This window comes from Paralichthys olivaceus, chromosome 24, assembly GCF_024713975.1.
Source record: "Paralichthys olivaceus isolate ysfri-2021 chromosome 24, ASM2471397v2, whole genome shotgun sequence".
Lineage (NCBI taxonomy): Eukaryota > Metazoa > Chordata > Actinopteri > Pleuronectiformes > Paralichthyidae > Paralichthys > Paralichthys olivaceus.
In genome coordinates, this window is record NC_091116.1 from 11,261,014 (window position 1) to 11,323,364 (window position 62,351).

Sequence of the window (62,351 nt, forward strand, 5' to 3'; positions counted from 1 at the left end):
TGGAGTGATGACATCACCACTGTTCAAACCACAGAACACTGTGAAGCATGGTGGCACAAGCACAATACTTCAAGACATCGTGGTGACTTATGCCAAAGAGGAGACACCCTTCAAATGTGTCTTTCAACAAGACAACCACCCCAAACACACAAGTAAGCACGCAGCATCTTCAACATCCAACAACACTAACATAATGGAGTGGCCACTCCGATCATCCTGGACTATAATACCTGTACACAGGTGACACAACTTGGTTGAGTCCATGCAACACACATGTGAAGCAGTTCTCAAACACACTGCTTGTACAACTAAATACAAGTTCAGTGATTCACAGACAAGACACATCTTCTAGCATTTTTCCCTTCATACAATAAATGTTTGACTTTGTAAACAACAATGCAGAAACTATCTTTTATTTATTATTAATTTTTTATTTATTAACACACTGCTATTATTTTGAACACAACTCTACATCTCACATGGAACAAGCAGCAATAGATCAACTACATTCAAACCATAACTGTTCAAATCTACTCACAAATCCAGCAGTGACACAATCCAGGTGCTTCAACAAACCTGTAACACATGACATGGTTTACAAACACACATTCATATAAAGTCTCTTTTGATTTAATGAACAAACACTGAACTGTACAACCACTTACCACTGTTGATCCTCAGTAACACTGGTGGAACAGCTTAGAGGTTTCTTAGGTCCACATGAAGTACAACCTGGTAGACACAATAACACCTGAAACACATGAAGGACATACAGTAACCAGGACTTATGGCTCACCTGGAGGAACACATACCTACTTGCTGCTAAACAACAATCTTTAAAAGCTGATAATCTATTTTAGATCACACTCACCATTTTCCATGTGGTTCCCTCCCACCACCAAGGACTTTCAGTACAATGTCTGGAAGGGGACAGAAGTGGTCATCTTTATTTTTAACAACGTCAGTGTGTACAGATTATTCAGACTATTTGCTCTTAATACATTACTTACCTCAAACAACATCGCTCCACCTAACGAGTGAGCCGCTGTCCTCATCGGCCCTGTATGACAGACAAAACAATCAAGGGTCTCATTTAGCATCACTGTGTGGCATTCATACAAAAACTAGACTTACACAAAACTAAATTACTATTTAGAAAACCATGCAGGTTCACCCAATAGATTTTTGAGAAGAGAAAAGAATAGAAACATACTCACCTGGGACTTTTCCTGGCTGGACATTCACCTTTCTATTGTGACAGAGGCATGACAAGACACAACCCTAACACAATTTCACCACTTTCAACAACAGTCATTGTGTTCAAAATAACAGCAGTGTGGAGTTCTATTACTCAAGTCAAACAGCTGGCCCTCATTTAAGGACCAAGGCAGCAAATGTTCTACATGCTAGTTCTAGTGCATTTGTCTGAAAATCACTGGAACATGGGTCATTGTTCACAACAACAGCATACTTTGATTCAAAAGTATCAAGACAACCAGAAAACTACTAACCGCTCAACTACAATCATCTCAAATCCTTTAAAATAACAACCAAAACCACAAAGACGTGGAAGACAACAGAACACTACCATTCAGATGAATCAGACAATAACCTAAATGACACCTAAGCAAAGTCCTATTGTTGAAGCATGGTAGCACAAGCACAATACTTCAAGACAATGTGTTGCCTTATGCCAAAGAGGAGACACCCTTCAAATGTGTGTTTCAACTAGACAACCACCCCAAACACACAAGTAAGCACGCAGCATCTTCAACATCCAACAACACTAACATAATGGAGTGGCCACTCCGATCATCCTGGACTACAATACCTGTACACAGGTGACACAACTTGGTCGACTCCATGCAACACACATGTGAAGCAGTTCTCAAACACACTGCTTGTACAACTAAATACAAGTTCAGTGATTCACAGACAAGACACATCTTCTAGCATTTTTCCCTTCATACAATAAATGTTTGACTTTGTAAACAACAATGCAGAAACTATCTTTTATTTATTATTATTTTTTTATTTATTAACACTGCTATTATTTTGAACACAACTCTACATCTCACATGGAACAAGCAGCAATAGATCATCTACATTCAAACAATAACTGTTCAAATCTACTCACAAATCCAGCAGTGACACAATCCAGGTGCTTCAACAAACCTGTAACACATGACATGGTTTACAAACACACATTGATATAAAGTCTCTTTTGATTTAATGAACAAACACACTGAACTGTACAACCACTTACCACTGTTGATCCTCAGTAACACTGGTGGAACAGCTTAGAGGTTTCTTAGGTCCACATGAAGTACAACCTGGTAGACACAATAACACCTGAAACACATGAAGGAAATGGAGTTATGGCTCACATGGAGGGACACACACCTAGTTAGCAAGTGCAGCAAGTTTACCCAATAGATTTTTGAGATAAAACAAGAATAGAAACATACTCACCTGGGACTTTTCCTGGCTGGACATTCACCTTTCTATTGTGACAGAGGCATGACAAGACAGAACCCTAACACAATTTCACCACTTTCAACAACAGTCATTGTGTTCAAAATAACAGCAGTGTGGAGTTCTATTACTCAAGTCAAACAGGTGGCCCTCATTTAAGGACCAAGGCAGCAAATGTTCTACATGCTAGTTCTAGTGCATTTGTCTGAAAATCACTGGAACATGGGTCATTGTTCACAACAACAGCATACTTTGATTCAAAAGTATCAAGACAACCAGAAAAGTACAAACCGCTCAACTACAATCATCTCAAATCCTTTAAAATAACAACCAAAACCACAAAGACGTGGAAGACAACAGAACACTACCATTCAGATGAATCAAACAATAACCTAAATGACACCTATGCAAAGTCCCATTGTTCAAAAATCAACATGTGCTGAAGAGGTTACAATTTTCCTTAAAGGAAAATACCACAACATTTTGTGGAGTGATGACATCACCACTGTTCAAACCACAGAACACGGTGAAGCATGGTAGCACAAGCACAATACTTCAAGACATCGTGGTGACTTATGCCAAAGAGGAGACACCCTTCAAATGTGTCTTTCAACAAGACAACCACCCCAAACACACAAGTAAGCACGCAGCATCTTCAACATCCAACAACACTAACATAATGGAGTGGCCACTCCGATCATCCTGGACTCCAATACCTGTACACAGGTGACACAACTTGGTTGAGTCCATGCAACACACATGTGAAGCAGTTCTCAAACACACTGCTTGTACAACTAAATACAAGTTCAGTGATTCACAGACAAGACACATCTTCTAGCATTTTTCCCTTCATACAATAAATGTTTGACTTTGTAAACAACAATGCAGAAACTATCTTTTATTTATTATTAATTTTTTATTTATTAACACACTGCTATTATTTTGAACACAACTCTACATCTCACATGGAACAAGCAGCAATAGATCAACTACATTCAAACCATAACTGTTCAAATCTACTCACAAATCCAGCAGTGACACAATCCAGGTGCTTCAACAAACCTGTAACACATGACATGGTTTACAAACACACATTCATATAAAGTCTCTTTTGATTTAATGAACAAACACTGAACTGTACAACCACTTACCACTGTTGATCCTCAGTAACACTGGTGGAACAGCTTAGAGGTTTCTTAGGTCCACATGAAGTACAACCTGGTAGACACAATAACACCTGAAACACATGAAGGACATACAGTAACCAGGACTTATGGCTCACCTGGAGGAACACATACCTACTTGCTGCTAAACAACAATCTTTAAAAGCTGATAATCTATTTTAGATCAAACTCACCATTTTCCATGTGGTTCCCTCCCACCACCAAGGACTTTCAGTACAATGTCTGGAAGGGGACAGAAGTGGTCATCTTTATTTTTAACAACGTCAGTGTGTACAGATTATTCAGACTATTTGCTCTTAATACATTACTTACCTCAAACAACATCGCTCCACCTAACGAGTGAGCCGCTGTCCTCATCGGCCCTGTATGACAGACAAAACAATCAAGGGTCTCATTTAGCATCACTGTGCGGCATTCATACAAAAACTGGACTTACACAAAACTAAATTACTATTTAGAAAACCATGCAGGTTCACCCAATAGATTTTTGAGAAGAGAAAAGAATAGAAACATACTCACCTGGGACTTTTCCTGGCTGAACAATCACCTTTCTATTGTGACAGAGGCATGACAAGACACAACCCTAACACAATTTCACCACTTTCAACAACAGTCATTGTGTTCAAAATAACAGCAGTGTGGAGTTCTATTACTCAAGTCAAACAGCTGGCCCTCATTTAAGGACCAAGGCAGCAAAGGTTCTACATGCTAGCTCTAGTGCATTTGTCTGAAAATCACTGGAACATGGGTCATTGTACACAACAACAGCATACTTTGATTCAAAAGTATCAAGACAACCAGAAAAGTACAAACCGCTCAACTACAATCATCTCAAATCCTTTAAAATAGCAACCAAAACCACAAAGACGTGGAAGACAACAGAACACTACCATTCAGATGAATCAAACAATAACCTAAATGAATCCTACGCAAAGTCCAATTGTTGAAAAATCAACATGTGCTGAAAAGGTTACAATTTTCCTTAAAGGAAAATACCACAACATTTTGTGGAGTGATGACATCACCACTGTTCAAACCACAGAACACTGTGAAGCATGGTGGCACAAGCACAATACTTCAAGACATCGTGGTGACTTATGCCAAAGAGGAGACACCCTTCAAATGTGTCTTTCAACAAGACAACCACCCCAAACACACAAGTAAGCACGCAGCATCTTCAACATCCAACAACACTAACATAATGGAGTGGCCACTCCGATCATCCTGGACTACAATACCTGTACACAGGTGACACAACTTGGTTGAGTCCATGCAACACACATGTGAAGCAGTTCTCAAACACACTGCTTGTACAACTAAATACAAGTTCAGTGATTCACAGACAAGACACATCTTCTAGCATTTTTCCCTTCATACAATTAATGTTTGACTTTGTAAAAACCAATGCAGACACTGCTATCTTTTATTTTTTTATTAACACACTGCTATTATTTTGAACACAACTCTACATCTCACATGGAACAAGCAGCAATAGATCAAATACATTCAAACAATAACTGTTCAAATCTACTCACAAATCCAGCAGTGACACAATCCAGGTGCTTCAACAAACCTGTAACACATGACATGGTTTACAAACACACATTCATATAAAGTCTCTTTTGATTTAATGAACAAACACTGAACTGTACAACCACTTACCACTGTTGATCCTCAGTAACACTGGTGGAACAGCTTAGAGGTTTCTTAGGTCCACATGAAGTACAACCTGGTAGACACAATAACACCTGAAACACATGAAGGACATACAGTAACCAGGACTTATGGCTCACCTGGAGGAACACATACCTACTTGCTGCTAAACAACAATCTTTAAAAGCTGATAATCTATTTTAGATCACACTCACCATTTTCCATGTGGTTCCCTCCCACCACCAAGGACTTTCAGTACAATGTCTGGAAGGGGACAGAAGTGGTCGTCTTTATTTTTTTACAACTTTAACAACGTCAGTGTGTACAGATTATTCAGACTATTTGCTCTTAATACATTACTTACCTCAAACAACATCGCTCCACCTAACGACTGAGCCGCTGTCCTCATCGGCCCTGTATGACAGACAAAACAATCAAGGGTCTCATTTAGCATCACTGTGTGGCATTCATACAAAAACTAGACTTACACAAAACTAAATTACTATTTAGAAAACCATGCAGGTGCACCCAATAGATTTTTGAGAAGAGAAAAGAATAGAAACATACTCACCTGGGACTTTTCGTGGCTGGACATTAACCTTTCTATTGTGACAGAGGCATGACAAGACACAACCCTAACACAATTTCACCACTTTCAACAACAGTCATTGTGTTCAAAATAACAGCAGTGTGGAGTTCTATTACTCAAGTCAAACAGCTGGCCCTCATTTAAGGACCAAGGCAGCAAATGTTCTACATGCTAGTTCTAGTGCATTTGTCTGAAAATCACTGGAACATGGGTCATTGTTCACAACAGCAGCATACTTTGATTCAAAAGTATCAAGACAACCAGAAAAGTACAAACCGCTCAACTACAATCATCTCAAATCCTTTAAAATAACAACCAAAACCACAAAGACGTGGGAGACAACAGAACACTACCATTCAGATGAATCAGACAATAACCTAAATGACACCTAAGCAAAGTCCCATTGTTGAAGCATGGTAGCACAAGCACAATACTTCAAGACATCGTGGTGACTTATGCCAAAGAGGAGACACCCTTCAAATGTGTGTTTCAACTAGACAACCACCCCAAACACACAAGTAAGCACGCAGCATCTTCAACATCCAACAACACTAACATAATGGAGTGGCCACTCCGATCATCCTGGACTACAATACCTGTACACAGGTGACACAACTTGGTCGACTCCATGCAACACACATGTGAAGCAGTTCTCAAACACACTGCTTGTACAACTAAATACAAGTTCAGTGATTCACAGACAAGACACATCTTCAAGCATTTTTCCCTTCATACAATAAATGTTTGACTTTGTAAAGAACAATGCAGACACTGCTATCTTTTATTTTATTTTATTGTTTAAAACACACTGCTATTATTTTGAACACAACTCTACATCTCACATGGAACAAGCAGCAATAGATCAACTACATTCAAACAATAACTGTTCAAATCTACTCACAAATCCAGCAGTGACACAATCCAGGTGCTTCAACAAACCTGTAACACATGACATGGTTTACAAACACACATTGATATAAAGTCTCTTTTGATTTAATGAACAAACACTGAACTGTGCAACCACTTACCACTGTTGATCCTCAGTAACACTGGTGGAACAGCTTAGAGGTTTCTTAGGTCCACATGAAGTACAACCTGGTAGACACAATAACACCTGAAACACATGAAGGAAATGGAGTTATGGCTCACATGGAGGGACACACACCTAGTTAGCAAGTGCAGCAAGTTTACCCAATAGATTTTTGAGATAAAACAAGAATAGAAACATACTCACCTGGGACTTTTCCTGGCTGGACAATCACCTTTCTATTGTGACAGAGGCATGACAAGACACAACCCTAACACAATTTCACCACTTTCAACAACAGTCATTGTGTTCAAAATAACAGCAGTGTGGAGTTCTATTACTCAAGTCAAACAGGTGGCCCTCATTTAAGGACCAAGGCAGCAAATGTTCTACATGCTAGTTCTAGTGCATTTGTCTGAAAATCACTGGAACATGGGTCATTGTTCACAACAACAGCATACTTTGATTCAAAAGTATCAAGACAACCAGAAAAGTACAAACCGCTCAACTACAATCATCTCAAATCCTTTAAAATAACAACCAAAACCACAAAGACGTGGAAGACAACAGAACACTACCATTCAGATGAATCAAACAATAACCTAAATGACACCTATGCAAAGTCCCATTGTTCAAAAATCAACATGTGCTGAAGAGGTTACAATTTTCCTTAAAGGAAAATACCACAACATTTTGTGGAGTGATGACATCACCACTGTTCAAACCACAGAACACGGTGAAGCATGGTAGCACAAGCACAATACTTCAAGACATCGTGGTGACTTATGCCAAAGAGGAGACACCCTTCAAATGTGTCTTTCAACAAGACAACCACCCCAAACACACAAGTAAGCACGCAGCATCTTCAACATCCAACAACACTAACATAATGGAGTGGCCACTCCGATCATCCTGGACTATAATACCTGTACACAGGTGACACAACTTGGTCGACTCCATGCAACACACATGTGAAGCAGTTCTCAAACACACTGCTTGTACAACTAAATACAAGTTCAGTGATTCACAGACAAGACACATCTTCTAGCATTTTTCACTTCATACAATAAATGTTTGACTTTGTAAACAACAATGCAGACACTATCTTTCATTTATTATTAATTTTTTTTATTTATTAACACTGCTATTATTTTGAACACAACTCTACATCTCACATGGAACAAGCAGCAATAGATCAACTACATTCAAACAATAACTGTTCAAATCTACTCACAAATCCAGCAGTGACACAATCCAGGTGCTTCAACAAACCTGTAACACATGACATGGTTTACAAACACACATTAATATAAAGTCTCTTTTGATTTAATGAACAAACACTGAACTGTACAACCACTTACCACTGTTGATCCTCAGTAACACTGGTGGAACAGCTTAGAGGTTTCTTAGGTCCACATGAAGTACAACCTGGTAGACACAATAACACCTGAAACACATGAAGGACATACAGTAACCAGGACTTATGGCTCACCTGGAGGAACACATACCTACTTGCTGCTAAACAACAATCTTTAAAAGCTGATAATCTATTTTAGATCACACTCACCATTTTCCATGTGGTTCCCTCCCACCACCAAGGACTTTCAGTACAATGTCTGGAAGTGGACAGAAGTGGTCGTCTTTATTTTTTTACAACTTTAACAACGTCAGTGTGTACAGATTATTCAGACTATTTGCTCTTAATACATTACTTACCTCAAACAACATCGCTCCACCTAACGAGTGAGCCGCTGTCCTCATCGGCCCTGTATGACAGACAAAACAATCAAGGGTCTCATTTAGCATCACTGTGTGGCATTCATACAAAAACTAGACTTACACAAAACTAAATTACTATTTAGAAAACCATGCAGGTTCACCCAATAGATTTTTGAGAAGAGAAAAGAATAGAAACATACTCACCTGGGACTTTTCGTGGCTGGACATTCACCTTTCTATTGTGACAGAGGCATGACAAGACAGAACCCTAACACAATTTCACCACTTTCAACAACAGTCATTGTGTTCAAAATAACAGCAGTGTGGAGTTCTATTACTCAAGTCAAACAGCTGGCCCTCATTTAAGGACCAAGGCAGCAAATGTTCTACATGCTAGCTCTAGTGCATTTGTCTGAAAATCACTGGAACATGGGTCATTGTACACAACAACCGCATACTTTGATTCAAAAGTATCAAGACAACTAGAAAAGTACAAACCGCTCAACTACAATCATCTCAAATCCTTTAAAATAACAACCAAAACCACAAAGACGTGGAAGACAACAGAACACTACCATTCAGATGAATCAGACAATAACCTAAATGACACCTAAGCAAAGTCCCATTGTTGAAGCATGGTAGCACAAGCACAATACTTCAAGACATCGTGTTGACTTATGCCAAAGAGGAGACACCCTTCAAATGTGTGTTTCAACTAGACAACCACCCCAAACACACAAGTAAGCACGCAGCATCTTCAACATCCAACAACACTAACATAATGGAGTGGCCACTCCGATCATCCTGGACTACAATACCTGTACACAGGTGACACAACTTGGTCGACTCCATGCAACACACATGTGAAGCAGTTCTCAAACACACTGCTTGTACAACTAAATACAAGTTCAGTGATTCACAGACAAGACACATCTTCAAGCATTTTTCACTTCTTACAATAAATGTTTGACTTTGTAAAGAACAATGCAGACACTGCTTTTTTTTATTTTATTTTTTTAAAGAAGCCTCATTTTTAGATTTATTGACAGCTGCCATATCCCCCCCGTACACAACATTTAACAATTATTATGTGCTTGTGATAACTGGACTCATTATGTGGCCCTATGAGGCAAACAACATGTAAAATCACACCATTGATACAAATCATGATGAGAACAATACAATGTATGAGGCCCAGCAGTCTCCACACTGGAAACCTACCTTCTGATGCTAACACAGGAGTTTCCAAGAACCTCAGTCCACCGGCCAGATGCACCTCATTGATGACTGATCAGTTAATCACAGTGGAGCTAGAGGAGAGACAAGAGACAAACGGGGACACTACAGGAAACACCCCCACCCTTAAAACAATGATTCAACACTTACATCACATTTCACTAACTAACAACTACAATCAGTGTATTCATTACAATGCATTTGCCAACTAATTACTGCTGCTGGATTCAAAGTGAGCGGCAGACACACAAGTTGTACCACAAGGGAATGTCACTTCACACAAAATGGCTGCCACCACGAGGTGGACAAATCAAACAACTGGTGTTACTCAAGCTACCTTCACGCAACACTCACACAGGTGACCAACACAAACGTGGAGTGCAACACCCACCAAACCAAAAGAGTGACAATTACACCACCTACAAAGTTGCTGCCATTCACCATCACAAACACCCAACAAACGTGAGCAGACACATACACAGCCACTGATAGAGATCACGATCAGAAAGCCTTTAAAACAGCAGGACCATGGGATTTATTATCATCATCAACAACAAACGACACAATGTTAAAATGCCATGCTGAGTCCCAGCAGCCTCCACACTGAAACCTACCTTCTGGTCCCGACACAGGAGTGTCACGACCGACGCTGAAGCCACTGGAGGAACTGACACCTTCTGTACTCCACCTCTTCCATTCGCCTCCACCAATCAGCCTTGCTTGGCCCCGCCTCCTGCTCATTCCACACACCTGCTCAACACCTATATAAACTCAGCACAGATCATAGACATCAAAGGACACGTGAGAGGTGAGTGAGTCAACACAGAGTACCTTCACTTCACACGTGCTGAATTGGGAGCTTTTATTTTGAACCTTCACACAATTAGAATCACATTTCAACACTTTAACTCGAGCCGCTTCTCTTTTGCTCTAAAATACTTGATCCAAACAAATTGCTACCTCATGCAATTCATGGCCACACACAAACAAAGTGGCTTCATGTGGACACAGTCTATTTGGACTCAGAGAGATAACATTATTGTCTTTATATAGCACAGTATCACAACAAACAGTTGCCTCAGGGTGCTGCACAGTCTCATGTCATGGGCTTGAATCCAGCCCAGGAATCTCCACGTGTACATTTGCATGGTCTTCCAAAGGCGCGTTGGTTCCCCCCCCCGGCACTCCTGCCTCCCTCATGGTGCAACATGCGCAGCAGGTGTACCCATGGCTCAAAAGGTGAGAGTGCTGAAGGTTGCGTGACCCTCCATGTCAGCCCTGCGACAGATCATGATGTCCACACTAACTACATGAAATAAACAGAGCGAAACTTTGATGTCCCTCATTAATGTCCCACATGATCTGAATTCATCTGAATCATTTGAAGTCGTCTGTTATTTTTATTGTCTTTTCATTCAAACACTTGTCAGAGATAGTTTGTGACAGAAGAACCTCCACTCTGGAACAGATCTATACAAGTGAAACTGACAACTGGAACAAGCTCACATGTCGCAGTCCTTCCATATTGTTATATTCATATTCTTTTTTTACTTTAGCTGAAAAGTGACTTTATTTGAACTTTATCTTATCTTTAACTTCACTGTATATTAACTCTATATGATGTTAATGGACTAACTAAAGCTGTGTGATGAGCCTGGTGCAGTACAAAAGTCATGTTGGGAGTTGCAAGTTGTACTCCAGTGTGACCTCTTGTTTCTCTGTAGCATCGACTCTGCTTCTGAGCCTCGTGTCAAATGTCTCTCGCTGTAAGAAAATGAAAAACAAATGCAATAAACATCAATTTCTATGACAAGTACTGCAGCAGTTGAGTCAATTTACTTGGTGACCTTCAACACTAACATTATTTCTGATTTCATTCACATCTCTACTCATTCTCACATATCAACAACTGTTCACACCTTCAGCTTCCTGTCGTTTGTTTTGTGACTTCACAGAAAGTGAATCACTTCCTGTTTGCCAGGTTGTCTTCAAATTAACACTCAAGACATTAACTAGTACAATGGCATGAAACATTACACGTGTTTTAAGAATACCACACTGATTACTTACTTATATTTAGTAGCAGTCAAGAGGTGAAGAACTTTCACTTTACTTTTATTCATAATAGAGATGTCACAGTTACCACTTTTTAAATTATATAAGGTACAGAGTGTAGAATTTAGTGATATCTACTGTTTAAGTTGCATGTTGCAGCTGAACACCGCTCACCTCACCCTCTCCTAAAACATGAAAAATAACCTGTGGCAGCTTCAGTTACCTCAAAAGGGATTTAGTTTGTTCAGTCTGGACTACTGTAAAAAACAAGCAGCCTCCATAGAGAGCACCCCCTCAATGTAAATATGGTGTATTTAAATATTAATGGCCTTTTCAACAGTAAATAAAACTACATTCATATAATTTAGATGAAGTGAACTAGTGAAAACATCATGAGGATTATCTGACATTCAATCCCTTTCACCTAAATTTTACACACTGAACCTTTAAGTGAGCAGATAACAAACAAGTAAATAGGTGGTTGCCACAAATTGGATCAAAAAATATCTTAATAGTATCATATCGTGAGTTGCGCTTTTAAAGGGGCCTATTGTGAGATGTTACCTTGATCGCCCACACACGCACAGTAAAACTATCAAAGGGCCCAATCCAGGAATCCTGGACTTGGAGAATTCCTCCCTCTGTCCAGAATTTACACCAACATACCCAGGACACAAAAGCTTCCATCTTGTGCATTTGGAGCAAGAGTTTGCCACATCTTTTGGGGATCTATCATCGTTTATCTCGTCGCTTTGTGCTACTGTGAGAGGCCTTCGGCGTGACGCAGACAGCTGGAGATCTGCAGGAAATAAGAGTCACAGTTACTCAGGGTTGTGTTCTCCATCAATTCCAACAGCTTAGTGTTTGGGAAATGTACAACTACAACTCACTGTGGATGTTTGGTGATTACTGATTTTGTTTTCAGTTTTATATCAAATCAAATGTCCTTCTACTTATAAGGTCAAAAAAAAACTGAACAACATGGTAGGTAAAAATATAACATAATATATATGAATAGAAGTTCCTATAAATGTTAATTAAACATTTGGAAGGGCCTTTTCGTGATGTCACGCTACATACATACATACATATATATATATATATATTTGGGGTTTGGTAGGGCTGGGTGAAACAACACTATTGATAAAATGTTTTAGACTCTACTGACATCTGGTGGTGAAGCTGTGTGTTGCAGCTTCTCCTTCCAAACATGAAAGAATATTGTAGACGACATACTAACCTATGCCTTTTTGTCCTTCTTATTTTAGACGACATACTAACCTATGCCTTTTTGTCCTTCTTATTTAAGACGACATACTAACCTATGCCTTTTTGTCCTTCTTATTTAAGACACATGACAGCCTCGCAAAAGTCATATTATAATATGACGTCTGAAATTTAAATGTATCAAGAGTCGCAGCAGATTCCACTATTAACAAATATGTTAACAATGGAAAAGCTGCAGCAACACGTCAAACACACAGAAGAACCAATAAATGTGTTGATATTTTAAGCAATAGTCACCAAATGATGGGTCTGTGGGCTCCTGGCATCTCCAGCGTACTGGCTCCCTCTACCTCCATCCCTAGCTAATGACAGTAGCAAACATAGCAAACAAATGATACGAGCTTTCCTTAGGAACACACTTTAGTTCATATAAAATACATTTAAATGGAGCAGGGATCTCAAACGGTGACATTAACATTTTAATAAAGGTCAAATCAGGGCTGAGCGATAAAAGAATATCAATAATGATGTCCAATATATATCAATGTAATGATTATGCATTGTGAAAACAATGTCGAGGTAGAGCACATGCAATAGATGCCACGTGTCTAGTGCAATTCTTTACTCATTCAACAGAGCAATAGTAATAAAACAATTTAAATGATCTAATCTGTTAAATAGAGATGAAACAATAAACCTGTTTCAATTCAATTTAATTTGTATAGCACCAAATCATAATATACATTATCTCAAGGCACTTTAAAATCTCATTTAACATAGAGAAACCCAACAGTTCCCACAATGAGCAGCACTTTGGCGACTGTGGAGAGGAAAAACTCCCTCCCTCCCTGTTTATCGTCATGATCATTATTTTCTATGTATATTGATTTATGATGGTAAATTATATATAATTGGGTGTTTTACATGGCTGCAAAACACTATCAATACTTATTGCAATTTAATATTCATCATAAAGGTTATATATACGCATATACGTACCAAGGTTATTATAGTTTTGAAATTGTCATTAGTTTTTATTTTTATTTAGTTTTTCAGTTTGCATTTTTATTTCATATATATATATTAATACACAATACAAATCTATGAAATCAACACGTATTGAACTTGTGTTACTTTGATATTGATGAAAATGAAAAGCTGATCATTATTCAAGTGGACGTACTTTAGTTAGTTTAGGACAAAAGAAGCGATCGAGTGTTTTACAAGAGAATTCCACACGCGCTCAGGTGTGGTTAGCTTGGGATAGCTAGCTTAGCTTAGCATCGACACGAGGAACTAATGAGACGCGTTTTGCTCGAAAACACGAGTGAACAATGAAAAATGTGCAGCGACACGTCAAACACACAGAAGATATAATAACTGTGTATAACTGTGTTGATATTTGAAACAGTATTCACCTCGTGAAGATCTACGGGCTCCCGATCCAAGCAGTTCCGCATCCAAGCGGAAGTACCGACTGGCAAACAGGAAGTGGAGGACTCCAATGGGATATATGGAGAAGGGGAACTTCGAATAGACCAAGTTACGTAGACTCGCGGGGGTGGAGTTTCTTTATCTAACTCAAACAATAAATATTGTAAACAATTTCCAAACACTCGTGGGCACGACTGATTTAAAAAAAATGTATAGCACATCATATGATATGATAATAAAATATCACAATCTGTTTATTTCATTCATTTTTAAATGTTATTCATCCCTCATGAGCACATCCATTGACAGGATGATATAAAGTTATTATAATTGATCTTCAGGGTTGTTACTACTCTGAAAAGTATGTACACTTACTGCACTTGGGCTTTTTAATATAATTTGTATATCGTACTATACAATGATGGGTTTCATTGCATTCGTTTGCCTTAATATACGATTCATCTCTTGATGATTTTATGGTTTACTGTACTATTTTATATTTTTATGCCTCATCATAATATGAAATGTTTGTGTCATACTTTATGACATACAGATTCCAGGAGCAGAGATACACTACGATGTTACAAGCCAGTGATACCAACTCTAGTAAAACCACTTTAAAGTGTTGATTAACCCTAAAATGCATGATGATATTATATATATATTATCAGAGAACTATCATGGGAAGAGGGAAGACACTTTCTTGGTTTATATCAAACCAAGAAAGTCTCAAGAGGGCTGCATTGGACTGAATTATATATTTTCAGCCCCTGTGCCTAAGTGCTGCTGTATGTGTAGACATTGTAGCAGCAAAACATTTGTAGCTTTTTTCATATTTTGAATGACAAAGTATAGTTTGTCGTCTAAAATATGAAAAAAGTAGGTTCACAACTTTGTTCATATATCTAATCTTAATGCCTTTGACTCACTGTCGTCATCTTGTGGTATCTCCTGGACTTGCACACTGAGTTTTATTCAAATCTGATGGAACTGTCAGTGATCAAAAAACGAGCTGAAGTTTTTTTTTCTTCACTGCTGGTCACAGTTTTAATTCTGCGATTCAGCTGCTTCAGTTAGCACAGAACAGATAAACACTTATCCATCAAGTTTAGAATTCAAATAACTGACCCACAGATAAGACCTAACGTCAGCATCATCATGAAGTTTATCATCTTTTCACCTGTAATTAAAATTATTTTTCTTATATGCAGCTTATATTTTTATCAACCAAATGTATTAACATTATTTGTGTAGACTGATGAACTGTATATATATATGGAAAAAAAAAAAAAAAAATATATATATATATACATATATTTATTTTTTTCCATAGAGCTATACTACTGCATCCAATAAGTTTTTTCATGGGTGTTATTGTCTTGTAATTGTTGCCAAACCTGCATCATATTAGCTCGCATGACGACTGTGTAAAAGTAAAAACCACATCAACAAAAGATAATCTGCTGTGGAGTTTAATTCAGGAAACCCTGAGGTCGCTTCACTCACATTCAACAGGCATCGATACCATGAAACCTGATATGGATTCTTCTAAAACGTAACTTAAATATAATCTTTATTTTGTGTTTACACATTTTTGTAAGGTCAGCTTCACAGCATCTTGAGAAACATTGCGTTCGAAGGACGCCAGGCCACGGACATGGACAACAGGACCAACAGAAAAAGCTTTTCTAACCAACAAGACACAGTCATGTACAGGTTTGACGTTTCATTTCACAGCCCGATTAAGACCTGCTCTGCAGTGTCCGACAGCAAATCTACTGCAGACACGTGTGTCCGGTCTGGTGAGAGACTAAAGTTTCAGTGAGCTAATATATATTAGTCTGAAATGCTACGATTTTACAAATATCATCATACGTACATAGATACATAAATACATGCCATCCACTTTAAACATGAGATGAAAACTCTTTCATAATACTAACAACCTGGCAAAAATATGTTTTCCATCCTGTCATAAACATTATGACTTTAAAAAAAGACAAGCATGGTTTTGCAGGTATAAAATTGGTCACTATATTCAGAAACAACTTTCTGAGTATAGTTTAACAGTTAAAGTGTGTAACACGTTGGCCCAGTGGAGTGTGTGTCTATGTAGAGAAGAGGGGGCCAGTCGAAGCAGCAGTGAAAACAGGGCCAGTGTAGAGTCCTGGCCCATCAACAGGAACCTAGGGACAAAATAGAAAACACTTACACATGTAGAATGATATTTTCTATGATAATCAGTGTTTCTGTCTGTGAATCAGTATCTCTCTGTTTCTGTCCATCTGTATGTCTTTTGTTTCGTATCTTATGGCTGTGTATTCCTTGTGTGCAGCATTTAGATTAATGACTGAGATTTTACTGTAAATTAGTTTTATAATACTGTTAATACATTATGATCCAAAGCAAACTACAACAACCTAAATCAAACTGTAAAATGAAAGCTACTTGTCTTATAAAAAGAGTAATTTGGTTGCTCCTGAGACACATTAAAAAGAATGTCAGTAGTTGGACAGGTATTTTGTCTTTGACCCCAGTATGATATTCTGAACTGGTGATGAAGAGTTGGAGAATCTCTCAAGTTATTACAACTCATCCAGAGGAGGTCATGAATGTATGAACCAATTTTGGTCACTTCGGTGAAGATCCAAATAAAAATCTGGATCTAATGATTTGAAATGTAGTTTGATAAGGAGATTGTCTTTGGTGGAGGTATGTGCTCTACTGAGTGCCAATCTACAATGTTTTTTTAATTAAAACATGAGGATTGCATTAAGGAGCTTGATATAAACAATGTATGTGCTAGGTTGTATTGAACTGACTACATAAATGATCTAATACAGGTAAAATAAAGTTCATATTGCCCTCTATGTTGTGCTGCTCTGATTATCTGCTTATTGTTTTGAATTCTACCTCTCCCAGAGCCTGTAAGGCAACTGTAGCTGCCATGGCCTTGGCATGTTTCTTGTTGGGGCTGGCTGTCTGTGGCTGGTAGTCCACGCCATTCACTGTCACCTGGAAACAACACGCGTGGATGCATGTGTGAATGTCAGAATGTGACCAAGATACAACAAAGAGCAGCATGTGAATGAGAACAGGGACACAGACAAGAAGGAAACCTATTGATATCAAATATGTTGCTGTTGCTCTTTTGAAATGTGTGATCATTTGCATTTAGCTCAAAGAATCACTGTGTCAGAGTGCAGGCTCCCTGAGCTGCAGACAAAATTCAAATCTTTGTGAATTTCCTCTCATCTTTTATCATCAAACTGAGATGAACAGGGTTTTAACACTGTGGACGGAACTCTCAAAGGTCTAATATGTAACCAGCTAATGAAAATGAGTGAAGATGCACAGAATCAAGATAACCCACCTTGAAGAGGAAATTCTTGCGGTGGTCAGGGCCGCTGTGGTGAACCATGACAAAGTCTGGCTGCATTATCCGTTTCTTGTTGCACAACTCGATAAGAGCCGACACCGGGTGCTTCCCTGCACACACACACACACACACACACACACACACACACACACACACACACACACACACACACACACACACACACACACACACACACATTTAACAGAGCAGAGTTTAAGAAAAGTCGGAATTGAACTGACTGAATATTCAAATATGTTTTTCATATGGATTTTGATCAATGCAAAAAATCATAAGGAAGTGAAAGTGGATTTTTGTGTTTGTATTAAATTAGATCTGGGTCATTGTGAATTTGAAGACCTGAGTTCAATCACCTGAGAAAAGAAAGCCATAAAATCTTATTACAATCAATACATTGAAAATTAAAATGTCTTGTCATCAGTCATTTTAAGATGTATTTATTTCATCTCGACATGTTTTAAGAGTTATCTTTAAGTTTTCATGTTTTATTTTCAAGTTGTGTTTTGTACATCTGTGTGTATCCATAGCCTAACAATCAATCACTTTTCCTGTACTTGCAACAGTAGAAAGGATGTGGTTAAACGTTGTATTCTGTTTACAGCTGCAGGAGAAAATCTTCAGGTTCAGTTTTCCCTGTCCACATGTGTTTGCTGTGTGTCTGTTACCCATTAGATCTTTGGTTACCACCAGTCCTCCTGTCTGCTTCTGGGGCTTCTCTCCTTCGGCAACTAGTCCTGCAATGCAAAAAAAACATGACCACCATAAGTGGCATCATTAATATCACTAAAGCTAAAGCTAGGCCTGGATTCAGGGGTGTTTCACACAGAGATGCTGGGACTCAGTCAGAGTTACGGATGCTGAGAGATTGAAGATTTGGATTTATTAATTTGAATGGCCAAACAGCATTTTGCACAAGCTTTGGAACCTTTTACACAACAACAGACAGCAAACTTGAACATGTCAAAGCTGCATAGGATCATATTCAGTTTACACAGGGAACACAGGTTGATCCTTCATAAGAACTTGTGCCTAACTTTATTATGTCATGTTCTACATGTGAGCATCAGAAATGCTACACAGAAAATACACTGAATGCTTGAAGATGAAATTTAACATGGCAAATAGGGTACTTCTTTTTTTTTGCAGTTACAGTCTTTCCCCAGGAGAGGGTGCTGCAAACACAACCTTCAGATATCTGTGTGTTTAGATAATTTCTAAATGAATAAATGAGAAGAGAAAATTTGAACATTGATATATAAACATATATATAAATAAATATATATATGTTTATAGTATTTTTATAGTTTTATAGTATTTTGTGGTGTCATACCTTTGCGGTCGACCTTGAAGTCGATAATGATTGGCTCAACTGTACCCTCGCGGTTCCTCCCTAGGCCCTCCCCTGTCCTCCAGCCCATTTTTCTCATCAGGAACTCCCCGACACCCCCTGATACTGGGGCCGCCCTGAGGAACTGGTCCTGACAGAGACAAAAGTGGGAGAGGACAGTGACAAACAGTGATTGATGATATTGAGGGAAAATAAGGGAGAAAACGCCCAACAAAAACACAGTCGAGTGTATGTTGTGTGCTTGTGGGTCTCACCTTCTTCAGCCATGCTTGTGGTCCACTGGTGGACAGCTCCTCGGAGCTCAAAACTTGGGCTCCAGTCGAACCAGTGAAGAGACCAGGGACAGTGTTGGATTGGGCCCAAGCATCTACCTATGAAAAGAAGACATTTCTAATTGATCAAAGATTCTATAAAATCCAACAGTCGAATGAAGAAGACACTGTGGGGACATGTCATTAGCATTACGTGCACACAAAATATTTTATTTCAATAAAACAAAATGGGGAAGAAGATGTGTTTTTATAGTATTGTCCATTTAGGTTAACTGGTATATTGCTGGACCCACAGAGGAGAGAAGGAAATTTCAGAAGCAGAAAGTGTTTCATACCTGCTCCTGCGCCCTGCTGAGCATACAGATGGCACTGACGTCATACGGGTTCTCAGCCAAACGCCTCTGAGCTTTGATTCTCTCGGTTACAGCCTGAGAGATATCTACAGGCTGCAGAAAGTGAGGGAGGGAGAACAGAGGAGAGAAAGAAGAAAAGGGGAGAGGAGAATGATTTTAAAAAGCCAAACCAAAACACATTTTCCATTAAATTCAGTATGCACAATACACCTGTACTCCTTACCTGCATCACAGGGTCCGGAAACACGCTGTCATTAACAGGCGCAAGTACTGGCTGTTCGACAGCCTCAGGCGACCCTGCCACCACCGTTTCGCCCAATGATGAAGTGGCTGACACTGTGGGAACTGTGCTCGGGGCCTTTCTAGATGCAGCTGCAGCTTTGTCTGCTGCTTTGTCGACCAGAACCCATTCTCCATAGGCGCCCAACGCCTCGCCCTCCTGGACAGTGTAACAAATTAAATTAGTTACAAGGCATTCACAAACTGTTATTACGACGACAATAATAATAAAGTAACCGGAACACAGTTTGGAGGTTCTCAACCATGTCGGGACCAGCACACTTTTCTGACCTTCTTACGATGCTGACATCCTGAAGACACAGGAAACTCCTTGGCAATGCCTGCATCGCTTCGCACTGCTGGACGAACTGTCATGTTCTGGAGGGTTAATAAAAAAGCAAAATATTACGATCATTTATATTTCTCTCTAACCTGTTGCTTTATTACTTAATATTTAGGTGTAATTTATTTAATTACATTTACGGAATTCACTTACTGGCTGGCAGGTGTGTGTTAAAATTCATATGTCAGGACACCTCAAACAGAGCCAATAAATCATGCTGCTTGGTAAATTACACTGCAAGAAATCATAACAAAAACACTTATGCCTGAGTCTACGCTGCAACGACAAATACAAAGCAGCAGGTCTGGGGTGGGCGGACTCGATGAGAGGGAGTGGTGATTCAGAAATATGTTCTCCTCCACTCACATCTCTGGTCTCATCATTCTGACATTGTCCAAGATAATCATGTTGTTGTCTGAATGGTTCAGAGATGCAGAGCATAGCTTTTTTTTTCACAATCAATAAGCAATAACCATGCAGACCACTAGAACAAACGCAGAGCAGCTTACATTAATTGTATTAGGCTCGAGTTGGATTCGGACACAGAAAACCGAATGTCTGTCTGATTCGGGTCAGGCTCCATTACTTTTCTCTCAGCCTCGGATGGATTGGGACAGAAAAATTAGACCAGAGCTGCTTTCTAGTTTGCGCCTCTCCTCCCACCAGTGCACCAAACACTACACACCAAACAATAACAGTGCTGCTTTGCATTGGTCGTGCTGCGATTGAAATTAGGGCCCCATATGTCAAAGTGACAACAAACAACAGCAGGAAAATGGATTCATATTTCTTACAGCCTCCCTTGTTTCTTTGGAAGGAATCCAATGTTTGAGAAGCACATAATGAGGCAAAAATTTAAGTAACAACATGAATATGAAAATAGTAGAGGTTAATATTCTCCCATCAATAAGACAATCATGTCAGTGTAATATATTTGCAATTCAAGGGCAGTTCTAGGGGTAATGTTACAAGGGGGTAATATTTCTAATAGATAAGTGGAACAATAAATAACAGTTCATTTATTAACATTAATGATGTTCCATGTGTTTTTGTGTAATAAAAGTTAAATCCTTTCCTGTACTGTCTTCTAATTGGGGTTCACCACACATTCACAAGTGATATGGAAACAAATATTAAACCATGTATGTTTATGTTACATTGATGCTGAAGCTGATGGCTTTTTGCTCCCGAAGACCTCCTCCTCCAAATGGTTTCCCATCATCCTCTTCGTCTGACACATGAGGCACTGCCACCGGCAGCTCGCCTTTACTGTCCACGATCATCTTGCATTTCTACAAAACACACAAAAGCACCCACACACACAGCAAATAATGTTATTATGTCACAGCTCAAATTGTTTCTGTGTGCAGTGAAACTCCAGTTATCACTTGTCAAACATTGCAAGAGTTGGACTCTACATTTGTCTAGAAATTGACCCATGCGTTTGTATTGTCCTCCCTAGATTACTGTAATGTACTCTATACTGGCTTACCCCCCCCCCCCCAAAAAAAACCTTTATTGGCTGCAACTTGATCAAAATTCTGCAGATAAGTCAACCTATCACACCCTGTTTGTTCATACATTTAATTGTTTGAACATCTTTTATTGTCTGAATATAATACTTGGTTAAAATGTGCACTTACATCAGTAAACTCCTTAATGCTGATGCTATTTGCCTGTTTTGCCACTTTCCTCTTCACCTCCTCCAGAGCAGTGATGTTTGGTTGTGCTGCAGCAGGAGGAGGCTTGTTGGTGATGGAAGGCAGTGAGAGCAGTGAGGGAAAAGTACCCATGTTTGACAAGGCTGCTGTCATGGTGGCTGTGAGGGACAGAGACACAGAGACAGTCAGACAGGAACTGAAGAAAAACTAATACAGCACCTACTGAAATTAATAAGTTAGAGACAAGCAAATAGCTTTCCAAATCATTAGATCATAGGGGTTACATATGTTTTTAATAATAGCTTTAAATATTATAACATAATATATCCTCATTTAATGAGGATAAAAGCCTTTGTAGAGGTCCACAGGGAGGATATGGCCACTGGACAGATGGACTATAAAACACAAGACACAAAAGAAGTTGTGCAGAAAGAAAACAAGATTCAAAAACATACCGGCAGTCATGCTGGCCATAGCAGCATTCATGGCCATACTTGGCAGAGTCATGGGAAGAACCGTGGACCTCAGGCTGGCAGGAACGGGCATACCTGCTTTGGCACACATAGCAGCAGCATTGGCCTTGGCGATTTCCAACAACTGGTCCTTATCTGAGGAGAATAAACAGAATGCACTTATAATCTTTAAAACTGCTTCATTGGAAATGTGCATATCGTCAGTTGTTTGTGGACATAGCCACACACGTGTGTAGCTCAACAGATGGCATGTAGACATTACATAACAACTAAAGCAGGGAAGACAAAGCAAAGGGCACAACAGTAGTATCCAGCATTCAAACGAGTGACTTCCTATAATCTGACCCAGTTCACTGATGCGTTGAGGACTGTTGTTCGAACTGCCGTGTTTCCTGGTGGGTGATGACCTATCTTTGCGGAGGATGAGTACAGGAGAGTGACTCGGTTCTCTTTTCCAGCGGTCCCTCTGGCTGTATGTAGCCCTCCTCCGGCTCCGTGACCCAGACCATGAGCGTGACCTCCTGGACCTCCGACCCCCCGACCTGCACAGACAACACATAGGTCAGTTTATTTGTAGGCAAGGCCTGATGCTAAATATTACAAGAAAGAATAGAAAAATGTTGTGTGTATATATACATAATATATATTCTGACTCCTGAAATTCATTTCAACAGCCCTAGTAACAATATAAATAATGAGTAAATAATAAACACATTTAGTATGCAAGGAATCCCGATGAAGAAAAGACTCCATTCTCTCTACCTTGACCGCGATCTCGTCCTCCTTGAAGGGCTTCTTGATCTGGAACTCTTTCTGTGGCTCCGACATGGAGACTTGGATCTTTTCTGCCTTTTTGATGACTTTCCCTCTTTGCTCCGCGGTGGGGATTTGGATGTTTTCCTCTTTTTTTTTGCCTGTGATTTATCATTGGTGGCAAGGTACCTGGGGTACTCAGCTACTTTCAGCTGAGGGAAGCTGAGCTCAGCAGTTGGGTCAGGTTTAGTAGCTATGGACTGGTCCAGCGAGGACTGTGATGTGCCACAACCTGCATGTTCAGTTAAAAAAGATACTTAAACACAATTCAAAACAACTGAACAAAGCTATTTCAAATGTCAGACTGTGACACAAAAAGGTAAAAAGTAAGAATTTTACACCCACAAAAAAGGATTCAGCCTGACCTAGAGCCTTAACTTTAACTCCATATTCAGCATTAGTACAATTATATCAAAAAGGTCCGACCTGGTGTCTGTGTTGTTTCCTCTGCTTTCTCTTCTTTTTTTTCTGCTGGCTTCTCACACTGATCGGGGCTCAGCAGCTCGGCCGTGCTCGACTCTGTCAGCTCCTCTGTTGTTATGTTTCTTGTACAAGGGCTGGGGGCCAGCTGAGGCGACTGGTTGCTTTTTGAAGGACCCTGGGGCGACTGTGTGGGTTCGTTCAAAGCTCTCCTCTTCTCTGAGGAGCTGCAGACAGAAATTTCAAATTGGATATTTGAAAATTAGTTATGCTTTGAACCAAAAATAATGTCTCAACTATCAATCAATCAACGGCTTTCATTCCCACCTGGACCAGGTCCTGTGGCGCTTTGAGCTGGATAAGGAGCGAGTCCGAGATCTTTGGTGGTGGTAATCACACCGAGAGCGTAAGGGTATGCTCGCTAAGCAGGAATGTGGATGATTATCGGAATGTGACTGTGAGCAGGAACGGGAACGGGAACGACAACTCCGCCTCCCACGTCTTTCCTCATCTCTTCTCCCTTTATTGGAGCTGTCCTGTTGGGAAGCAGTGACATGTTTAATGTCCCTGATGTGTATGTGGCATTATGAATGCTCACAAAGTCGGCTTCAACTAAAAGGATAGAGCCCACAAATATATGAGTAAAACTTAACTTTGGGTTAACATTGGGGAAAAGTATGAAGAAGATTTTTTTTACCTGTTTGGGGATGATATCAGGCAGCTCCTCTCGTCGCCTTGGCGATAAGCTTTGAACAAAATTACCATCCCTCTGCTTTGACACATACTCAGAGTCGGAACCTGATGAGTTGTCTTCACCTTTCCTCTTTCGCTTCTTCTTCTTCCGCTTTCCTGTCGAGTGCCGCTTATGGCATTTGGACTTGCTCTTCTTCTCTTCACCTGGACAAACAGTTCATCAGCTTGTAGAGTGCAGTATGTTCTGTACAACAGAAATCACTGCATACGTGGAGATGATATATACACATACAGTACAAGACCTAGTGTAAAAGTGATGCAATAATGTGTCTTCTTCAGACTGCTTTAGTGTGAATTTTTAATATTCCATGGTGGGACTGGTACTTTCACAGTCAAAGATTTGTGTAGTTTTCTATGAAATGAGACAGAGACTCACCTTGCTCCTTATTCACCTCTGTCGGGGTTCTTCTTCTATGAAGAAAAGATAAAACCTGAGTTAGGCACATTTGAAAAGCAGGCATTAATAGTAAAATAGCAAGAATTTTTGCTTTTTTATCGACAACGACAGAAACATTTCTAAATAAACCCAATTTTTAACGAGAGATGGATTAAAAGCAGTGAATTAAGTTTGCCACAGGTGAACTCCAGTCAAGTTCTAAATAGCCTTCAAGTATAATAAAAGCAAACAGGAGGCACCGGACCACAGTTTGAAGTGCAACAGCAAAATATTTGATTACTTTGGAAAATGAGAGATTGTAGTTTCTGATTTTTAATAAATCTGCAAACATTACTCAAAAGTGTTCATAACTGTGTTGTAACGGCCTCATGACCAGGTTTTTGGGATGCTTGCAGAGGTAGTGGAGAGACAGAGGGAAGAGGCAAGCCAAGGGAGTCAGACCAGGACCAAACAGTGGATCCAAAACCAAAGACAAGGGGAGTCCACAGACACCACCACTAGGAGACCAGCACCCATGAGGCAGCAAATGCCAGCTTCTGGGTATGGCTAAGAAAGAGGGACAAGATTAGGAGAGCCAGCAGCCCCTGAGAAGGATAGAGATCCATGTTCATTGCGTTCTCTGTGAGATGTTCCAGGATAAGGGGAGAAACAACTATGAATGGTGTTCCCCAGCGGATGACCCTGCAGCTAACCAGATCTTAACATCTAACCTGTTCAAGTCGATTAAAGCCAAATATTCAATTTAAGTTATACTGGGCTCTTTTTGTCAGAATAACCGGAGAAAGAAATTCGAGGCACAGCCCTTTTCATCAAATCCAAACGCAGACAGCACTAGACTCCACCTGTTACAAGTGGAGGATCACAGTGTTGTTAAACAGTATGAATATGACCATTTTGTGAGTATTGACAGTCATACACAAGGTTCACCTTGATTGTTTTGTTCCTTCCTGTTCTGCCACGGACTCTGAGCTGCTCTCCTTCTGTCGATTCCTCTTCTTCTTCTTACTTTTGTGTTTTTTGTGCTTCTTGTGTTTCTTCTGTGAACCGCTGGCCCTGAAGTCGTCCTGTTTCTCTCTGTCTGTGGTGGCTTTCTCTGCCGCCTCCACTTCACTGCAAGGACCTGCTAGATCACCAACACTGACAGATACACAGAGGCAGAGAAAGAGATGTTATAGTTTAGCTGCTCCTTTTTATATGTATAACTGGGCAACACAGCTCAGACAATGGTTGATTCATGTCCACACAAAAAAAAAAGGCTGGCTGGACATTCATTCAGAGAACTGTACAAGGAGGGAAATGGTAGGTTAACATCTGGATAAATCTCACATATGTTTATGTTTTCCAGAGTGTAGAAAGTATGACTTACTTATTCAGAAAAGTCATACTTTTCAAACAGATGCCAGGGATTTAAAGCCTAGGACTACTTCTGAGGAGAATAGGGGGTTTATATGAGGGTTTATTCTAGCAACACAAAGTCACAATGCAAGTAATCTTAAGGAGAAAATACTTTATTTAAATAGGTGTCTGCAGCAACATAGCTCTATACATGGAATCTAAAAGATCATACATCTATAAACCTGCACTCCTTTCTCTGAATGGACACAAAGTGCAAACTGTCCATTCACGTACAATAATAACAATAACTAGCTAACCAGTAAAACAGAAAACCTGATTAAAACATGGTTCCTTTGCTCCTGGTGTATTACTTTGAATGGGGCTTTATCTAAACCCCACCATCCTCACTAACAACATCGCTACTAGTTGTATCTGGACGTTTAAATGTGTAAATACAAAGCTAGCGTTAGCTTGTAGTGTAACCAGAGCGGAAAACCTTCGTTTGTTCCACGAGCTATCAAACTGTATTTAAATATCACTCAAACGAACACAAAACACAACGTTGACATACGGTTTTTCTTCATTTTGGTCTTCAATTTCTCTGATTTTACTCAATATAAAATCCTGGAAAATTTGCTCTATGTTGGCCGCCATGTTTTTAATGTGCATCACTTTCCGGGTCCGGGTAGGAACGGTTCCCCCGCCCCAACAGTTCCGGGGCTCAGTCGAGTTCGAACAAAGTGCCAAATAATAAAAGCTAATTAAATAGTCTTGTCATTTGGACCACAGTGTCCCTGTTGTCTCAAGACAGTCTGGAGATGTTACTCTCAAAATCTAATGAGACAATCTATCAGTCCAAGTGAACGTGTGTGCCAAATCTGAAAGAATTCCCTCGGTTGTTCCTGAAAAATCACATTAACAAGACAAAACATGTGTTTTGAGACGTCACAGTGGCCTTAACCTGAAAAACCCCTGAAACCAGTTGATGCATTTGGAAGCAAAGAAGACAAAGTTTGCATAGAGAGATGAGATTTTATTTTAGGAGAGGACTGCTGTCAAACATTCATATTTAAAAGTGAGGTGGACTGTACAGAAAGATAAGAGCGTTGAATGTGAGTCAGCCGGTTAAGGCTCACAGCTTTGGTTAGATAGACAGAGGGCAGTGCATTCAGTGAGGGAAATCCTTTAACTCTTATTTTATTGTTAGAATGGATCAATTTTATCCAACTGAGCTGAATTCACATGTGAAACTTAACTGGTTTTGCACAAAGTGTACTGTGTAATTAAAAATAAATAAATTTGCACTCCTGAAAAGGCAAAGTTACTGACTGTGTGTGGTGACTTTGTCTTATAGAAGCCAATTTCCACCAGGACATGAAGAGAAAGCAAGAAAGATTTAAATATGCCCACGATAAGACCAGGTCTTATACTAAGATAATACAATGTAAGAGACAAAGTCAAAATGAGAAACAAGGACGTCATGATTAGGTCACATTATCAATGAATTAGGCAAATCTGTCATATTAAGACATAAAATTATGAGATAATTTGTTTTGAATCAAAAGCATGAGATTTTTTTTTTTTTTTCCTCAGAAATGGGCTTCCTCATTACCTTGTGTATAACATGAGGCATTAAGAAGGCTTCATTCTAGCTCAGCACCTCAGCAGTGGACCTCTCACTGTTGCAGGCCTGAGCGTGGTTGAACAGTTGTGGTGCGGAGAGGCAGTTCGAGGCGTGCTTACATTCATAGTGCAGGGTGGAATGTGACAGAGGAGGGCAGTGACGAGTATCTCAAAGTACAAAAGAGAAAAAAGATTCACTGCAAGCTCCTTCAGATGACTTTTATACAAAATGACAGTATGTGTTTTTCATTGGGTGCACACTCCGAGCTCTTCACGTGACCTCCACTAAACAACCTGGTTGTGTTTACATTTATACACTATTAACTTCATTCACCATCGAAATGATAACAAAGTGAGGTTTTACAGCCTTTACATACAGAACGTGTGATGAGAGTCAGTGGAACAAACACACAAGTGGTCAACATCACGAGGAGAGAGAGAGAGAGAGAAAAGAAAACACAAGGAGTTGGAGCTTCCGTGAAGAATGTAATCATAGTGTGCAAATGTGATAACAAGCTAATAATAATAATAATAATAATGAAACAATGAAAAGAAAATGAATTCTTCTCATGAGAACAAATATGCAGAAGATTTTTTTTGATGCCAGTTTATACATTAGCAGATGTCAAGTCTTTTTTTTGAGTATGTAATAAATCTGACTTCTTTAATCACATGAGCTGGCACCAGCAGTTATAGAAGAGCTTCTGACTGGTGTGTGAGTGGTTGGGTGGCACGGTCAGATCCAGAGGTCAGCACTGGGAGGCACTAGCAGCTGCCAGCTCACTGCTATTGGGCCTGGCTCCCCAATCTTTGTGCCTCACCCAGCTGTTATGGTAGAATATTGAATTTCAACTCTGCACTTTGTCCCTAAGCACAGAAATAGACAAAACTGGTGAATTATCGTAAAGCCAGCCGAGCATTATTGTCCTTGCTGCAACTGAACTAATGCATTAACCCCCTCATTTTCAGCCATGCTACTTGTGTAGATGCACAACTTTGATTTTAGCATCTTCAGAATGCTCTATAATTCACTTTAGGGTACTATATAGAGACCCCCACCCATCACCCTCCCATGCCACCTCTTGACGCCCCATGTGACATTTTCTAGACTCCCTACTGCTGATGGAATGATTTAATTTGCTTTGTGTATTTGACCATACAAGTTTCTTTCAATCTATAAATCATGAAATGGGGTTAGTTTCAACACATTGTAGAAAATAGACTTGGATCAAAGCTTGTTTCAAATCAATCTCAAAGTAAATGAAGATGGTTAAATGCTGAATGTTACTGAATCTAATCATTGACTTATTAACTCAATAAGTGCTGGCTTGATATTGTTCTTTCATCCAGTTGATCCAGATCTGGTAAAAAATAAAAAGATCCCTCCCCACACAATCTACATCTTAATGTTAGTTACATTCAAATCACAACATGTCACTGCCACACGTCATTAGAAAATCACTTTTTCTTTTCAATGAAAATACTGTAACGACGATACCAAAGCTTCAGTTTGGACTCCAAAATCAGCTGTGGGTAAAGTTCACTGGAAAAATCCCATAAACTGTAGCAAAAACCTCAGACAGGTAACTGCCTTTTTCTCAAAGGCTCTCAAAAAGAAAGGAAAAAAGCACCGTCTGCATGAGTGCAGTTCTTTCAATGTGCCACACGACGACGCCACACTACAACAAATCCATCACTGACAGCTCTGGACAGGCCAAGCAATCCTTCAAGGTCCGAGAAAAGTAAAATAAAAGAGGCTGAATCCGCTCAGCTTCTGCAGTGAAGGCAGTGGTTGCTTCAGGTGATTTGCACATTTGTACACGGTATCAATGAGGAAGTGAAAAAAAAAGACATCCTCGTCTCAGATTTTGGTCAAATCCTGGCAGTTTCGATCCCCGTCCCAGAAGGCAGAGTGGGTCTTTTAATTCATCCCAGCATGTGTGTTACTAAGCAGGTGCGAAATACGTGCAGGGGCAATAAAAACATGATTACATGACACAAGTCAGAGTCACTTCATGGATCAAAAGTCTTCTCTTATAAAACATAGCCCGCTATAAATTAAACTTAAACCATTAACTGGATTCTAAACCCAGATTTTAACACCTTTTTTCCAGCAGCTGTTCTATGTGGCTTCTTCCTTCCACAACCAACAGCTGTCTTAAGGGAAGTTGAGAGTTGGGTAGGTGGGAAGTTGAGGGTCTCATTCCAGCCCGAAGGTGCTCGTCTCCTCCACGGCGGTCAGCATCTTCTCAAACAGCATCGAGAAGGACGGGTACGGTGGCAGGTCCAGCCGGTTGAAACAAGTATGAGCTCTGGAGAGAGGCGACAGGACAACGTGTGAGATGATCAGTGACATAAGGTGGGTCATGATGTCCTGCAGGCTGCCCATAAGTGGCAGTGGGAGATTATTATTCAGAAGATCCTGTTTTAATCCATCTAAAGTAAAAACTACATCTCTATAAACATCTCTAAAAAAGTTATTATCTCATCAAGGTCTTTTACTTTTGGATGGGCTTCTCTAACTGCATCAGGAAATATCCATCTCCCAAATTCGTTTCAATTGTTGACTAATCAAAAAACTGATGAGTGCTTGGAATTCAGATCGAAATGCAGGCATGAGGAGATTTGTGCTGCGGGGCTCTTCCCTGTGTTTACCTGGGCAGCGAGGTGACCTTCCCCCACTTCTCCACACAGAACCTGCGGGGGCCGTTGCTGCCTCGCAGAGACGCAAAGCCTTCGTAGGGAATACTGGACGTCCCGGTGACAAACTGATGATGCAGAGAAGACAAAGGGACAGAAGAGGAGGAAGACAGGTGGGACACAGCGGCATGAAGTGAGACTCACTTACTTACTCACAAGCCTCTGTCTCGTCTTTGCACATTCACACATGCCTACCTGCAGAAGTCGCAGTCTCTGTTCATTGTTGAACCTCTCCACCGCCGCCCAGAACCACCGGATCACGATGTGGTTGTCATGGTAACCTGTACATAGCAAACCATGTCATGTAACTGTGGCAACAGGATCCCGATGATGGTGAATGACAAGAGTGCGCTTGTAAATTATCATAAAGAAATTATCATGAACAAGAGGAACAAGCATGTATTGTTTGCACGAGGAAATTATTATTGTAGAAAAAGGTTGAAAACAAAAGTAGCAATCCATCCTCCTTTACTTCCATACCTCCTCTGTACTCCGTGTTGTTCCTCCAGTCTGATAAATCGATCTCAGCAGTGCCGGCGATCACTAGCTCCAGCTCCCTGGCATCAAACACTGACACCAACCTGGCATCCACCACCTGGGTGACACACAAAAAATATTGTACTATTTAAGTGAGTGTTTTCTACAATACAATAAATCAGGGGCTGGATAATTAAAGATTTGACACTAAAGCCTACTGTACCTCATAGAAGCCTCTGACAAGACTCTCAGTCTGCTGCACCACCCCTCTCTCTATCCTCCACTTCACCATCCGCTCGATGTATTCCTTCTTGTTCTTCTCTGACACAGGGATGTTGGCTCCACCGGGCTTCAGCTCTCTCTCTGTTATCTGTGGGAACACACAATAACATATTCAATCCTTAAATAGTTTCAGCTGCATCATTAAAAACAAATTATCTTGAAATGTATCTGTATATATAAAAGTTAAGTTAATAAAAACAGTTGGTTTCTGAGCACACTGCATTACTTCTTCTAGACATTTTTTTATTAATATATGTTTTAATAAGTCGACCGTTTTCCCAGACTTTCTTTCAGAGTCTGACCTGTCCGAAGACTTCTTCATTGACAGTGAAGGTGAGTTCAAGGATGTCCTCTATGTCGTTGTCCTTTGTCCACTGAAGAGACTGATGAAACTCCTCATCCAGGTACTCCAGGTCACTCAGGTCACACGGACTACATAGTAGAAAATTTGAGCGTAAATTACGTGTGTGGGGACATTTCTTTGTGTGTGTGTGTACTCATATGTCCAGTTTCATATGCAGGGGTACTGTAAACCAGTGATTCTTAAATACTGCTTTAGAATGGATATTCTGGCTGTGTCCCAACTCAGGAGCGTGCATTTGAAGACCTTTTGTGTCATGAAAGCGAAACACGACTGAACCGTTTCAAAGTCCTGCCAAAAAATGTGTCTTTTCATACCCGAGCAACGAAGGCTCCAATAGGTGGATCCTTAACCCAGGATTCATTTCACTTTGGTGACAATTTGTTTTTCTCATGCTCCTGAATTAGGACACAGCTAGAGAGTGTGAGTTCTAAATGTAGAGGTCCAGAGTCATGTGAGCCTGCTTGTACTTGCATGAGTGTGTTGTCGACACATTAGTACGTACATGCGCAGCAGGCCTTTATAGAAAGGTCTGGTGAAGAAGGCATCCAGCAGGTACTGATGGATTAGAGCCAGACCCAGAATACGACCACTGAACCGAAACCTGAAACACACACATTGAGATTATCAGTGTGATATAGTATCGTACAGTATATTGTGTGCATGTGTGTCTGTGTGAGTGTGTGTGTGTGTGTGTGTGTGTACGGTAAATCTCACCATTCATGGTGATTGTCTACGAAGGCGGACATGGGGCTGATCTGAACAGTGTAAGTGTCGTTGGCAGAATATTCAAACAGACCATAATAAGGGTTAAACAGCTCCCTGGATACCAAGAAGAAGAACTCTCTGGAGGGCCCGCTGTAGTCCAATCTGCAACACAGACACACACACAGACACAAACACAGACAGACGTTTTGATTTTAAAAACCTAAAGATTTTAAATATAGATATGGCACAGCTAGGTGTATGTATGAATGGGAAATGATATCACATGCACACTCGTGTTATAGGTTTCATTCTGTGTTCAAACACTCACCCCTCCTCCCCAACAAAGCTGACGTAGAGTTTGCTGCGCTGCAGGTCTTTGCGGGAATAGCACATGATCTGGTTGAAGGCATCTTCCAGCAGATGGTCACGACGGATGATCAACCTGAGGCACACACACAGTCAAGCGGACAGTCACACACACAAGTAAAAAGAAACCAAATAGAACGGTTGCTCTCTTCACACAAATACACTGCATTCACTTTAGTTTGCCTGGTCCTTGGCCATAACCCTTAGTTTCAAGCTTTCTGTAGAAGTTGCGCAGTTTGGCCTCAAAGTCTCTCTTGTAAGGAGCTGGAGCTCTGGCGTTCGCTCTCTGAGTTCCTACAAGGACAGAAAGGACAGAACAATTCTCAATATTTAAACCTCATTATTGCTTTGTTCCATGATTTAATTTCAGGACCTCTAAGAAATAAGGCTCTAAAACCTTTTGCAAACATCAGGAGTAACCTCTTTTTTTAAGAGGGTGTGTCAGACTTGTCTGAGGCTTCTGGAAAGCTGTGTGCAGTCACAGAGGCTAAAATAGCTCAGGGATGGTGAGTAAAACCACACAGCTGTCTGCTTGATACACTGCAGTGTCTCAAAGTTATTTCTAAAGATGCAACATGTGGGTGTGGAGGATATGAAAAATCACCAAGTACCAAGTAATGTGACATATTACTTTTTCTGCTCTGAAGACGTGTGGGTGTCTCAAAAAAACGCTTTCTGTTCGATAACCTGTTTTGCGACTTCAACAGGAATGATTTAAGCCAATAAATATAAATGTATTGACCTCAGTTCCAGTTTTCAATACGCGCAGTGTAGGTGTGTGACTTGACCGTCCTACCAGGTGAGTTCTGTGGAGAGGAGACGGGGGATCCCCGAGGGGACTGACAGTAGCTGGGGTGAAGTAAGGCGTGAGGAGGCACGTATGACATGACTTCATCTTCAAACAGGCTGCAGCGAGGAAGCATTTACATAAAAGATAAGTCAATTAAAAGAAGAATAAACAAACGGCACAGTGGAAAAATTTTTTACGAACTAAATGAGTGAGGAAGGAAGGAAGGAAGTCACACCTTAGCAGCATGACGAGGTCTGCATCTCCTGACAGCCTGGCCAATCCTGACACTCCATCTGTTCGTATCAGCTGCACCTTCTCCCTGTTGTCATAACAACGTTCAGCTGAGAGTGATGCTGCTGTCCTACAGTTATCAGCGCTCAAATCTAAATACATTAGCACAGATGATTTCTACAGTGCCAGTACCTGAGTGAATGGTTCCGGGTGATGTCGGCCTGTCGCTCCTGAAGAATCTCAAAAATGTTTGGTTGTCGAAGAAATGCCACAATCTTGTCGTTGTAAGCTAAAAGACGAGGGGACACAAAGTTGTTGCCCGGTTTTTGTAATCTCTGGGCGGCTGTGTGTTTGTGTGTGTGTTGTGTTGCGTGGATACTGACCCACTGGCACAATATCTTGGCACTGCCCCCTGTTAGTGGAGTTGAAGGTGCTGGGAGGCCGCGGCACAACGGGAGGGCCGGCATGACGAGGGTCTTCACCGACCTACAGAAACAAGAAGAGGAAGTTTTTCTCTTCTGGCTTCAGAGGACAGTTTAGTTATCATGCATCGTAAATACTATTTGAAAGGTAGAGCAGCATTGTGCGTCTTTTTCTTACAAGTCGTCGTGGGCTGACCTCCCCGGCGCTGTGGCTGCGTTGGCGAGTCAAGTGTTGGCGGTGAGTCAAGAGGCTCGGGGGCCGAGTGCTCTGGAGAGGCAGCCGGGGGTCGATGAAGGTGGTGGCTCGGCAGTTATGGTCCACGAAGAAAGGCTGCATGTGAACACACAACATATAAACACAACAACAATACTCAGCTTGAACAATCATTTTTTTCCCAAAAAAAATTTAATTACCTCTGAAAACGACTTTTACCTCGAAAAATACAATTTTGCCAAATATGTATTTATGTTAATTGTAAAACTGGATCCAAGATATCTCATACCTCACTGATAAAATTTCACATCACACTTGTATAAGTTCCATATTGGATTAAGAATACAAATGCTATATAATAAAATGTATAATTATCATTACTATTATTACACTATAGCTTTACATAAAAATATTTATTGGCTGCTCTATTAATGTTTAAAATCCAATACGTTTTTCAAACCTTCAGACATTCTGATTGTTTCTCGTGTGCTGCTCTACCTTGCCGGTGTGGTCGTGCTTCATCTCCCAGCCTCTGGGCAGCTCCAGCTGTTTGTTGGCGAACATGTTGAGGAAGGCCACCAGGTCCCGGTTGTGCTGATATCGCTCAAAGTGGTGAGCATCCCGACGAACCTTGCTGATCATATGCTTCAGACACGTGTTGGTGGCGAACATACGGTAGGCACTCTGAGCGAGAGAGACAGGGAGGGACGGAGAAGAAGAAAAAAAAAAGAAAAGGAGAAGAAGATTTAAAAGTGAGGAAAGAAACAAAACAGAGAAGAAGGAAAGAGAAGAAAGGTCTGTTTGGAAACTGACACATTTTGTTGTGTTTGTAAATGGATAAAAATCTACAACCAAAAACCCATAATGATGAATAGTGAAATATATACGCGTATATATACCAAACACACAACCTTCCCCTTTTTCTGATTCCATTAAACCAGTGTGATCTATGAGAGGAAGGTGAAAGAAAAGAAAAGGGGAGGTGGGGGGGATGAGGGAGAAGGAAAAAAAACGAGTGCCCGCACAGGGTTGGAATGCAGCACAGTGAAGAAGTCGGGGCTGGCGAGGAACTTGGCGCTGGGAGACTGAAGCAGCAGGGTGAGGCGAGACCGGGAACTGGACGACTGAGCCGCGCTGCTGTCCCTACGCAGCTCTGCAACAAACACACATGCACTTTGTCAGGACACAAATCAAGGTTGACAGACATGTTTTATTGCAGGTCAGTGAGAGGATCACCTGGCATTGAGGGGTGCATGTCAGTCTCATCCACCAGCAGCTCATTGGCTGGCTGCTCCTCTGGTCTGCTGTCATTGGTTATCGTCCTTCGTATACTCTGATACCTGGAAATATGTGTGTAAGTCTGCATTAAATACCAAAATGAGACTTTTTTTTGTACTGAGCTGCCTGCATTTCCAGTTTGAGGCTGACCATACGGTGTGTGTGCACGTGTGTATGCTTGCACTCTGACCTGCGGTTCAGCTGCTCCATCTGCTGTATGGAGTTGGACCTCTGGAGGGTCTGCGCGGCGGGGGGAGCAGTGGGGCGCTGCCAAGTCGTGGTCCTGTTCACGTGGTCCACGTAGAAGATGCGACCGTGGCTGTCGATGCGAGCTTCCCAGTCTGGTTCGCACACGCGACAACAAAAGCAACAACACAATGACAGTGAGGCCAGGCTGGAAAACTATGAGGGGCCGTCAGGGACATTATTCAGAATTACCTCTCACACACACATGTGAAATGCTCTTACATACACTACTGAAACACTCTCACACATACAAGTGAAACGCTCTCATACATACAACTGAAATGCTCTCAAATAATATATAATAATATATATATATATGTATATATAACATATTTCAGTACAATGTGTGAGAGGATTTCAGTTGAAACAGAAGCTGTTTGTTGATCGTCAGCCACGATGTTTGCAACGTATGTATGAGAGCATTTCAGTAGTGTATGTAAGAGCATTTCACATGTGGGTGAGATGTAATTCTGACGGCCGCTGATAGAAAACGCAGGTTCGGTATCTCAACAAACAAAGGTTCAGTTGTTATTTTCCATGTGTTGAATTTCCGCAGCTGTTGGACGTGAAGTAAAAAAAATACAAAGTTGATCTTTTTCTTATTTTCTAGAATTGTTCTGTATTTCTTTTCATATTGGCAAGATATTGTTTAAATAAAAAATTATATATAAATATCTCTTTAAAATTCCTTAAGCTGCAAGTAAAACAGTCATCCCACAGAAACTGCAGCTGTATAAAATGAACTGCATGGAAAACTTTATGACCTTTACCTTCATGTGATGTGCTGGGGAAAAAAAAATATTATATGCTTTGCGTATAATGGAACCCATTATATACACCATTATATACAGTCCTGTGCAAAATGGTGTAACGTGAAGATCCCATGAAAAGTTTCAATTATCACGAAGTAATCATATGATTCCAGACAGACTCCGTGATGATGCGATGGGGACATCCCATCTGTTGCAGGATAGTTCTTTATGACCCTGGCTGTATGTTTGGACCTGTATGCCGACATTTGCATAGAGAGGAGGAGCAAACGTTTGGCGGTGGACTGTGAGGTTATCGTTGGGTACATCTGCGTGGTAGAAACAATGAGACTGGTTCTTGGATCCTGACGAAGTGAAACTCTGGTGAGCGCAGGTTCTTCTTGTTGGTGATTTCCTTTTTGTTGTTTTTTTTCTCATTCTATTACGACTTTATTCTTGTAACTTTATGACTTTCTTCTCAATTGTGACATCACTCTTAATATTACAACTTTATTCTATCTAAATAAATGTTCCTATACCAGTATTGTCTTGCCATGTCAACCAAAAACCTGCTTACGATTTCATTACAGTGTGTTATAAATATTTATTCTAAAGTAAAGTGCTGGTGATGACTAAGCTTTTCAAACACTTAAGACAAGATGTGCCGTATAGAGCATGCACAGGACTTTTTCTGTAGTTGGTGCTGTACTGACTTTCTTCAGGTTAAATACTAATGTACTGCGATACACACACACGCATACACACACTTACTGGGTGGCAGCGGCTCGTCCACTCTCTGGTATCGATTAATATCATGGCGGATGGACGGCAGGGAGCGAACAGACTGGTGGCCATTCACCTGAGCTGTGGCACCTGCATACCAAACACACACACACACACACACGCTCGCTCTGTATAAGCTGCCTCACTTAAAGAATGAGAAGACTCACAATATATTCCCACAGAGCTCCTTCACCATCAGCAGCAAAACCTGGTGACCCTCCAAGCACAAGATGAGATCCTGCAGCTGCTTCATCTGCACAACACTGGTATCTGCTTTTATCTAATACTGTTAAATACTCCTCTGTGTAATCCAGCATCTTCTTTGGCAGCTGCAGAGAACTTGCTCTAATCTGAATAATGCTCCAGTCGTTCATTAATACTCCCTGATGCCTCAGTCCTCCGACCAGGAGACAAGCTGCTCCAGAAGTTTGTCTCATATGAACTTCGTGGCAGCATTAAATGCAGACTTGTGGTAGGAACAACTCATTTGAATAATAACAAAGTCTAAGAAGTGGCCAGAATCACTTCTGCAGGAAACCAGAAAATGCAGATGAATGTGTGAAGATGTGTAAGTGCTGCTGTATAATATGTGAATGAAAAGATAAACCATTTGATGGCTGGAGTGATGGAGCTAAAATCTCCATTCTGCATCTCACCTGTCTCTCTCTCCCTCTCTATCGTCCCACTCTGACCCTCCCTGGCAATGCAGACTTCCTGGTTCTGGGCCCCGCTCCCGGGGGTCTGCATGGAGCGCCTCCTCCTCCACACCTCCCCTCCCTCCTCCTCCTGCCTGTCCCCGCCACTGGCTTGAGCCCCTGAAATTAAAAGGAAGACTTCAAGGTCCTTTTGTGTGGAAACGAACATGGAGGCAGATAAAAGCAGCAGAACCAGTGCAGTGTCTCTGGCAGCCATACTGCATATATGTATATTTATATATATATATTTCATTTCTTAAGTGTTTATTTATTCTGTTGCATCTGAAGTGTCTCATTGTCTCAAGTATTAGGACCTCAGCCTCTGTAGGGCTCAATGTTCAGTTTCATTTTCAATTTGCAATCTCTAAGAAAATTGTGTAGCCAAAGTATATAAAAATAAAACAGTGAGCCAGGGAAAAAATGTTGATCACTATAGAAAATGTTGAAATAGTGAACATGAAATAAAATGATTACGTATATAATGTACCTTGTCTTCATGAGTTATGTTCTAAGGATGAACAGATGCATGCTGACAGATGTCTCTCCCTTAGTGTGTCTGATAAACCAGTGCAGCAGATTTCATGCTGCTTTTCCAGTTTGCTGTGATGAATCAGATGTAGCTGCCACTTTTCCTCTAAACTTCCATTAGTTATTATGGAAAAATTAAGTTTAACTGTTAAAAATAGTCCTTAGATATACAACTGTCTGTGTCAGTAACAAACACAATCACCACCTACCAGCTTCAGCGGTCGCTCCTTGCTCAGCTGCGTCGCTGCTGGTAGGAGCAGCTCCTGCCACTGGCCCATTGGCCTCGCTGCTCGATGACTCCGCCCCTTCCTCCTCGGCCTTCGGAGCCACTTCTTTTCTTGTGTCCACCTCCTGAGAGGAGAGGAGAGGAGATTTAGTTAATCTAATGGCAGCTTTTGTCAAAGCTCTTGTTTTGTCTCGTCATCTTGCATATCGCTGCTCACCTGAATTGGTGAAAGGGGGCCAAGTCCAGAGCTGTAGGGAACTTCCTGGCTTGTACCGACCCTGCTGCCCTGCTCCTGACAGGTACATTCCCTCACAGACTCTCCCGGCTCACACACTGCAGCCGCTTCAGCCCCTGGTGCCTGAGATGAGCAGGAGGCTGTGGAGATCTCATGCTCTACCTCAGCTGTTGCACCAGCAGCCTCTTCTCTCGCAGGTGTAGTCTCGGCTGCTGCTGCTGCTCCTGCCGGTGTCTGACCTCCAGCGGCACCTTCGCCAGTTTCAGCCGATGCAGACTCAGACACAGGGTGAGCAGCAGAGGATGAACCTGCGTCTGCGGCAGCTCCAGACGCACTCTCTGCTGCAGCCTTTGAGCCCTCGTTCCCCTGTTGAGACTCAGATCTAGCTGATCTACTTGATAAGACCAAGTCTGCGCTTTGCTGTGTCTTTGGTTCCTGTGATGGGTCCCTGTGCTGCCCCGCTGCCTCTTCATCCTCATCCGAGTCAATGTGCAGCATCGCATTGAGCCGCGTGTCCGTTGGAAAGCTGGAGCGGAGTTTCGGAGAAGGCCCGGCCAGAGGTTGGTCCAAGGGGCTCCTGGGAGACTCAATGGCGTCCAGGTAATCATTGAGTGACACCTGCCGGTGCGTGTGGCCACCCAGAGCCACAGGAAGCAGATCCTCCTCTCCCATACGCCCGGGCTCCCGCCACACACTATCCTCGCCGTAGTAAGAATTACCGTTGACCAGCACGGAGCCCTCATCAGAGCCTGTGGGAGAGGGTCTACATGTAGCGCGTGAGGACGAGGAGGGCTGAGGGAGGTCTTCGTCGTCTGAGGGACTGCCGGGGTCACCGTTTGTGGTGCCGCCCAAGATGGCCCCTGTGTCTGGGGAGGCCTCTGATGGAAGGAGAGGATGGGGGAGGAGGAGTGGAGGAGAGAGATAAACACATGATTGAGAAAAGGGGATTAGAGAAAGAGGCTGGAGATGACTCTTTAAAACACACACACACACACACACCTACCCTCATGTCCGTTGGAGGTGATGTCCACTCTGAACTGAAGCTGCCCACTCACATGGTCCGTCGGGAGACGACGACACAGGCTGTAGCTGACCGGCTGATCGCTGTGTGTACACACACACACACACACAAACACACACATGTACATGAGACATCATTGAATAACTCTGCAAACCCCCAAAGCAGCTGTCTGTCTGTACTTTTGTGTCTACAGGACACAGGACTATGACAGAAATATAAATATATATAAAGATTTGAATGAGCGTGGAGAAAGAAGGCCTGACTGTTTTAACAAGCTTGGTGCAAACTGGTTGGAAGGCAGCAGCAACCAGCCGCTCCCTGGCTTTCTGATGAAAAACAATACCTTTCAGTAATAAAACCCCTTCTTCAATATTGATTTGCATCACAAGGTTATCCACATGTTGCCTTAAAGAATCATTGATCCTATACCAAGATACCAGGTAACATCTATTTCCATCTCTAAGTGGCATAATGCATGGTATCACAGGGCTTCAACAAATCGATAAACAAAGCTGCAAAGCTTTGATGCAGAAAAATGACTCACATCCTTCATTGCAGCAGTAATATTCTACATCTTCAATCCAGGCAAGAGTTAATATGAACATGTACAGTTTGAACATGTTCCTGACACCATCAACGTATAGGAAACGGTGTGCACACACACAGTACATCATAATTGACTGTTGTATGTATTGTCCTCTGTTGTAGATCAATAATAAATCAATGCCTGAACAATGAGCTGATTTGGAGATATTGATTGGTATTGAATGAACAATGTTGAGTCACTGCTGTTAAACACTAAAGATCAAAGGTTTGACGGAGCTCCTCAGACGCTCTCGCTCTCTCTTTCTCTCTCTCTCTCTCCCTCACACCAACACACTCTCAACACAGCTTCAGTTCCTCCACGGTGTGTGTGTGTGTACTCACTCAGCCGTCGGCCCCTCCAGAAGTCTCTGCACGGGGATGATCAGCTGACCCAGGAACCGCTTGATGATTGGTCGGCTCTTGGCGAACTTATCTTTTACTTCGATCTCCAGCACGTCCGTCATCAGAGCCACAAAGGTGTACTTCTGCCGGAAGAGACATGAGAAAATCATAGTTTTATCTTCATCAGTAGAGAAAGACTTACACATTTATTTCACTTCCTACAACTGTGATCCATCGCTGTGTGTTTTACTATAAAACTGGTCAGCTATTTACCAAATTGCAAGCACCAAGGTGGTCACATGGCCTCTATTGTCTTGTGGGGAAATGGTTAATGGTCATGGTGTAAGTGCTGCATGAAAAAATGTGTGTGTTTGTGCTCACCTCCCCGTGCCACACAGGGTTCGTGGTATTAGCTATGATGGACGATCGCCTCTCCTGGCCGTGGTGGGTGAACTTGGGGAGACCGCTCCTCTTCCCAGGCCGGATGGACATCTTCAGGTAGGGGTCTGGGTTGAAGAACATGCCCTTCTTCAGTCCCATCGCCCAGATGTCTGGAGAGGGAAAATACACACAGGTGTCAGCGTCTGTGTTTACTGAACCAACATACAACTACAAGTCCTGATTCCATCCTCTCACCTGACAGGGTGAAACTGACAAGTTTCCGACAAGGCTCTCTCCCTGATTGGTCTTCCACTTGGCCTTCACTGTCCACCTGATGAGACAACCAATAGGAGATCAGCATGAGTGGACAATTTACCAGTCCCATTTTTTTGGGATTATGTGATATCATTATAAGAGACAAAAAGTTAAAAGACAGATACATTAAAAAGAAGTATGTATTTCTATGTATTTATTAAAGTTTCATGGTCGTTTGCAGTACCCACAATGCAGCTCAACCACCATTGATTTTAACATGTGCTTTTTATTTTCTATTCTTCATTTTTTACATTGATTCTTAAATGTTTCGATGTCTGAGTTTATGTCTCTGCTTGGATTTATATCGTGAACCTTTTGGATGATGAAAGGAAGTGAGTGGAGAAATGACACACACACTCAGATGATACATACCGGCACTCCAGGGTTCTTGACGGTAATGCAGGGTGTCGACGCTCTCAATGCTCCACTTACGCCGTGATAGTATTTAAAGCAGATCTTAGTCTCCGCTGTGGAGAGAGAGCACACACACACACACACACACACACACACATACACACACACACAGATGATCATCCACTGTGACGTTAAACTACACACGTGTGTATTAAGCACAAACAAGGGACTCGTGAAGCCCACTCACGCTCCATGAAGTAAGGTCCTGGCTCCAGTCTCCACACGATCTGTCCTCTCTGGGTGCCGTTCACGCCACGATTCTTGGAGTCCCAGACGTTGGCCACACTCGTCTCATCTAACAAATACGCACACATTTACATTTATGAGCTTTGTGTTCCTCTGCCTTCTGTTTCAATAACACACACACACTGAGGCTTCCATGAATGAAGCAGCAGTAGGAAGATGTTAGTTGTTAATTACACACGGGGCATTGACAGGACAGGACGTGTCAGAAGGTCTCACACAGACAAGCTCAGTGAGGAGGGCACATGTAAAGACACCCTCAGCACGAGATGATTTACATGGACATAATGCAAAAAGCTGGAAGTTAGAGTGTGATCAACATGTTTCTGTTTTATTCAAATCAAGAGAGGGAGGACAGATAAAAAAAAGCATTAAAATCATAAACTGGATCTGGTGTTTACTGTTTTGAATTGAAGAATTAAGCAGCTTGAGCATGAATGTGCACACAGACAAAACTGACCATTTCTTGTACAGTGACTCTTCCCAAACAGAACTCCCGTTATGTATTCTACACACACGCCAAGGCTCCGAAGGCTGCGTGGTGCATTGACAAACCACGATGGAGGTTAGTGGTACCTGAGGGAAACTCGGCCCTCGGGTCATAAACCAACATCCCTGTCTGTGCCTACAGAGACATCAAACATTTATGTGTACGTCCTGTGTGAAGGATGACAAACGGCCCGTGTCCTAATGGATCAATTCTGATGTCTGTCAGCCACACAAACACACTCTCACTCACTCACACACACACACACACACACACACACACACACACACACACACACACACACACACACACACACACACACACACACACACACACACACACACACACACATTGACCTGTCACACCAGGTCTCCATCAATAAACCCTGAGCCTTTGTAGGTGACAGCGAATACTTATATATACACACACACACACACACACCTGTCTGACCTGATAACCCTGGAATCTTCCAAACCACATAAACAAACTACAGTGTGAGAGGTGTGACACAAACCCACACAAACCCACACACAACCCAGACAGCAGCGTGAGGTTATGCGGCTCCTGGCTCCAGGAGAATGTGGCCAGCAGCCAGGCTGGAATCAGTGCTTATCTCTGGGGAGACAAACCTGAAAATCCCCCCCTGCCTGGATCAATACTGCAGAGGAGCTGCAGAGAGGTCGGAGGGATGGAGAGATCACCTTTCACCGGCTTCCTCTGTCTCTCACTCTCTGATAAAGGATTGTGCACACATCCATTCTCCTCCACAACACACACACGAAATTGGTCACCTGAGCGTTTGTGTAAAGGCTCTGAGCTTCAGAACGTTTAGTTTGAAATAACACATTTGATTCTACATTAAAGTGCCAACTCTCATTCATAATGAGAGCAGGTTTACATCAGTGTAGAAAGTTTTGGGAGAGCTTTCGTGTATCACAATACACTTCCTTCCGAAAAAAATGTATTGAGAGATTTATGCATGTACTTAAACCTCTAGTCATAAATATATATTTCTGCTTATTTGTTTTGTGACAGTACGTCATTCTAGGACAAGGAGGAGGAATGTGGGGGGGGTGTGTGTGTGAGAGTGAAAGAGGGAGACTGTAATATGAGATACGCAAACATACTCCTCTTAAATGCTACTGAGGCTGAGTCAGCATCACTTTTTTATCAGGGTAACCTACTTACTTTCTCTCACCATATTTTTTCTTGCAAACACACACACAGACACACACACATACACACACACACACACACACATGCCACTATCACACTATCCATTAGTCAGTTAATGTAGCAGCAGAGGGGCTGATGTAATGCTCTAACCTTGAGGAGATGAGTTACAAGTCACAACCTCTTCAGTAGTGCTATTGCATTACTATCCTTTTTATTACACCACCGAAGGAACGAACAGGAGGATCAGTGTGTGGACAGACAGAGGAAGAGACATCATGGTAACGAGACATAGGGAGTAGGCAGGAAGAATAAGAATTATAATGATGAGCAAGCAAGAATAGACCATAATGGATAGCTCATCAATAACTGAGAGGCAAGAGCTGTGCTGTGATGTTACAGTAAGATGGTCTGATAAAGTAGATGTGCATTTGAGGTTCAATAAAATATTGCATCTTCACCCACAAACATCAGACCGGATATAAAAATTTAAAGTTCAAGTGGCTTGGTTCGATTTGACCTCCACTAATAAGGTTATGTTTTTGTTTTGTTTGTCCGTCTGTTAGTTAGCAGGATTACAGATCCAAATAAAAATCTGGATCTGGTGAATTTAATTTTGGATTCATAAGGGGACTGATGGGTGTTGCCAGATTCTGCTGTAAACAATAAATCTAGATATAGTGATTTTGTACTTTAATGAGGGGAGGTGATTTTGAGTTTGCTCACCGATGTGATACAGGCCGATCCAGTCAGTGGCATCTACCTCCTCCTTGATGTCCCAGGAAATGATCAGGTGGCTGTGACCAAGAGTCAACTGGTACGTAGACGCCGTAAGTGATGAGCGGCTGTCAGAAGTAACCAGGTCTGTGTCACTGTTGGCCCGCTGGAGTCCCACACTCGCTGTTTCTGGCTGGACCCCTGACGACATGGGGGAGGAAGAGGACCCAGAGGTGGAGCCCCCGACTGCTCCCTGCACCGACATGCTGCAGAGGTTGTCGGGCCCGATTGTGTACGGCCGCATGTGTGGTGTGCGCCGGCGAACCGCAAGCAGTTGTTCCCGTGCGCTGCTGTTTCCCGACGATGATGCAGAAGGGGAGGACGATGAAGTGGTGGCAGCCATCGCCATGGTTCCCGCTGAGGAGGAGGTGGGGGAGAAGGGAGGGAGAGAGGAGGAGAGCTGGTGGTGGTGGCGATGGTGGGAGTGGGGCTGAGGGTGTGGGTGGTGGTGGTGGTGGTGGTGATGATGATGATGGTGGTAGTGGTGGGGAGAAGATGGGGCAGAGAAGGTGGAGGGTGACGGGGAGGATGACTGGGGGCGGGGGCGAAGGGGGAGGACAGCTGTTGCAAGGGAGGGACGAATGGTGTAGGATTGGTAGACGTAAGGAAGAAATGAAAGAAGAGGGGAGAGGGAGGGGGGAGTCAGGCCTTTTTAGCTTAAACGTGACATCACCAGACCAAAGGGAAGAACACTAAAGGGTCAGGGAGGTCAAAGTGATGAAAAGAAGAGAAATGATAGAGGGAGGGAACTGTGAGAATGGAGGGATGGCGAGAGCGGTGCAGTGTCCGAGGAAGATCTACTTTTAAAATACAGCTGGTAGAACGGTCTGGGGTTTGAACTCCTCGCCGCACATCTCTTTGGCCGCACTGGTGTTCGTTTGGGGGAAGGCACTTCAATGTCCCCACGCTTCACTCGTCATCAGTCAAGGTGTAACGACAGCAGCTGAGGCTTCCTCCGATCACTCGTTTATATCCTGTTCCCACTGAAAATGTCCACGTTTTTCATGATGGCTCTTAGCACCCTGCCACACCGGTCGATTTTTTGTCAATGGCAGAGCGATGCTTTGCTTGTGGGCACTAGAGGACTATGCAAATCACACAGGTATCAATGATGAGAAAAAAGAGGGGAGGTGGCGGAGATGGGATGCGGGCAGAGGGAGTCGAGGAAAGAGGGATGAAAGGCGGTCCAGGAATCCTTCCGCTCGTCTGTCAGGGGAGGAGGGGGTGATGACGGGGCGGTCCTACAATCCACAGGGAGGACAGGGGTGGAGGAAGGTTGGAGACCTATAGGAGAGACAGAGAGAAAATAAAGGGGTGGTGAGTAAGGGGAAGAGGAGGCATGATGTTCACGTGTGCAAAAAAAACTCATTACAAGCCAGATGAGAAGATAAAAACTGTCTCCACTATTCCCAGTCAGGCCATTTTAAGACCCATGGATTCTGGAGTGTGAACCTCTGGTCTGTTGTTATTTGTTGTACAAGTTTCATTCAGTGTCATTTAGATTATTTATTGAAATTTAATGTGAGCTATAATAACACAACACTCAGTTTTCAATATATTGCATCACTTTGATATTACAATGACTTTCTAACTAAAGGCCCCTCAGTCAGCCACATATTGACTGTACAGATGTCTCCACCAGAACCTACTTTAAAGATTAACAGGTTCAATTCCACTTGCTGGATGGATAGATAAAAAAACATGTCCTGTTGCCCTTATAAAATGCACACACACCCACAAACCACTCCTCTTTGGTTTCTCTCTTTCCTCCCCTTTCTTTCATTCATCTCTCTCTCCCCCCACACATGCACACAATGCGGTTGCCATGGTGAGAGATGATTACGCCGAATCATGTCTGAGCTTCCGCAATGGTCATATCTATCAGCTGCCACTCCCCCACCTCCCTCTCTCCAGCCTTCTTGCACGGACGAGACTGAATAGATGCGCACTCACACGCAGACTCTCCCTCCTGGAATTAGCTGGGAAGTGTACTGCCATTAGAAAGTGAGAGGGAGAGAGAGGTATACGGAAAACAGCAAAGAGAGAGCGTGCACTCGCTCTCAAAATGGTCTTACTATCACATCATTTCTGCAGATCTTTAACTGCACATTCATGCTGACAATCTTATACCACATCACAAAGGTTCTACTGGATTCACATCTGAAGTCCACTGAAGTCCACTGAACTTATTGTCATGTCATGGAACCTGCGAGAGAAAACTTCTGCTCCATGATACGGAGCACTCTTCTGTAGCCATTAGAAGATGGTAAATAAGGAAATGAAACATAAACTACAATGAATCCTTACTTTTCTGAAAATGTTTATCGTGGAACATCCTTAAATGCATTCTGTTTTTAGACCAGCAAATCCACTACCCTACAATAAACACACATCCACACACACACACGCACACACACACACACGCACACACACGCACGCACGCACGCACACACGCACGCACACACGCCATCTCTTGTCTTTATAAAACCAATCACAAATGAGTGGACACACGCACACATGAACATGAAGCTCTCTGGAGGTAAGTGTCCTTGATCCAGCAGCAGGATTAAAACAGAGAATGGGAGGATTTACTGTTGACAGAATATCTTCTCTAATCCACTGCATTAGCACAAGGCTTCAATCTGCAGCTGGAGGCCCGGCTGCCAGCTCCCTCTGCAGCCATGTTTCCATCCCGCTGTCCAACACAGTTCAACCCCACTCGTTTCTTTCATGAATAAAATCAAAAAATGAATTAGGCTGAAGGTGTACATAAATACAAAGAAGCACGCCTACTACGTTTCCCCATAATGCAACTGATAAAATCTTACCGTTAGACCAGAGGGACTCCAATGTCAATGAGAATAGTGCCATTAAAATTTACATGGACGTACAATCTCCAGCTTCATTTGTCATATGTGCAAGAAAAACTCCTGAAAATGTCCACACCCAATTTTCCAGACATTTTCCAGAGTTCTTATCTGAAAACAGCTTTGGAAACCCCTCCAGTTGTTGTGTGAGGATCACAAAACCTGGCTCCTATCTAAATGAATGGGAAGACGTCAGAGGTCATCAACACATAAAATCTTCATGTATAGAATCACCAGTAAAACCAGAGAGAAAAAACCCTTTCACGAGTTTGCCCCAAAATAAGGCTGAAAACGATTCTTCCACAGATTATACTCATAGTGAGCCTGTGCTAGGTTTCACGATGCAACCCTCTTTTACAGCTTCATGCAGAGCACCGTGATGTAACACCACTGACTCATCTGTCCATCTTGTCTGCACCTGCTGCCACCAGTTAAAACATTAGAAAAACACAACTGTGCACTTGCAAGAACACGATTGGTACTGTATGTTTCCCCATTCGACAGATAACTGGCTGTTACAACTTCCATCTTTTCAATTCAAGATTCTTTAAGTGGTTTGTCTCATTTCTGATGCGTTGTCCCACTGGAATGCAAATGCAAATTGGTCTGGATATGCCAGGATTAAAGAAAAACATTTTTTATATTTCTGTCCCACATAAGCATGACACAGCGCAACAGATAATTACTTCTGATACAATTATACTGTGGAAAACTTTGAATTTAATTCAATTTCAGCGACTACAATTAGATTTGATTGTCAGAGCTTGCAATAGCGCATACATTTGATAACGTAATGATCCAGTGTATCTGACCTCTACTCCACCACAGAGCTGTGAAAACCTTCCATCCGAGGACAAAGAAACATGAGGTTCAATTCCTGTCTCCCAGTTTGCACAGATTTTCTAAACCCTCTTTAAAGAATGTCAGGGAGGGGGCACTGGCGCCAGGCTGTCAGCACATACATTCAGTATACAGTGGGTTGAGTCAAACACCAGGCACCCATTAACTCAAAAATACTCTCTCTCTCTCTCACACACACAAGTGATTTAGTGGACTGCATATATATAAATATGTAAACTGCATCTAAGAGCTGACTCATCACTGCCCCACTGCCACGCCTTCGATATTTGAGATCAAGAGCTGTAACATTCTAAGTGAGCTGCTGCTGCAGAGGCAGAGCTGTCCCATTTGCATAATGATGCACTTCCAGATTCTATACAGCCCTTGAATCCTCCTTGCTTACAGTTAGTCGTGTTGGAGCAGAGGCATTTATTCAGAGTCCACCTGTCTCTGTAATGTTGCCTTTCTCTGTATATACTGTGATCACTATGGCTTTCTGTGTCAAACTCAACAGTGTTTTGGGTGACCTGCAAGATTACACTCTAATCATCAGAGCTAACATGAATGCCGTCCTTAATCCCTCACTTGATCACTCCGGCCACCTCTTCTTCCAAACCCCTCTACAACGGCATATCAGCACTTTCAGCATCATCCATCGAAAAAGAGCCAAGAATCCCTCAGTTATTTTTTATTCAGATTGGCTGAAAACCTTCTGATCGTGTTTGGTGAACGTCCCGATGTGATGCACACAAGAAAACCATAGTGGTGCATGAACAACATGCCTCTTCAAAACAAGGGTTACTGTGACAATTTCCAGGAAAGCTGTCTGAGTTAAGGGGTGCATTGTACAAGAAAGAGAAATATTGCTATTGCCTCCCATTGCTATAGCACAAGACAGGGCAGAAACATCACTGAGCTTGAGGATAAGCAGTAAAAATTGTCAAGCTCAGGTGACACCTTTCTGTTGATAGAAAGAAAAAGAATCTCATTCAGGACTCCGTGATGAGAATTCAGGTCAATTCCAAATTCACAAAGCCTCACGTCCAGCCTCATTCTTGATTTGATTAAAAAAAGAAGGAGCCGTATTTTACAAATGGTTTCAGACCAAATGTATGATTTCTTAAGACCAAGACGTTTGGATAAAAACAAATCTTTGACTTCCAGAAATAAATATTTCTTAGTTTTTTTTTTAATTTGGATGAGTTATTTGGGACTTGATACCTGAATGGTCTTCTGTGTGAGATACTGTAAGAGCAATCTCTCCTCCAGCAGCAGCAGCGTCAAGTCTGCAGGTTATTTATAAATGGTGAGACTTTGAGACTAAATATACTCACAGCCTGGTGAAAACAGACCCAGGCATTGACATCAATACACTGTCAGCACGCTGTGGCATTGCTGCTACACACAGGCAGAATGCACTGGAAGTATGAGCCCGAAGCCTGTATTTGATTTGCTACAGCTTTCATCCAACATTAGGACACAGGAATGATGGGCAGAGACAATGCACATTCACAAGTGTTTCCTATAAAACAAAAAGATTTGTGGGCTGGACAGGAGGAGCTTTTTATCCGTCTTAGTCCAAAACTCACAGCTGAAATCAAAATGATGCTGGCGTTCTTCTAGGTGGGGCAGTCCCTGCACAGCTAGGGCTACATTACTGAATTATGCAAGTGGAAAAGCTTAAAAGCTGCACAAGGAAAGATTTAGATGCACAGAAAAAAAAGAATACAGCCATCTAATCAGCCTACTTAAATCACATAGGAGACGAGTGACCCAGTCTCTTACAAGATGCCAGACATTGTGGCGTTGGGAGCGGGACACAGCCAGACATGAGGACACAACACAAACCCTTTACTGCCGCTCCGTTAACTCGCAGGATTCCTGGTTGGGTGCTGTGTGTGTGTGGACGACAAAATAAAGGTCTATTAAGTTAAAGTATGAAACTGGTGCTGGCTTGTGCAAAAGCAGATTTCTGAGTTAGGTCCACCACAGCACACACACACACACACGCACGCACACACACACACACTCCTCACATGGTCCTGAAATAACTGTAGCGTGTTTGGAGAACAATGAGGCGACAGCTTCCTGTCCCCTACACACCCATTACATTCCTGTATGCCAGTTTATTGCGTGTGTGTGCGTGTGTGCGTACTCTTGTGTTTCTAACCTTGTACAAACCAAAGTGCCCACAGTCCTGACAGTGCTCCACCAGCTGAGGGTATTTTACACTCTGTGAAAAGCTGCTGGTCATTTGTTACAGCAAAGACTTGTGCTAAAGTTACACAGTTAACGTTGCACATTCACAACCACAAACTTCTAACTGACCAAAAGAGATGTACTAACATGTTAATTACTGGTGGACAGAGCGAAGACGGATCCAAATGGTTTCAAAAGGCAACATAACTCAAACCAGCCACACTTGCTGTTTCTCACTGTTTGTATTAAATTATAACACTCCTTCATCTTTTCTCCACACGATGGAGTGATTTACATGAGGCTCTGGCAGGAGGAATACTATGTGTCCAGATAGTTTGGACAATCGTGTCTCTCATCAAAGAAAGAAGGCGTCAACTTCTGTCTTAAATCAAAGAGTCAATGCAGCTTAAACTGTCTGTACAAATACGGAACTAAATCACTGAGGGGATCCCTTTAAATCTGGACATGTCACCTCCTGTAGAAAGGTCTCATGAGGACAATCTATCTAATGCCAAGATGAAGTGGAGCAAAGAGACCCAGCTTCAACTGGACCCATACCCGGTCCTGCTGAAGTCTCCTCGGTTCCATGCCAGCTACAGAGCCACTGAATGAAAATGCACGGATGATATTCATGCATGTGGGATACATGTGCATGTTGAAGATGTGCACATCCTCCTTGTTAGCCACAGATCTCAGGTGGACACAGAGAGGAGATAAATAGATGTCAATGAATCAATCTAATGCTAAACTCATTCAGTTCTTATTATCATTAGATTACAGGGTCAGGAGGAAGCAGAGGATGAGCTGTCCTGTTATTCTGGGACATGAACAACACCTCTGATCTGATTCACTGACTCTTCAGTGTGTGAGCAGGTGAAGTCACCGCAGGCTGTTCGGGGGATGAAGGGTTTCCTCTGCTGGGCCTTTATTTACCTCTGCTGCTGTCAGATAGTGTCATGATAACATGCAGATCTGGACCAGACACACAGACTGAGCTTTAAACACATGAATACACTGCACGAGTGGGAAACGTCAATGAATGATGGTGATGATAAACAAGGCTCCGCACCAGAGCAGCAGATGCATCAAAAATAACCCAGAAATATGTGGATTATTACGCATCCAGCTCATGGATCTCACTCACCTTCACTACAGCGATGTATTCGTTGTTTCAAACCCCACCTGCGAGTCAAATAAACCCCCGATCGAGTCGCTTAATCACGGACGACGGAGCTTCGCACGGCCCGGCCGCCACCGACCCTTCATCGGCTTCCTAGCGGGACTCCGGCCCCTTCACGGCCCGTGTGCTGCGCCGCTGCCTCCCGGTGCTCCAGCCTCCGGCTCAACGCGACTCCTCGTTCGGAAAACGGTGATTGTTTTTAAACGTGTCCCTCTTTAAAACTCATGTCTGTCGGTCCACGGCGTCGTGGATTCCTCCGCGATGCAGCCAGACGAGAGAAAGACGAGTTCATATCTTATTTATTTGGCTGGACCGCTTCACATCCGCCTCCCGTTTCCGCTGCTCCCTCCTCCCGGGCTGTTTACGCTCCTCCGCTGGGAAGATTCAACCAGATCTATGCGGACTCCGCTCTGATGGAGGTTTTAACTAAAAGGACTTTTCTTTAAATCCCAACCTTGTTGTTGTCCCCGCTGACCGAGCTCAGCCCCGCTTGTCAATCACTCGGTGTCGGGGGCGTTCAAGTGCTCCGGGTCCTCCCAGAGGTCCCGGGCCACGCTGCTGAGGGTGAACTGGTTTCATCCTGGTTTCATCCTGGTTTCATCCACACAGGATGGTTACAGACACTTTTATATCGAGCATCTGCAGTGGTGCAGGTTAAAGAACAATTCATTCATTGTGTACTGTGACGATGGAGGGGTGGGTGAAGTGTTTCTTTAAGTTTGAAGCAGTGGTCTCCATTTACTTCATTACAACTCTGTTTACCTCTGAAACTTTAAAAGGGTTTCACCCACTCCTCCATCAGCACAGTGGTGAGCAGGTGAGTGCATTTTCATTCTGGGTGAACTATCCCTTCTGAGCCTCCTTGGGTTCGAATCAACGATTTCAAACATTGATATTTACAATTTGTAATCGTGTGGTGGGCTATGCAAGGAGGAGCGATTGTGTGAGTGAGCATCACCAACCAGATGATGGATATTCTCACAGGACCTGACTGACAACCGCTGCTGGTGGTTTAGGTTTTGGAGGTAAAAGGCTCCTCCAGCCCTTCCACAGCTAAATCCCACAGAGGCACCACTGGTCTGGAGACATGGAGAAGACTGCAGGCTCCAAAAAACATGTTCAGGATCAGGATGTTATGTGATTAAAAATAAATTTATTTGGCTGAAAATATTTAGTTAACAAAAATAGAGCTGCCTTTACAAAATGGGTTACAACAGCATAACTTCTTGAATTTCCTTCGGAATCAATAAAGTATTTATCTATCTTGTTAGAAATGTGTAATTTCTACAGCGGCATGAAAGTGAAGTTTGTTTGTTATGAAGAGAGGAAAATATGCGGACACAGGGCTGGAGGAAAGCATCACCTGAAATTCCAGTTTCAACTTCATCAGTCAAACCTTGACACATAAAGCGAGAATGATTTGTGAGTATTTGAGACAATAATGAAGCACCAGTGCCTCTAAAACTGCAAATATATACACATTATGCTCAATCTGCCAAAATAAATACACATACCTGAAACTACAGCATGAACGACACGTCAGTAAGAGTGGTATATATGGAGGACGAGGATAAAACAATACAATCATTCCTACAAATTATCTCTTCCTTGTTTTTAGATTTCTTCGTTAATGTATTTCTTATGTATACAAATACATTGTGTGTTTGGTTTTTTATTTCCATATGTTTGTATCGATGAACGAGTTAGTCTTTGTCCTCCATACTTTCACAGTGCAGCACTTGCAGGAAATTAATCGGAGTCTGGAAAAGACGATGGGGGATTTGTGTTGCTACTAAACTATGCAGTATGTGTTTATGAGCTGCCGAGTCATCTCTATGTTCCCGCTGGCCTGGTAGATGAGTGACAGGTTGAAGGCGATTTCCCTCCTCAGATCAACCTGGTCATCAGCAATACCCTGTAGGCAGGACAGGTGGTGAAAGGATGGAGAGAGTGACGGGCAAAAAGAGGAAATTATCTGGTGAAGCTGCATTATTGAGATCTACTGGAGATTTGTCTCGGCACAAGGAACTGGAGAGATAATTTATTATAGGCCCATTCATCAATTTCCTAAATAAAAGTGAGGCGTTTCTAAATCTGAAACCAACTACGCTGCAGCAGATTGTGCAAAAACAAGCACTTTCGTAGGTGATTGCTGTCGGTATTTACCTCCAGTTTCTGTGCGGGCAGTGAAAGTGCCTTCTGGTAGTAATGAATGGCCAAATGTATGAGGCCTATCTGATGCAGCGCTCTGCCCAGGTTGTAGATGCTCTCCTGACACTCTCCACGCAGCTCCACATACCGCCACAGAAAGGAGAAACCCTGAAAACACACGTCTGATTAAAGTTTTCATACAACAGTATGTAATGGAAAAAGCCACAAGCGTGTTTACACAAACATTGTACCTGCATCACCAGGATGTGTCGCTTGGCAACATATTTCTGTGATGCCATGTGGAAGAAGGTGAGACCCACACAGAGACTGTGGAGTGGGTTGTTGGGGTGCGTCTGAAAGGCCTGCACATACTGCCCTAAAGATCCATAGGAGATATGGAATCGGTTAAAGATGAATAAAGATGGAAAATTATCACAGAAATATTTTGTAACTGTAAAAAATGAGACCAATGGGTGCCTGCAGGAATTATCTGCAAACTATTCTCAATTGATCAGCTCCAAAAGCTATTAATCTAAAGTTTGGTGAAAATCCATCCAGAGCGGTTGTGAATTCAATGGGACTAAAATCTGAGTCAGAAACCTACTTATTGTAAATAATTTCAGGTCAGTAGTGGCATGTGTGCATTTTTTACCCAGTGCATGTTTGAAGCTTCCTGACACCATGGCGTTGTGTCCACACAGGACACACAAGGCGTGGTTGTCAGGGTGTTTTAACAGCAGACGTAGACAGAACCGATGATGTCGCTGGTGCTTAGACTTTATCGTCAACTGAGGAAGAAGAAGAAGAAGAAGTGTTAGTCCAGGAAACAGACACATGCCAGCGATACATTCCTTTTTTTGATGTTGCTTTATGTAAAGATTAACTTTGGCTGCAGACCTGGTTGAAAATGTTCCAAAGCTGAGGCAGATCCACATTTTCCATCAGCATTAATCTGGTGAGCAGCAGGAAAAAAGGAGACAACTTACACTCACAGCTGTGGCCATGAAGGGAGGAACATGATCAGCAACAATACTCAGATTGAATCCTGAATGATTGGTACTATAGAGGTGAGGGAAACATTATCCACACAGTTAAATCTCCAGCAGTAACCTAGACTGTTGAAAGAAAGAAAGTTTGGGTCCTTGGATTCATGCTGTTGATGCCACATTCTGACACTGCAGGAATAATGTGGTGTTCCTAATAAAGAGCCCGTTCCGATATATTTCGATCTCAGAAATAATACCAACCATACGAGTTAGGAAACTTTGACATATTGTCCACCTGATGGCGCTGCACATGTGGGTCTACCTAATGTAGTTGTAGGCACTGTAGTAGTTGTGGTCCAGGAGGGTGGCAGACAGGCCGAAGAACTCCATCTCCTTTCTCTTGGGCTTGTTGTCATAGAAGGAGAAAAACTCCATGGTGGACTCCACCAGCAGATCAGCCTCAGCGTAGCGGTGCACCTCACACATCGTCAGCACACAGCTCACAAGCAGCTGCCACCAGTCCTCTTTGGACAGAACATTGGTTTTACCTGGCAACACATTATACCATCAGCACAGCGCCAGTGACTCAACAACCACTGTACTGAGGGGCACTACAACATTTTGTTGCTGTCAGCTGGTTTTGCAAACAAACAACCTCATCAGAGTCTTGAAAGTTGGCAGCTCAAACATCAATCTGTTTCACTATTTAGAGGTAATGGACTAAAACATGCAAAGCTTCAAATGTGACCCTTTAAGAAATAAACAAACAGCCTTCCCTCCACATATGGTAACTATTAACAAGTGTTGACTGTGAACAATACCTCACCAATTGCCCTGTGCTGCTTCTGCCAACTCCAGGCTCTGTACAGCAGCCAGATCTCCAGCTACGAACACTTACAGCAGACGGCCACACACACACACACACACACATTAATACACACTATACATACCAGTATTGTCCAGATAGGCAGCTACATGGTCAGCTATCTCTGGCATCACGTCCTTGACCTTCACCAGCTTCAGGTGAGTCTCACCCGACATGGTTACAGAGCATACACACACATTAGCTCGCTGCATGGCCACCTACAGGACACACACACACACACACACACACACACACATCACAGCTGTACGTGATTCTAGATAATAGATCTACACATCATTCACATTGGCTTTAACCAGCTCGTGTTAAAAGTAAACCTACAGGATAAACCATATATCTGTGCGTTGTGTGTTACCTTCAGCAGCATGGAGATCATGGTGATCATAGCGTCCAGGTAATCCTGTATTTGTCCCTGAGTCTTCAGCAGCGTTGAGCGATGCAGAAGCAGCTTCAACTCCTAAAATCACAGCACATACACTGATGAGTACACACACACACAGAATTTGGATTCAGTATTTCATAATGTTGACTGAGCAGTGATTTAGATTTTTCCATGAGTAATTATATTTCCATTGAAGATTTTAGTTGTAGGACGTCTACAAAAAGTATGTCAACAAGAATCACACATTTTTTTGGAGTGAAAGAAACTGATAAATGTGATTATTCCTGAGATACTCAAATATATTTAACCAAATAAAAATACAGGGGTGCTTGCCTTCTGTGCAGCTGATGAGTCCTGAGACAGTGTGTCGTTGTCGTACATGGACTCCAGGGCCTTGAGGGCACACTCTGGCCGGCCCAGCTGCTGCTGCAGGGTGGCCAGAGAGAGCCGGGCCTCCAGATGCTGCGGGGCCATCTCCACCACCCTGGTGAAGCCGTCTGCCGCCCCCTCCATGTGGCCCAGCGCCTTCAGACACTCTGAAAGGGAGGAGTGATGAAAGAGAAGTGCATTTAAGTAACCAAAGACAAATTCACAGATCATGTTTTGAATCCAAATCTGTCTAAAGCACAAAGAACTTTCCCAAATGCTGAATGATACAATGAGATCTTATTTGGTTTGCCAAAAAATTTCTGACCTCATTATCTTGTTTCACTTTTTAGCGTGTTTCCTCAAACATGATTTCAAGACAACTGTGTGGCTTGAATGTGGGTTTTACCTGCGTGTCGGAGCCAGACCACAGCCAGGTTGTACTTTTCGGATACGACGAGGGCAGACAGCAGAGGCAGAGCAGACATGTACTCGCCCTCCTCCAGGTAGGCTTCCCCCACATCCAGGTACAAGTCACCAATCTCCTCTGGACTCTGCTCCATCAGTGATGACACCAGGCTCTAAGAGTGGGCAGCACAAAGTCAAAGAGACAGATATTGATGACGGTTAAAACTCGGTGATAGAGATGAAGATTCTCAGGTTAGATCTTCTTAATAATGCATCTTGTGTACTCTTATTGTGAAAGTTCTTTTTACCTCCAGGGGTGCGTAGAAGTGCTGGTGTATGAGGCAAACTATTAACTTGGCCCTCAGATCCACTGGAACAGAGTCTGGTACCTCTACATCTATAATTTCCCCTGATAGACACAAAACACTGTTAAAACTGCGTGTTCTGAAAATATCAACTATGAAAACAGTTTCACTACAGAGGGAGAGAATCTTAATGACAGAATATTTTATATTATCAGTCAAAATCATAAGACCAGTGTAAATTCAGAGAACTCACCCTTCTCCTCTGCTGTAACTTCCGCTGCTGTCTTTGTGTCCTCTTCACTCTTCTTCTCCTGCTCCTCCGTCGTCTCCGTCTTCTCTGTCGTCTCCATCGTCGCCGTTGTCTCCGTCGTTTTTGTCGTCTCCATCGTCGCCGTTGTCTCCGTCGTTTTTGTCGTCTCCATCGTCGCCGTTGTCTCCGTCGTTTTTGTCGTCTCCATCGTCGCCGTTGTCTCCGTCGTTTTTGTCGTCTCCATCGTCGCCGTTGTCTCCGTCGTTTTTGTCGTCTCCATCGTCGCCGTTGTCTCCGTCGTTTTTGTCGTCTCCATTGTTTCTTCTGCCTCTTTCTCCTCTCGAGTCGGTACCGTGGAGTCTGACTGAGATTCAGCCCTGACAATAACAATACCTGAAAACTGGACCAAGACCTAGAGAACATCCAATGTTTATATGAGAGCCCAATCAAAACAGATTTTTTGGGCGCTGGTGCAAACTTCATATAAAATGATGAGCCTGTATATATATATTATATTATTTTATCGATTGAATCATCAACAAAAATACAGAAAACACAACTTAACACACAGACACACACACTGTGTACCTGCAGGGCCTTGCTGTACTGTCGGCTGGAGATGTAGAGCTCGGCTGCCATGTTGATGAAGTCGTCACTGACCAGGGTGGGGTGTCGTTCCAGAGCTTCCTCAATCACACTCAGAGCTGAAGGAAAGTCATTACTATCATAGTAACTTCTAAAATGGACAAACACACACACACACATGCAAAAATGAGTTGTCACGGGGAAATCCTGACAATCACTGATGTTTCTCAATAGAAATAGATTTGATGTGTTTTTATATGTGCTCCGTACTTGGCCATGTCCTTGGAAAGCTGCATGAAGTGCTCGCCGTCCTCTTGCGGCAGCAGCGACAGGATCCTGCGGTAGCCGTCCATGCACAGCTTGTGCTCACCCAGGCGCATGTAGAGGCTTGAGCGCTCCCACAGGTAGCGCACGTTGGTGGGGTCGTACTTGATGGCTGTCGATCAAAACAGTTGCTCTGTCAATCCCAGACTCACAAATGCATGCTGTGTTTAAGAGCTGGTGGAAAATTATGGATTCACCTTTGCTGTAGCAGACGAGCGCCTGTCGGATGTTGTCCTGCTCCAGAGATATTTCGGCCAGTCTGATCCACTCCTCGCAGTCGGAGGGGTTCAGGTGGGCGGCGATCAGACTGAACTGCAGCGCTTTGTCTACGTCGCCCTCGTCCTCGTAGATCATGGCCAACGTGGAGAAAGGTTCATAGGCCAGAGGAGCTGCAGGAGGAGGGAGAGGAGATCAGCTCAGCTGTTGTTGGACATGATCATTCATACATTGACTTCATGTCTCCATAAACACACAGAGGTTGTCTCATACCCTGTCTGATGATCTCCATGCACATCAGAATGGCGTCCTCTTTTTCTCCTCTGGCGTAGCGGATGTTGGCTTCTCCCATCAGCCCCCTCAGAGCTCGGGGCAGCTTGCTGCGATGGCGCCGCCCCTGAACACAAACAGAGTCACAACCTGACGCACATAAAGAGCTGTGATTCACACACTTACTGTGACTTAATTGTTTTTCCTCCTCCTCCTCCTCCTCCTCACCTTCATCATCTTCTTGTTTTCCCGGTTCAGCTCCATCTCCAGAGCGAATATGTCTCCCACCGTTGGATCTTCTACCTCCAACTCTAGCTCCATATCTTTCTTCTTCCTCCTTGCTCCTTTACCTCCTCTGCCCCTTCGCTTCGGGCTCTTGTCTGACAGCCCCACCTCCACTGCCGCCCGCACTGCTTCCTCCTTCTCCACCCTGTAATCCTTATCATCCTCGTCATCCACATAGCTCAGGCTGTCCTCCTCATCGTCGTCGTCCTCCTCCTCCTCCTCTTCTTCTTCTTTCTCCTTATGCTCCTCCTCCTCCTCCTCTTCAGAAGAAGATGGCGGCTCCAATGTTTCTCCTAGAATGGAGGCAAAGGCCAGCTGGACCCCTGGGCTGACTCCCTCTTTTGTCAGAGGAGAAGAGTTGTGTCAGGTGATGTCATGTTCTAATATTTTTTTCTGGGTCAAACATTAAATGCATGTTAGCAGAAGTCTCTCCTGGCTCCACCCTGAATATAAAGTCAACTGAGTTTCTGAGACAAAGTCAGAATGTGTGTTCAAGCTGCCTCACTGTCACAATCAAATCAATTTACCGATCTTCCCCGGGAGTAGTGCCGAGGTGGAGGGCTGAGCATCCTCCTCCTCCTCTTCCTCCTCCTCCTCCTCCTCAACCGAGACCCCTGACTCCTGCGAGAGGAAGGAGAACACAGACGACATATTCGTTGCATCGCCTCTTTCCTACAGTGAGTTCCATTTCAAACTAAATATCTATTGAAGTAGTGAAAATCAACACAATGTCAAGGTTTCATGGTTCTCACTCACCTTCGCCTTCCGCTCGTCTCTCCTCTGGTCGAACTCCTCAAACGTGATCCTCCCCTCCAGGTAGTCGATGAGCTCCGCGCTGAAGCCCGACATGTTGACCCGAGACTCACTGACGCTGCGGCGGTTAAATGTCACCGACACATGGGACACGAGGAGACGGACAGTGAGTGGATCACTGACGGCTCCCGCTGCTGCTCATGTAAACACAACACGACTTTCAACTTCCGCCATGTGATCCGCTAACACTTCCGGGTCAACAACACCACCACCAAGAACAATAATGATAATTCAGCTTTAGTGACATCTAGTGGTGGAAATATAGAACTGGGAAACCAAACAAAGTTCTTTACACTGATTATTATTTTACAGTTTAATCATAATATAAGTTTCTATTTACTCAAGTACTGCACCTTAGTTAGTTACCTGTAAATTGTTTGTGTATTCCCATTTCATAGTACCTTCTGCTGTGTTTTTTCACTCCATATAAAGTGATATATATATATATCTTTATGTATTATATTATTTTATTGAATAAATCAACAACAAAAATACAGAAAACAGTTATACTGTGTATTCTTCAAATGTCATTTCCTGCATATTATAAAAACTTTCAGCAGCAGCTGAGTCTTTTATGAATCAAGACTAATTGACTTATATATTGAGGGTAAATATTGCCCAGGTGTATGTAAAAATATAACATAAGTTAATATACACACACCGCAGCATATTCAAGTGGAAAGCAACTTACAACATGTTAATATTTCCCATTCAATCTGCAAGAACCACAGTCAAACATGCACATTTTAAACCACTCTATGAGTCTTTTATTTTTGTCACTTGTTTTTCAGTTTAGCTGCACATCACTTCATTCTTCTTTCATTGTATTTCACAATATAAACGTGCAGCTCGAGTGGACACAATTCATCATTTAATATGACATGTTTGTTCAGTCAGGAGCAGGTCAGTGATTTACGTCAGCAACTGTCAGCTTTTCCATCTCACACAGATCCGGACCGGTGTGGTGCACGCTCCCGCTCATTCAACAGGCTCCAGCTTGACGTATTCTATGTTATCTTTTATCATCCTCCTTCATATGAAAGAGGGATGTGCCAGTTTCATCCAAGCAGGTCATGCTCCTCCTGCTCCTGTGCTGGTCTCCCTCTGATGCATCTCATCCGTCAGGTCGTAACATGTCCCTGACGATCAGAATCCAACAAACTGTGTGATGACTGCACCTGAAGCTGAGTGCAGGTGAGTAAGCATCATAATCGAGACCCAAACTACTTCATCCTGCAGAAGACTTATGCAGAAATTTGCACTGAAGGCTTATTGTACAATTTTTTAGTTCTTGCGTCAGAGTATCTAAGGAAAAAAATGCACAAAATGATCAAGATGCGAGACAAACATTTTTTCTTGAGTTTTAAAAATAATTGAGAAACATTCCTTGTACATTTTCCTTTTTGTCTGTGACTAATTTTCTTGTTGCTGAAGATGAAGATGTTTTAAGATGCAGAGCTTGAATATTAATTATGAGCTCTAATGTAATTAAAGATGCAATAAATGATTATTTCCATTATCAATTAAGCTGTTGATTAAAACAAAATCAATTCCTTGTGCATGCCTATGACCTCACCAAGAAAAACAATCAATAATATATAAAAAGTGCAGAGAAGAAGAGACAAATGTCCACAATGGACTGATAATCAATGAAATGTTTAGTACATGTGCAACCATTTATTCACTCTTTGTGCAGACCCTGATCACATCTGGTCCAGGAAATATATTTGCACAAATACAAAAATTTCACTTCTGCTCTATTTGCTTCACATGTGAAAATAAAATCTCTGTTTACAACGAACATTGTCGGTTTGTATTGAGTTCATCTGTGAAGCCTGTTTGGCTCACAGTCTATTTACATGTGCGCACAGCAACAGGCAGGAGGTACAACAGGCACCTCTATCGCTGTGTGCAAACAGGGAACACTGAGGTCTGTGTTGTTTTAT

At 42.4% G+C, this 62,351-nt stretch overlaps 3 protein-coding genes and 1 long non-coding RNA gene across 9 annotated transcripts; all 4 read right to left on the minus strand.

Annotated features, from left to right (window-relative positions):
• Positions 1–10,731: 10,731 nt before the first annotated feature.
• On the minus strand, positions 10,732–14,678 carry LOC138406952 (uncharacterized). Of its 2 annotated transcripts, none has more exons than XR_011240332.1 (4): positions 14,584–14,678; positions 13,463–13,527; positions 12,605–12,737; positions 10,732–11,647 (listed from the first exon to the last, which is right to left on the minus strand). It is a non-coding gene; the product is annotated as an uncharacterized lncRNA (long non-coding RNA). The 2 variants fall into 2 exon arrangements; XR_011240331.1 differs by having other exon boundaries at positions 12,503–12,737.
• A 1,377-nt stretch (positions 14,679–16,055) lies between these two features.
• LOC109644747 (protein SON) lies at positions 16,056–27,120 on the minus strand. Its single transcript, XM_020110193.2, has 20 exons — positions 27,015–27,120; positions 26,036–26,245; positions 25,088–25,122; positions 24,656–24,855; positions 24,286–24,494; positions 23,965–24,185; positions 23,488–23,770; positions 23,071–23,267; positions 22,708–22,860; positions 22,235–22,410; positions 21,749–21,883; positions 20,540–20,626; positions 20,193–20,408; positions 19,952–20,062; positions 19,599–19,715; positions 19,327–19,474; positions 18,662–18,730; positions 17,973–18,088; positions 17,513–17,614; positions 16,056–16,785 (listed from the first exon to the last, which is right to left on the minus strand). The coding sequence occupies exons 1-20, from the start codon at positions 27,110–27,112 to the stop codon at positions 16,708–16,710; spliced, it is 2,961 nt and encodes a 986-aa protein (XP_019965752.2). The 5' UTR covers positions 27,113–27,120; the 3' UTR covers positions 16,056–16,707.
• Positions 27,121–28,271: 1,151 nt separating this feature from the next.
• Positions 28,272–52,285, minus strand: hecw2b (HECT, C2 and WW domain containing E3 ubiquitin protein ligase 2b). 5 transcript variants are annotated; one of them, XM_069520710.1, is made up of 30 exons: positions 52,146–52,285; positions 42,603–42,710; positions 42,374–42,468; positions 41,942–42,017; positions 41,687–41,856; positions 41,306–41,448; positions 40,361–40,461; positions 39,340–40,235; positions 39,106–39,247; positions 38,330–38,488; positions 37,662–37,763; positions 36,086–36,236; positions 35,854–35,957; positions 35,643–35,770; positions 35,116–35,301; positions 34,582–34,734; positions 34,365–34,467; positions 34,174–34,270; positions 33,986–34,069; positions 33,757–33,866; positions 33,134–33,254; positions 32,923–33,036; positions 32,604–32,756; positions 32,392–32,490; positions 31,828–31,957; positions 31,467–31,613; positions 31,247–31,361; positions 30,962–31,047; positions 30,722–30,834; positions 28,272–30,378 (listed from the first exon to the last, which is right to left on the minus strand). In XM_069520710.1, exons 2-30 carry the CDS (start codon positions 42,607–42,609, stop codon positions 30,267–30,269), a joined length of 4,197 nt encoding a protein of 1,398 aa, XP_069376811.1. In that variant the 5' UTR covers positions 42,610–42,710; positions 52,146–52,285; the 3' UTR covers positions 28,272–30,266. The 5 variants fall into 5 exon arrangements, with proteins under 5 accessions (XP_069376811.1, XP_069376810.1, XP_069376808.1 ...); XM_069520709.1 differs by lacking the exon at positions 52,146–52,285 and adding an exon at positions 45,045–45,746; XM_069520707.1 differs by lacking the exons at positions 38,330–38,488; positions 52,146–52,285 and adding an exon at positions 45,045–45,588.
• Positions 52,286–53,314: 1,029 nt separating this feature from the next.
• On the minus strand, positions 53,315–60,638 carry gtf3c3 (general transcription factor IIIC, polypeptide 3). Its single transcript, XM_069520711.1, has 19 exons — positions 60,349–60,638; positions 60,120–60,213; positions 59,536–59,930; positions 59,311–59,434; positions 59,019–59,210; positions 58,768–58,933; positions 58,501–58,648; positions 57,916–58,324; positions 57,666–57,766; positions 57,359–57,530; positions 56,917–57,119; positions 56,557–56,658; positions 56,269–56,401; positions 55,641–55,866; positions 55,230–55,284; positions 54,985–55,120; positions 54,584–54,708; positions 54,348–54,500; positions 53,315–54,096 (listed from the first exon to the last, which is right to left on the minus strand). The coding sequence occupies exons 1-19, from the start codon at positions 60,439–60,441 to the stop codon at positions 53,974–53,976; spliced, it is 3,150 nt and encodes a 1,049-aa protein (XP_069376812.1). The 5' UTR covers positions 60,442–60,638; the 3' UTR covers positions 53,315–53,973.
• Between the last annotated feature and the right edge of the window lie 1,713 nt (positions 60,639–62,351).

Bases quoted from the DNA above. Each gene is read 5' to 3' on its own strand.
- gtf3c3 (XM_069520711.1), bottom strand. From the start codon at position 60,441: ATGTCGGGCTTCAGCGCGGAGCTCATCGACTACCTGGAGGGGAGGATC. The intron at 59,435-59,535 runs GTGAGGAGGAGG...GTTTGTGTTCAG, and splicing joins AAAACAAGAAGATGATGAAG to GGGCGGCGCCATCGCAGCAA. The intron at 58,649-58,767 runs GTACGGAGCACA...TGTCCATTTTAG, and splicing joins CTTTCCAAGGACATGGCCAA to AAGTTACTATGATAGTAATG.
- hecw2b (XM_069520709.1), bottom strand. From the start codon at position 45,444: ATGGCGATGGCTGCCACCACTTCATCGTCCTCCCCTTCTGCATCATCG. The intron at 42,018-42,373 runs GTATGTATCATC...TTGTCTCATCAG, and splicing joins TCAAGAACCCTGGAGTGCCG to GTGGACAGTGAAGGCCAAGT. The intron at 37,764-38,329 runs GTGAGATGCAGA...TTTGGTATGCAG, and splicing joins AGAGAGGGAGAGAGAGACAG to GTGCCACAGCTCAGGTGAAT.
- LOC109644747 (XM_020110193.2), bottom strand. From the start codon at position 27,112: ATGCACATTAAAAACATGGCGGCCAACATAGAGCAAATTTTCCAGGAT. The intron at 26,246-27,014 runs GTATGTCAACGT...TGTATCTGTCAG, and splicing joins GACCAAAATGAAGAAAAACC to TGTTGGTGATCTAGCAGGTC. The intron at 20,409-20,539 runs GTCAGAAAAGTG...TACACTGTCCAG, and splicing joins GATGTCAGCATCGTAAGAAG to GAGGGCGAGGCGTTGGGCGC.